Source organism: Momordica charantia, assembly GCF_013281855.1.
Source record: "Momordica charantia cultivar OHB3-1 chromosome 2 unlocalized genomic scaffold, Mcharantia_2.0 BLBB01000002.1, whole genome shotgun sequence".
NCBI lineage: Eukaryota > Viridiplantae > Streptophyta > Magnoliopsida > Cucurbitales > Cucurbitaceae > Momordica > Momordica charantia.
Genome location: NW_028275160.1, coordinates 11,295,381 through 11,356,328, shown reverse-complemented (window position 1 = coordinate 11,356,328; position 60,948 = coordinate 11,295,381). Strand labels below are relative to the sequence as shown.

The following is a 60,948-nucleotide window of genomic DNA, read 5'->3' as shown; positions in this document are numbered from 1 at the left end:
TTTTTGAGATTCGGGTTCTTTTTTTTTTTGTGAATTTAAGATTTAATTTTCTTCAATTGCAGAGCATTACTTCAAAATTCAAGCCGGTTTTGATTTCATCAACGTTGCCACTAACCTGGCCTCGGTAAATTCCACTGTGAAACTCACATTTTGGAACATCGATCATTCTTCAGCGTCGATTTCATGTACTATAAAATCTCAGTCTCATCAGGAAGCCCACAGATTTCTCTCAATTGCCCTTTTCTTATACTCCGGCCGAGAAAGCCAACCGAGGGATCCTCTGCTTCAGTTCGACCATGGCGAGGAGAGATGATGTGCAAGATCTCAATCTCGGTGGTGATTTGGTTGGGGGATTTTGAGGGTCTCGACGATTTGAGAGCTTGAGAACTCGAACAACACTAATGGCGGACACGCCCGCCTTCAAATGGGTAACAAGAATACAATAATGCAGGGAAGAAGATGACGATCATTTTTTTTAAGCCCTAACCCGGATTAAGATTGAACCGATTTGAAAGTGAACCGAATCGTACAGTTGATATTTAATTTATACACATAGATTAGCCACGTCGTACCTCCGTTAAATTTAACATAGTGTTTAACAGGAGGGACTAAATTGTAACCAAATTTAAAGTACAGAGACTAAATAGTTACTTCTAAAAGTACATTGACCAAATCATTACTTTACTAAGAGTAAATCATTACTCTACTGAAAGTACATGGATTAAATGTGATTTTTAACCTCTATATTTCACCAAGTGAATCACGTAAGGTTTCCTTCTAATTAAAATTTTTTACTAAATCATTATGAATAGTAAATTGAGTCTGTTTCCTCCAAAAAATAAAAGTTTATTTATTAGATTTTACTTTATAGGTTAACAAATTTAAAACAACATTTTTCATTACAACAAATATGGACAAAATAAGAAAATTGAGATTATGTCGGACAATAAATTTTAGAACTTGTTTGATAATGTTCCGGTTTCTTATTTGTTGTTTCTAGTTTTATTATGTAATCTAAGCATTTGACAATTATTTATATTTCTTGTTTCACATTTTTAAACATTTTCAAAATTACGTAGAAATTTTGAAAACAACAAAAACAAGTTTGTTTTTTGTTCTCATCTCCAACATAAATAAAAATATTGTTTTATCACTTTTTCTTAATCTAGGGTTGGATGCCATACAATTATATTTTTATTTATTACAAAGAAACCACCAAATATGGTTTTGTAGCATGAAGCTCAACATGTCCAAGGCTTACGACAGGATGAAATGGCTTTTATCTAAGACAAGTGATGGAGAAAATAGGCTATTATAAAAGATGAGCCTCTTTGGTTATGTATTGCGTGGAGTCGGTAAATTTCTCCATTCTTATCCACGGCGAGCCTAGACCTAGTTTCAAGCCTCGTCGAGGACTTCGATAGGGAGATCCCTTATTCCCCTTATCTTTTACGAGGGTTTATCTACACTTTTAAATTGGGAAGAAAAATGCTCAATTTTTCTAGTCTAAGTCTCATCTTTTTTAAAGCAACAGAGAAAGATTGCCAAGCCTTGAGGAGAATTTTCAATTCATATGAACGCGCTTCTGGACAAATTATCAACTATAATAAATCCCAGTATATGGTCAACAAAAACACTAGGTCCAGGAAGATCGATCTTATTAATAGAGAGCTGAAATACAACAGTATCAAGAGAAAATGAAGCAACACTCAAAGAAACCGGTGCCTCAAAAACCCATCTCAAAACCAGAGAAATTATAGCTGCTCTTCTTCTTCAATAACCTCACCACCCAGCTTCCTTCTTGAACAAGAAGCTAACAAACCTAGAGACGAAGACAACCCCTCGCTCTATTACAGAAAAACGCTTACTCAAATCACTCTCTTTTTTTTCGGCAGCACACACAATAGAAGAAATAGGGTAGAAGGTGTAACTAATTTTCTGACCCGAGAAAAAAGACCCGTTTCAAAACACCTGCGGTAAAAAATTAGGAGCTGATCTGGAAACATTTTCTAAACTGAGTGGGCTCCACCAAGACAATGAGGTGCAGTCAACTGGTCAAACTCATGCACAAAAGTTAGCTGTCAATAAACAAAAGTATTGGCACTTGTTGTTGTTTGGCATTGGTATTCGCATTGGCATTGGCATTCATTGTTGTTTGGCATTGGTTGTTGGTTGGTATTGGTATTAGCATTGGTTGTTGGTTGGAATTGGCAAAGTTGTTCGTTGACATGTTGCAGTTTCTACGACATTCCGCACCTTCAGCATTGTTTTTGTTTTTTACCTTCGTTTGGTTTAGTTTTAGATTTAAGTTTTTAACATTAGGTTTGTTTTTCTATTTTGATTGAGACATTAGTTTTGGTTTATTTAGCAAGCTCACACTTTAGTATAGTATTGTGAGTTTGAGGGGGTGTTAGATAATATTATTTGAATTAGATTTAGTTTACATTATATTATTTGAATTATATTTCCTATTCCTAATTAGGAATTACAATATTATAATAGGTCATTACATTGTATCAAGCAATTTAATTCATATTCTTATTCTCCTATTTTCTCTCCTCCCCTGAAAGTTAACAGTTAGAATGAGGTGTTTGGAATGAAAGGAATATGTTCTGATCTTTTTTGTGTTTTGTGTAGAAAATGAGAGGAAACTACTAAACATCTCATGTGGGAATGTAGGGTAACTAAAAATGTTTGGAATTTTTGTCTGAAAAATAATGTTTTTTGAGCTAGCTTTGGCGAATAACAATTGTTTCAAAGTCCAACTATGTTTAGGGGTTGAAAATCGTACTGCCACATAGAGGACAGAAAAAGGTCCAAGTTTGGAGGTCTTCCCTTTGGTGGCCGACCTGAAGTGGCCGACTTGAAGATCTTCCTTTTAGTGGCCGACCTGAAGAGCTCCACGAGGGCCGACGTGAAGGTCTTGCCTGAAAAGCTCCCTGATGGCCGACCTGAAGGCCTTCCCTGAAGGCCGATCTGAAGGTTTCCCTGAAGATCATTGAAGGGAGGAATGACCTTCCATACTTAGTCAAATTCCAGATGACAAGAGTATGAACTGGAATAGCTACTCCCGACAGGCCGATCTTGGTCCCGACATGCTCAACCGCTGGTCGGATTCCTTGTCGGGTACCTCAACCTATAAATAGGGCACTTCACTCTTCAGTCAGGTATCGTATTCTAGCTCGGTCTCCATACTAAGGTCAGACTCAAAATTGACTTGAGCGTCGGAGTGTTTGTTCCAATCAGCCGACCTTGACCCTTCAAGCTGGTCATCCCTTTCCAAGGATACTCAAGCTCTTCCCGCGGTCATACTTGGAGCAGGTCGAGCTCTTCCGCATGGCCGACTTTGACCAGGTCATACCCCGTCACATTTTTTGCATAAACAAACTATTTTGAAAATATTGAAATTCTGTAATTAACATGTACTCCACATCTAAAAAATAATAATGAACTTGTTTAGTACAATATGTGGGGTAAGGAATCGAACTCACAATCTCTTGGTTGGAGACATATGTCAATTACCATTGGTCTATGCTTGCTTTGACATAATAATGAAATTAATTAGTATAGAAACACGCTTATAAATTTTAATCTTATAAATTTTAATCACATAAACTTATATTATTTTAAAAGATGAATCACTATTTAAAAGTTTATAGATATAGAAGTTTAGTATGGGTTTGAAATGTTTGACGACAGAGGAGAGAATAAACACAATACGCCTTGTCGGTTGGAATTGAGAAAATTCTGCCCCCGTTGTTACAAACATACGATTCATGGAGAAATAAAGAAATAGATCGAACCGATCGTCTGTGTATCACCCTTTTCCAATCCAAGGAAGAAGATTAGGAAGATGAAAAATTACATATATTAGACATATTTTAAATTTAAATATAAACAAACCAAATCCTATTTCTTAATTCTAAATCATTTTAGATCGGGATAAGGAATAAACAAACTAGGGAAAGAAAAGAAAATTCATGAAGTAATTAAAAAAAACAAATTAGAATGTCGAATAAAAAAATAAAAGAATGAAAATAGAACCAATAGATTTTTGGTTTTGAAATGGTATGTTTCTATCGAATTCTAATCACTCTAAGAAGACGTGATCTAAGAATATATGCGAACTTGTTGAGCTAATCGTATAATCTACACAACAACAAAGAAAAAAAGTTTGATAATGCTCAAAGTCAATAATAGTTCAAAGTTTCGCTCTCAAGACGAGCAATCAGAATTGCGTACTTGCATATAGAGTCTTTATATTTATAGACGTGACTAGCTAGTATGTCTCACATACCTATCGCTTTCTGCAGTTTCATTATACCCACATCAATTAGTGGTTTGTTACATGTAGCTTTTATATGCCTAGACTCGGTCTAGTTGCCAATTCGATCATGAGGTTTCATATATCTCGGCTTGGCCTTTGTCAAGGTCCGAGCTAGAGTCAAGTGGAAGCATTTCTTCAGCTTGCTCTGGCCTTTATGCTTCCCCACTGAAAGGTCGCTTCAGTGCCTCTAGCTAACATTGGCCCCCACTTTGGTAAATTGGGTAGCCAACTTGTCAAAAGATAGCCCAGCACTCTAGTTGTGACGTACTCACGTATGTGATCTATGACGATAAACCGTAACATCACATTATTAATACTCTAGGAACCGTAAACAGTTCTTTTGTTGATCATGTTCATGTAATTTCAAAGTTATTTAACACTTTTGGAAAGAGATGATATAATCAAAGAAACGAAGGGGAGAAGAAATAGGCAGAAAGGTAATTTCAGCTGCAAGGTTTAATGAAAAGATTTGGCATAAAAAAAACCGACAATTTCCCCTTAATATTCCTACAGTTACCAGTTATGAGCCCATTTCTAACAATAGTCGGAATCAAAAAATTAGTTAAACAATGGTTAAATTACGGATTTCATAACATTGAAGCTCGTGTATTAAATTTCCATCGACATTTTCATGTGTTCATGAGTTTGATATAGACGTGAGGGTAAATCGACATTTCCGTAATATTGTAAAAGAAATAGATAAAATATAAAAAATATTACCAAATATCACTAATACGTACACATAATATTAATATTAATCATTTTAAACTTATTCGAAAACTATATTTGTTTGTTAATTTAAATATTTCTTACAAATTTTTTTATTTTTATAACCTTTATAGAAATATCTATAGACATCAAGATTTTATCAATGTTTCAACGGACATTCTCATTGAGAGCTCGACATTTTCATCAATATCGTTAATTAAAAACTTGATTGAAACTAAATAAGTTTCTAAATTTAAAGATCGATATAACTTTTTTTTAGTACAACAAGTAGAGGCGAGAGGGTTCGAACTCATACCTCTGGTTCAGAGATAAGTTCCAATTACCGTTGAGCTACACTCGAATCTCTAGAAAAAAAAGATTGGTCATAAATCATTCCTTTATTTTTTTACACTCAGCTCTTCCTTCTTTGAATTAGGGTGAATATGGTTTATGGGTTGTAAAAGTGATTTTGAAAGTTCTGTTTTAAGGATGAAATTTGACTGCTGAGAGAACTAAGAGAGCTAGATTTGTCGAGTGCTAGAATCAGTAAAAAAAAAGAAAAAGAAAAGAGCTCTAATACTCAAGTCAGTAGAATCTGGAATGTTCACGAACAATCAAATTTTGGTATCTAAGTACGAAATCTATTCTTGTATTTATAGAGTTGAAACATGAGCTCTCATTGGTCACTGAGCATGATTCATGGGAATATCTAAGACATGCGTTTTGTATAATGAGCAAGCGGTTGAAAATAGTTTTCTCCTTGACACTTGTCTCCACCTTGGTCAAGGTCGAGGTTGAGGTTTGGGTGAAGTTTCAAACCCATAGCGCAAACATTCATTACTTCTCGCACGGTCAACAAACTCATGTGGTAAGAACCAAGTTGAGCGCACTACTTGGTGTGACTCAAGCTTTTCATGTTCGAATCAGGCCTACATGTCCAATCGAGATTGGTTCACGTGCTGCTCTCGATTTTTCCTCATATAACAAATTTTTTCAAAAATATGATTTTAGAGGATCTTCAAATAAGGCCTAGGGAGAGAAAAATGAGATAGTTTGCACCATGAAATGAGTTTACACTAGTTGAAATGGAATGAATTTTTTTCTTTCTTTTGACTGGATTTTAGACCTAATATGAAGGAGCAAAATAAGGAAAAGATCATGGAATTAAAGAATAGTAATCATATATTAAAAAAAAATTCACAATGAAATTTAAAATAAATGAGAAAATTAATTATTTTGTGGTGTGATTTTAAGAATTAAATATAGATTCGCTAAAGATATTATATCATCAAAATAAAAATAAAAAATAGCGGGTATGCATATATAAATAAGACGATAAAGGGTCATCAAGAGTCATCTTAGTACCAAAAAGTGCAAAACTAAAAGGATGTCAGGTGCTTCTCGGTCTCGTTATCCTCCTTGTCCTAGTGGTACTTGCACAAACTCTGATTTTTGCACTTTGTGTCAAGGTGAGTGCTCTCTCTCGAGTTAAAAAGTTTTCATTTACCTTTATAAAGACTAAAAGCTAGTTCATGCAGGACATAAACATAGATGGCCAGAACTAAGGGGAAAGAGCGGACTAGTGGCTAAAACGATAATTGAAAGTGAAGCCCCTTTGTGAAAGTTATTTTTATTGGAAAGAACATGGTTGAATTCCCTAACTTTTGTTGTAATCGTGTTTACGTTGTTGTTGATCAACGTGGTCATGTGTTAAACATCCCAACAGTTGGTTGACGATGTGGGAAAAAAAAAGTTATATTATCTTTATAAGATTATCCTTTCAAATAATATTATGTTTAGACAATTTATTTGTGAAACTCAAATGTATAATGAAACAATTTTAGCCTAAAATCTATATCAGGATTAGAGGTGAATTTTGAAAAGGAAAATACTTGCTCTCGGTATTAAATATTTTGTCTTTACCATCATTAAATATTTCACAACTCATCATTTTCTAAAAGCTTTTTATATTTTTGCATTTCTCTATCTTAGTTTGTCGAGTATTTAATAGAATAATTTCAAAGTTTTAAAATTAGTTGATAATATATAACACTTGAAAACTCTTTCCCGATTTAGAACCTCAACCTCAAATTTGGAGGGATTTCAAAGTCTTAACGAATTTTGAAATCTTTTCTTGGATAAATAAAAAAAATTGAAATCCTAACTAATTCGGAATTCTGTTTTTGGTCCAAATATTTTTCGCTACAAATAGGAGTTTAAACATAACAAATTCTTATTTTGTCATATTATAGTGCAAAAAAAAGGGTAAATTGCAAAAATCAGAAGTATGGTGGTTGTTACAATTACACCCTTAAACTTTTAATTGTAAAAATTAAATGAAAAAATTAAACCCTCAAACTTTCAATAGTAAAAATTAACCCCCTAAACTTTCACATGTGATAAAATTGCACCTCTAATTCAAAAATTGTAAAATCTAAACCCTAAAATTTTGAAAAATTGTATCTATTTGACAATTTTAAAATTAAACATTTTTTCTGTTCGTGGATATTCGATTTTGCAGAGAAGCAGTAGTTCACAAATGAGAATATGCTCCATCATTCATTAACTTGTGAGGGATTTAACAAAACAGTAGACATTATTTTCCATTTCAATTTTCAACATTAGATCTTGAAAAGTATCAGATTTATTAATTATCTATGCGTACAAATCTATGCCCCAAAACTTGGTGGGGCGTTTGGTATTTCCTGTCAATTCCGCCGATAGAATTATTCATGTCTTCTTTTGTAAGCTTAAACTTAAAAACTTTGAGCAATCTCTCGGATTTCGACGTCCCTAAGAGCAATTTGAGCAACACTCTTCTCATATTTCTCGGCAAGTCTCGAGGAAAAAGACTTTATAAAAATTGTCTGCAAAATCGGATATTGAAGAGCAAAACAAACTTCATTGAATTAAAAATTTCGAATAATCATAAACTAACTCTCCGTGCACATCTCTCCACCTTTCTTTCAACATCATTCAAATAAATTAAGGTTGATTTTATTTTATTCAGTATTTAATTTTACTTAAATATTGTTTATATTTTAATACATTTTTTTGGAAATTTTTTCTTTCTTTTCTCCCTCTGTAAAATAAATATGATAAAAAAAATACCTTACTACAAATAAATTGAAATAGTTTGATTTTAAGTTTAATTAAATTATTTATATTTTCCAGGATTGAAATTACTAGTTTATATTAAAATATTATATTAGTAATAATATATACTACAAAATAATAAGCTCATAATAATAAGATGTTATACCTTCATTTCATTTCTCATGAATGTTCAAAGAAGAAATTTGTTGATTCTAAAGGTAATTAATAATTCAAAATCATTTCTATCATTTAAAATCTTAGAATTTGAAATCATTTCTTACCAATTCCAAATGTTAAATGGAATGAGTTAGACAAAAATTTAGAAGAATTTTGTTACGAAGAGAAAAAATAAAATAAAATTCAACCAATTTTTTAACATTTTTGGAGAAATTAGAAGTTTGCAAATCTTTAGTGATACAATTCATTCTTCAAATTTTTATTAGCTAATTAAATATCATATTATATAAGTTTATTATCAACTATTTTAACATTTACCTATAGTAGCCAAAGCGAACATAGCTTAGCAGCAACTGATACGTATCTATAACTAAGAAATTGTGAATTCGAATCCAAAATATTCACCGATAGTATAATGTAATTCAAAAATGTTAAACATAAGGAACTAAATTGAAAAAATTAAGGGACCAAAATGACCACTTTTAAAAAGTATAAGAACTAAAACAAATGTTTTTTAAAGTACTTGAATCAAAGTTGAAAGTACAACGTTCAAAATGAACATTTAAAAGTATAAGAACTAAATGAACAAAAATTTAGAATATAAGGACCAAAATAATATTTTAATCTATTTTTAACTAAAAATAAATATCTTACCATTTTAAAATAAGTTAAAAAATATTAATATTAATATTATGTCTAAACTAGTGGTATTTTGTTGATGTTTTTTTTATATATTGTCAATTTTCTTGCAACGTTATGAAATTTTAATTCATTCTTGTATGTGGTTAGGAATCTATATACATCTGGGAAATGTTGACATATCTAGGAAATGTTGACATATCATAGAAATTTAATATCTTGATAGGGAGATATAAATTTTTCTTTTTTTCTTTTTTTAATAATAAACAACAAAAATAACATACAAAACAAACAAACATATTACCTAAATTACACTCAGCTTTATCTCGAAGCACACTCATAGAGAATATTCTTTAGCTTAGACTTTGAGACACTCATCGACACCTCCTCTATTCAGATTCCTTAGCCCTTTTCATTTGTACCACCATTTTTACTAGCTTTTGGGCTACACGATCTCCTCCTCGTTTGCAAAGCAAGAACAAAACGTAGGAAAACGGTGAGACAATTGAAGAGTTTTCCAAATTATGAGTTGTTGAACTAACATTTCTGTGAATTCTAATCGAGTTAATTTTCACCTCTACTCGATTAAAATCAGTTTCACCTCCTACGATCAAACTTTCACGGACGACAACTTTAACCATGGACATTGTGACATTCAGAATCAACTATGCTAGAAACTTTTTTTTTTTAGCAGATGACTATGTTAGTTGAAATAGACATACAAATAGGTGCAAATTCTTTGGGGAAAAAAAAGGAACTGCCCAACCGGTTCAAACCGACCGATTGGTGTGGTTCGGTATATCGATCCCCTCTCTCGCCATTACCACCAGATTCAGATCTTCCCCTCTCGCCGTCGTCCACTCGCCGTCGCGATCAGATCTCCCTCTCGCCGCCGTGTTCAGATCCCTCACTCGCCGTCGTCCGTTCGCCGATCGTGTGAAGTAATCAAAGGGAGAGACCCAATCGCGGGAATCTCCGCAATTGCTTCTCAGCAATGGCGACCACTGCTTGTTTCATCATCGTCAGTAGGAACGATATCCCCATTTATGAAGCTGAAGTTGGATCCGCTGCTAAAGTACTCCTTTTCTTTTAACCATTGCGTTTCCTTTCTATTTTGTATTTCTCTAGATTTCGAGGTTTATATCTTCGTTTTCATGATCCACGTTTCTTTCGAATTTGTATTTCACAAGTAACATTTCAAAACATGACGATTTGTTCGGAACTGTAGTTATGCCGTTAGAAATGAGCAGAAATTCACTTTTTCCATGTTTAGATTAGATTGCATAACCATGATTTTCCTTTTGGTTCTTTAATTGCTTTAGTTTTGACTGTCATTAGTTGCTCATCTTTTTGGCTTGACATGAAAGAGAGAGGATTCTGCTCAGCTTCATCAGTTTATATTGCATGCGTCCCTTGACATTGTTCAAGACCTGGCATGGACTACTAGCGCTATGTGAGTTCTTATTCCTTTTGTTTTTTGTTCATGTTCATTTATGTAGATCAGCGAGATACCTTTGAATTTCCCACTAGATTATTTCTATTGGTGCTTCTTCTTATGCAGGTTCTTGAAAGCAGTCGATAGGTTCAATGATTTGGTGGTGTCTGTATATGTAACCGCTGGTCATATCCTTTTATGTCGAGGGGGTTTGTTGGGAACAATGTGTTGGCAATTGAGTTGAATTTCTTCAATTTACTTGCCTATAAAAAATAACTCTAGGTTGATAAAAATTTTACATTTGAATCTATACCCCCACCACCACCCGGTTGCCTTACCGAGGCCAAGGTATTTTAACTGATGATATGGTCGTAATCTTTTTATAAGATCATTGTACGGGCATATGTATTTCAGAGATTCAATTCAGTATATAGTTCTTATTTCCTTTTGTGCCAATGTTCTTGTTGGTTTTTCTTTGACTATTCACTACATACACGATTAATGTTACTTCATGACTCTCGCAATGATGATGGAATCAAGAGCTTTTTTCAAGAGGTTCATGAGCTCTATATAAAGGTAAGTGGAAACTTTACATGACTCTTAGGTATTATTATTGTTATTCCCATTATTTGAAGATGTGGTGCTTGATTTACTATGTTATATTGTTGAGGTTGATTGAAATATACTTTAGTTGATTAGTTCTTACTAGATAGCGGACATTCTTTTTTCTCAAATATACTGAATTGGACCTTCAAACAGTACAGTTGTTAAGTTAATTTATTGTATCACATGAGTTTGTTTGTATATATCCAAGAATGAGTGGTTGATTTGTTATGAGATCAGGTGATCGTGTTCAGATTGCATGAATCTTGAGGGAGGGGTTAGGGGAGGTGGGTTCATTTTCTGTGACCCCTTGTTGTTTGGTCTTGTCAGAATGCTTAGATTTAAGGCTCCTGTAGATCCCTTCTTTGTGTGATGATTGTTTTTGTGGCACAGGATTGTGACCCTCTTCGTCTAGGAAAATTAATTCCTTTTTGGAACTAAAATTTATAGAATGACTTGAAATCACGTGGTAGATTTGCACGTTAATAATTTATCTAGTGGGTTAAAGATTTTATTTCATCATCATAATTTAATAATTTAATTGCTGAAACAACTATTTGTAGAAAAATATGTTAGGGACATGCCGAGATTTAATTTACTTTAAAGTTTCCTTCAGCATAAGTAAATTCACGTTAACTTGTTTGTCATCTTCTCCTGATTTTGATGAAAATTTGGTCTATTGTAGATCTAAGTTTTTTTCAGTAGCCAATCAGAGCTTGAATGCTTAAAGCTTGCTTGAAGAGCAGAAAAGTGGGTTCAAGAGGGAAATTTAATTGTTGTTTTGAATTTATTCGTATCTGCTCATAATAGTATGTGCTTCCCAGTCCTAGCACTGCTTACTTTTCCGTTAGCAAAATTTCCTAATGAGTGTTTGCTATGCCTTTAAAGCTATTATGCAATTGAAATTTGAAACTTCCTCGATGATTCTAGATGGAGTTTCCTGTATAGCTACTCTCCTTCATTGATTATTATAATCTCTATCGGCTTTTAGTGCACCTTCTTAGATCAAAGTTAGCATAGCTATAAAATTTGTATAGCATAAGTTAGGTTTTCAAGATCTTAAATTTTCCTGTTTAGTATAACATAAGATAAAAGGTTTTGCTCTTTTGTTTGATGACCTACAGCCCACTCTTTCCATGATGTAGCATTGTTGGTGCAAAGATTTGACGAGTGTTGGAACCACTTTTATATAATTGCATATTCTTATCCATTTTATGTTGATAAGCAAGGATCCTAAGCTCTTAACTCTTAGCAATTGCCACCGTATCTAAGTTTTCATAGCAGAGATTTTTTATTTATCTCGAGAAAGATTCCTAGAAAATCCTTGGAAATCTTTTTATAACCTTGCCTCACCTTCGCTATGTTATGTGCATGTGTAGGTACGCCATATCAAATATTTGGAAACTGTATCATAGTCAACCTATTTGAGAGAAATTGCACGACTGAAGTTTATAAACATTGGATAATTATTCAAGTTATGATGACGATGTATATAGACTTTCTTTATTTCCTTGGATGTGATTTTTCAGCTTTATATCAAATTTACTTCATCTATCGGAAAAATTCTAAGTTAAATAATTCAAGACCGGTTGTTGTAAGAGTTTGTCGGGTGACCATTTGTTCCCCATGTTTTCGTTGAATGGCTGTGGCATAAACCTTCTTGATTTCCCTGTTTTTTTCCTTTTTTCTCCGCTGATGCCAAGGGTTTTCATTTGGTATCAATTGTTGACTTGATTATGCTCATGCTGAAAATTGGCTTTGTGAATTTGCAGACTATACTAAATCCCCTCTACTTGCCTGGATCCCGCATCACATCTTCACATTTCGACACAAAAGTCCGTGCGCTCGCAAGGAAGTATCTCTAGTGCTCACCGTGATTGCAGACCAGACGGGCTTGTGACGATGGGCTTCAAAGTTTCTAGCAGCCTCAAGTTTCCTTCAATTCCCTATCATTTTGATCTTTGATATATAGTCCCGACATTATTCGACTCGGCTCAGTAGTTAAAGTATTATTGCTCATTGTGTATTATTGTCTTCAATATAACTTGATTACGAGTATGAAATTGCACTTTACAGCATTGATGTAATAATGTCCTCCCCTCTCCCTTCCACTCATCTCTTTATAGTTGAGAGTATTGTGTTTCATATTCCACAAGGCATGGATATTAAAATCATGCCACAAATATGCTCAGGAGACAGCCCTTTTCTTTTAATTTCTGTTACTTGCAAAGAATGTTTTGTATGGCGCAAGGAATATAAAGTTCTCTTCAGCAAAACTGCCATATTTCATCCAAGGCAGAGGAGGAAAAGAATAAGAAAACCCCTCATGTGAAGTCTCCTCCTAACTGGAGGAAAAGAATAACAAACCCACCAAAACTTAGCTAGAGAAATATGTGATTCCTAGTTAGGAAGGCTATAGAAGAACCAAAATTGTGGTAAAAGGCTCTGTAGTAAACCCTTGGAAAAGAAAATTCATAGTTCCCAAGCAAAACAGGCCCTCTTAAACACCAACTCCAATAGAGCAACCGGTTCCATTATTCAATTACAGCCATTTTGGCCGTACACTTTGATCTTTTGTTTTTTAGTTCCATTCCCGAGATACCCAGAAGACAGAAACGGTGAAAGAAACTGATTCTTTATAAGGTTCAGTTGTCCAATCATGGGGACAGGGCTGTTGAAGATATTGGTGCTGATGGTGGCCTCCATGAACTGTTTGGCTCCATCTTCAGCTTCTTCGTTCTTTAAGGATAAGCCATGGGAGAGAAGGAAGCCAATTCTGTCGGTTTCGGCCACATCCTCTTCATTTGCTTCCTCTTCCATTGTGTTGCCTCTTCAAGGAAACGTCTATCCAAATGGGTAAGCTATATTTCTGCTCAGTTTCAGGTTTTATTATTTCCCATTTTGATTTCTTTTACTGTAGTGCTACAGAATATGGAAATGGCTGAAGAGAAAGTTCAATCTGAATGCTGTGGCTTAAAATATGCTACAGATTACAAGATCACGTTATCCTCTGTTTTCCCATTTTCTTTCTGACCTACGTTTCTTCTTATCCTGTTCCAGTAAAATTGCTTTGGAGTGTATTTGTGAGTGCTTTTCAGAGTAGGGTTTTCTCTGTTCTTGTTTGAGGGTCACTTTCTTTACTGTCAGATCCTATAATTGTTTTCATCAATATATTTTTGAGGTCGTATAATCTGTCTTTTTCAGGTTCTATAATGTTACTCTCTATGTAGGGCAGCCTCCAAAGCCTTACTTTCTAGATCCAGACACCGGTAGTGATCTCACTTGGCTTCAATGTGATGCTCCATGTCAGCAGTGCACTGAGGTAATTTTTTGTTTGATTCAGCAGTTAATGGTTCATAGGAAGGAGATTCTTGAAAAATATGATGACCAAAATGAAAGAAGAAAGTTACTTTAACTACACCTTTGGCTTTACTTGAGTTATTTTCACAATAAGGAATCCAAATTTTCCATGTTTGATTGTTGTCTAAGTTTCCTCTATATTCCTTCTTGATGTGCTTATTGCTTCAGTTTTCGCTCTCTTAAAAATCCTTTTCATTTCTTTGGAGTTGAAGAGTTAAGAATGCATCAATTTGTTGGCATCGTTTACCCTTTCAGACACCTCATCCACTGTACCGACCGAGTGACGATCTTGTGCCGTGTAAAGACCCGCTGTGTATGTCCTTGCACTCATCTGTTGATCATAGATGTGAGAACCCAGATCAATGCGACTATGAGGTTGAGTATGCAGATGGCGGTTCGTCTCTCGGAGTCCTTGTCAGGGATATATTTCCTCTCAACTTAACCAATGGAGATCCAATTAGGCCCCGTTTGGCCCTCGGGTAAAAACCACTCGACTGGCTTCCATAATTCATCTTAATCTCCTAGCAATTTAAATCGAACTTACTAATTCCAATTACAACAATATACTTTAGAGCTTTTGCTAAAACAAACATCATGTCGTGCTGTCATATCTTACTTTTTTGCTCTCTCCAGATATTACACAAGATAATTTTAGCATCAAGAAGCCACGTAATTAAGAAAAGATATAGCAGCAGAATCTAGATTTTGTAATTAACATAATGATTCTGATTTGTATTTTTCAAAGTCATCAATAAAAAAGTATACTAATGACTATATTGTTCAAGAGATTGTTATTCACTTTGCTAACAAATTTCATCCATATGGTTAAATAAAATCATAAGGAGCAAGTAATGTAGGTCAGCTGTTTGAATCTGTGGTGCTGAGTTTTGTTTCATTTGATTACTCAGATGTGGTTATGATCAAATTCCTGGATCATCTTATTATCACCCCATGGATGGAATACTCGGCCTTGGAAAGGGAGCAGTAAGCATCGTCTCGCAGCTGCATAATCAGGGTATCATCCGGAATGTCATCGGTCACTGTTTCAGTAGCAGAGGAGGAGGATACCTTTTCTTTGGGGATGACATTTACGATTCTCATCGTGTAGTTTGGACGCCAATGTCACGCGATTACCCGTAAATAACCCGCCTTGATCCTATATACATCTTAGTTATGATTCATGTTTGGCTCCTGTTTTTACAAAATTTTCTTCATGTGGTTGTATCAGGAAGCACTACTCCCCTGGGCTTGGAGAACTAATCTTCAATGGAAGAAGCACTGGACTGAGAAATTTGTTTGCAGTCTTTGACAGTGGCAGCTCTTACACCTACTTCAACGCTCAGGCTTATCAAGTTTTAACATCATTGGTAAGACTCATCTGTAAAGTAAAAGCCACTGATTCTTCCATGAATCTTTATTAATTGTTGCCATTGGCACTCTTCTTGTAGTTGAATAGAGAACTGGCAGGAAAACCGCTAAGAGAAGCCATGGACGACGACACGCTTCCACTTTGCTGGAGAGGTCGGAAGCCATTCAAAAGCTTACGCGATGTGAGAAAGTATTTCAAGCCATTGGCATTGAGCTTCTCCAGTGGCGGAAGAAGCAAAGCAGTGTTTGAAATACCAATGGAAGGCTATCTGATATTATCGGTAAGACTCCCTCCAAGCCTCCAACTAAGATTCATTACCATTTTCAACTGTGGAGCATTTGGTTCGATTTAAATTTCATTTAAGATTATTCTATTTTGGCCATTGAATTTTCATATTTGTTCTATTTTGACCCTGACCTTTCAAAAGATTTATTTTAGTTCTTAAACTTTAAAAAGGTAACTATTTTGGTCCAAACCTTTATTTTGTTTTACAAATTAACAACACAACTTAATGCATTTAAATCCACGTCGGTTGGAAGTGTGTATTGGGTAAGCAAGTATAACAAGGACCAAAATATCCTTCTTTTTTTTTTTTGTAAATCCAAAGATTAAAATTGACCTTTCGAAAGTTTATGTTCCAAAATGAAACAAACTTGAAAGTTGAAGATAAAAATAGGATCTAAAAGATTATATAAAAAAAGTTACTTCTGAAGTTTTCCCTACAAAATTCTGCCTCTCCTGTAAAAAATTTCTAGCTGGAATATTTGTTTTTGAGATTTTTAAGTTGAATCAAATTGCAGTCCATGGGAAATGTTTGCTTGGGAATTCTAAACGGCACTGAAGTTGGGCTCCAAAACTCCAATATCATTGGTGGTACGTACTTTATATTTGCATGTTTTTTTTTCTTGAACAATAACGCTATATTTGGATTTTGGATGTTATTTGAAATACGAATTTCTTTTTTCTGAATACAACAAAGGAGTAGATATTCGAACTCACGACTTCTTAATTGGAGATCGGTGCTTAAACTTGGAGATATGTGCTTAAACTAGTCGAGCCGTTCATTCTCACGAAATATGAATTATTCCTTGCCTCATTTTATGCCATCTTTTTTTTGACAGATATATCAATGCATGATAAGATTGTAATATATAACAACGAGAAGCAAGCCATTGGATGGGCTACCGCTAACTGCGATCGAGTTCCCAAGTCCAGAGCTGCTGCCACCATGTGAGAATATATGACAGAAACTCGTAACAACGACGTCGAAAAACCGATTTATCTCCCACTAATGTATGTATAAACATAGTAACCAAACAAGTTGGGAAATAGGATTAGAATTTTTACATTGTTTATTGAACTCTGCATTGAAATAACGAAGATCATCAGTTTCATTTGGAGAGTCCAAAGTTCATGAACAGAGAGTAAGTACTCCGGGAGTATAAATTTCCCGGAAAAGGAGTGTCGTGTCGTGGCCGAGTAGGATGAAGAAGACCACCAAGTTTAGAAACAGAGGTCAATTCTTCTAACTACATTCTTCCATTCCAAGAAAATAAACAAATAAAAGGAAAGATAACAATGTTTTTGGCATATTGGTCTGTTTTCCAAAGAATTTGCTACCCTTAATCCTTATATGTAAAAATATGAATACAGCCTTCTTCTATTATGGTAGAGGAAGCCTTGGATACGCCATGGCCAATGCCCTTATACCTTCGCCTTTACAATGCTGTTGTTGATGGTGCTCGACTAAAGCTTCGTTCGGAATGACTTTTAGAAGAGTGAAAAATGCTTTTCGACGGGTCAATAAACACTTCCTCAAATCCTTATCCTTCGATTTAGATAATCAAAGGATGCTTTGAAATTTCTATTGACATAGCACTTGGTCTGTGCTTGAAAAGCATTTTGTTGTTCAAAAGTCATCCCAAACTCACTCTAAATTGGAGTCTGCAAATAAGCGAACATGTCGGGCAATGGTGAGAGTGGATCCATTTGGAACTGAACCTGATTCCCAAATGGGTCATCATCTGTCATGGAGAATGAATCCATATAATTGAACTGAAAAAAGTCCAAATCTGGCACTCCTTCTCCAAATCCCCATTTGGGTTGGCTCTGGACCTCCTTCTCCCAGGTGACCTCCGTCGAGGTGGCCAGCTCCGACCCTGATCCCGACCCGCTCGAGTCGGTGTGCATTCTCGGGACCGAATCCGACGTGTCCATCTGCAAATGGTTGTGGATGGGGAACTGTACCATGTTCTTGTTATTAGGCATCAAAATATTGGGCTTCTCCTCCTCAAAATCAGGGAATTCTGCATCCTTCTCGTCGTTGGCTTCGAAATGCTTCTCTATACATCCCTTCTTGTTGTAAATTCGACACAAAACCCAATCATCCAGCTGCAGAAAGCCCCAAATCGAGATCAGCAACCGATTTCCAAATCATAATTTAGGGTTAGGGATTTGAATTTCAATTACTTACTCTCAAATTGTTGTTCTTCTTGGCGGCGGATCTATCCACATTCGCGAGGCGATACTCGTGCATAATCCAATTGGTCTTGACACCACGAGGAGCCTTCCCGGCGTAGAACACGAGCGCCTTCTTGATTCCCAGAGCCTTAGGGCGGCCGATCGGCTTGTCGGCGCCGGTGGCTTTCCAGTAGCCGGTTCCGGCAGCCCGGTTCGGACGGGATCCGTTAGGGTACTTCCGATCCCTAGGAGAGAAGAAATACCACTCTTTCTCACCACAAACAGCCAATTCTGCGAATCGAATCGAATTGAATCACCGTCAGATTCAGATACACAAAAACGAAAAGAACAACACAAAACTCAGATTTCAAGAAAACCGAACCCGTACCAGGGAGCTGCCAGGGGTTGTACTTGTAGAGATCGATTTCCTTGATGATCGGAACGGCGATGGGCTGAGAAGAGCACTTCCGGCAGAGGTAGTGAAGAACTAGCTCCTCATCGGTGGGGTGAAATCTGAAGCCTGGAGGGAGCTCAAGTCCAGCTACGGTCATTTGCTAGCGGTTTCTGCTGAGTGCGGCGGTTGCTGTGAGTTGCTGCGGCGGCAGATACGGCGGCGGTTGGTCGGAGAGGGAATCGGTGAGCAGAGATGAAGAAGCGGAGCATATATATAAGAAGGAGAACACGTGGGGCTTATGGGGGAGGTGGTATTCACGCTTCTTCATGTTCTAGAAGACTATTAAACTAATAAATAATAAATAATAAAAATAAAAATCGAACGCCGTGGGACCCACGCGCAGCCCGACAAATTCCAAATATTCCATGATAATTAGAATTTAGTAGTGGTAGTTTTGTAAGTAAAAATAGGTGAAAATGAAAATATGTGTTGATTTTATTTTTAGTTTTATGTTTTTAGGAGTTTTGATTAGCTTCCATATAGGTGTTTTGGTATATTTTTTTAATTGTTTAATAAAAATTATTTGAATTCTTAGTTAAATTTTAGAACATACACAAAAAATTTTAATATGTCTTTTTGTAAAAAAAATATAAATCAATGAAGAAAAAACATAAAGGTGAAAAAAATAGTGTTTATAAAACAAATAAAAATAGTTATCTAATAGACCTTAACAATCTAGTTTCTAAGTAATTTTTAATTATTCAGTCTGTGATCTGAAACTTGTAATTATTTTAAATTTTTTATGATTTAATCTCTACCATAAAATTTTAAAAAATATATATCTAATGTAAGTTTTTTCTTTCCTATACAAAATTAAGAAATTGTTTAATAATTTAATGAATTTTGTAACTACAAAAAACAAGGTTATTATACATTTTAAATTACACAAACTAAATCATTACAGACTAAAATTGTTAAAAGAAAAAAATTATGTATAGGTCAATATAAAGGAAATAATTTGTCTTTTTGTTTTTTTTTTCCTAATATTACAAGTAGAAATAAAAAAAAATGTGCGTGTTTGTAATTTTAACCTAGAAGTAAAAAGAAGATGTGGATGAGATGGTGGCGAATGGAAGGGCGACACGTGGAGTTGTGTTGTGTCATGGCTTACGTCAGCATAGGAATTGAATGTCGGCTAAGGAAGGGAGCGGGGCGGTCACCGGTCAGACAAAGCGGTCAGCGGGTGGGCCCCACAGGTCCGATCCTATCCAAAAAATCCATGTCCTGTCTCCTTCCCTTTCCCAGAACAGAATCAATAGAGTAGTCTTGGTTTGAATTTTTCTTTTCTTCTTTTTTTTTTTTTGTATTTTTTTGCAATTCGGTCTCTGATTCTGACCCCTGACCCTGACCGTTTGAATTTCTGCACGTGAGGTTAGAGATACTAAGTGAGCAGTTAAGTCAGATCGGATTTGAACCGCTCGATCCAACTCGACTGAATCGATCCACACGAGCCAATTGAAGCCTGAACGCGTGAGGTATGTATATCTCACAATTCTAATTTTGTTATTCTCAATGGAACTATTTGTCTGTCTTAATGTGTGTTTGAGAGTGATGATAGAATGAGTGATTTTGAGAAAAGAGATTTATTACGTAGGATTGATTAAAATTACCGCCCAAATGATGTCTTAAAAATCAATTTAAGGTGATTTTAAACTTTTCTAAAATCAGTTTTTTTTATTTATCAAACATAATCGATAGAAATAATAGTAAATTTTGGCATCTCAAACACAACCTTAGACATCATAGTATGTCGGGTTTAGTATCACATCAATGTATGTCAGAGTATTCTAGTTTGATCTATATACATCTAGATTTTACATTTAAATGTCTATTCTTGTTCTTGTACTTTGAAAAGCCATCATTTTAGGATTTAACCAAATGGAAATACTAACCCTTTTAATAAAACTATGACAATATTTTTATTTTGTAACAAAGAGAAATGAGATTAATAATAATAATAATAAGTAATTGTTATGAAAATAGGGAGACAAAAACAAAATTTAAATATTTTTTAATATGTTTTTAAACAAATAAAAATACCTATTTGACTCATTGCTATTCTTCCCCTTTTGTATAATTGAGACATGGAACCATTTGTCATTTGTAATATAATTTAATTGACATTATTGCCCACTTAATTCAATATTATATCTACCTACCAACTCTCACATTGACACATTATTTTTAATCCTCCAATGCAATCTTCTTTTTTTTTTTTTTTTTTGCATCTATAAAGAAATGGAATTTTGTGTGAGATTAATTATTGATCATGTCACCGATGACATGGCATTGAATAGAATGGAATAAAATAAAATTATAAATAAATAGAGTAGAATAAAATTATAAATAATAATTATAAAAATGAAAAAAGTGCTTGGATCCCAAGTAAAGTAAAGGGATCCACTCAGTCACAAGGATGCTTCCACGCACTTTCATTTCTTAGTAACTTTCTGTTGTGGGGCCCACACTTTTTCTTTTTCTTTTTCCTTTTCTTTTTTCCTAACAAAAAAAATATTTATATATATATTACATTTCTTCAATCTTCAACTTTTCTCTCTTCCATACATTCAATGCCTTTGAAAATGACGCAAACATGAGACCACTTTTTCTTAGATTTGATCCTTTTTTTCTCTTTAAGATTTTATAAAAAGGTCTTTTTTTTCCGTCGATAAATTACTTCGAGAAAATTTTGATACCATGGGAGTACCATAGTTCTTTCTATTTACTGCTTATCATGTTAATATTATATTAAAAATGATGTAGGATTCATTTATATCGTTTATTGCATAAACAAAAGGAATATGGTACTCTCGTAGTATTTGACTTTTTTTTTAATTTAGTCGTTTGATAATCATTTTATTTGTTGTTCTTTTTTAAAGTTAAGTTTGTAAGTACATTGTATTTTTTTTTTATTTTGCTATCCATTTTATAAAAAAAAAATTCAAAATTTAAGCCAAATTTTAAAAACTAGAAAAATAGTTTTCAAAAACTTGTTTGTGTTCTTTAAATTTGGTTAAGAACTCTGTTTTTAAGAAAGATGACAATATACCTAAGAAAAGCATCCTTTGTAAAAATAAAATAGAAAACTAAAAACGAAATGATTATCAAACCGTGCTTGAACTTTTAGAGTTGAGCTATGTTTATAAGTTTCAGGACTTTAAAGAGTGGCTAACAGGGTTATAAACTTACCGAGTCTTACTCGTGGGAGGGACTAATATGTCTTTCTCAATTCTAGAAAAAGTCTAGTATGTTTATCAACTAAGTTGTGAGAATTTGAAGTTTCAAAGTTAGAAATATGTCTAACAATTATTTTATTTTTTATTTTCTATTTTAAAAAATTAAGTTCATAAACCCTACTTTTACCATTCATGTACTTCTTTTTGTTTGCTCTTTACTTTTCAAGAACGTTTTCAAAATCGTAACCAATTATTAAAAATTAGAAAATGGAGTTTTTAAAAAACTTATTTTTGCCTTTTAAATTGAGTTAAAGAATACAACGATGAAAACATACCCACAAAAAAAGAAATGTGAGTAAATAAATATAATTGACAATGTAATATCTCTTTTACCTTATAAAAACATTTACATATATCTTTTGCTTTAAAGATCCATTAAATATGGAAGAAATTAAAGGAATCTTTTGATAATTAAATTCGATCAATTTAATGAAGACTTAATCAAATCATTCAGAAAAATCATATGCAGCCACAGCCACCTAAGATGGAAATATCTAATTAAGGGGACAATTTTGCCGACCACTCTATTTGGGAAAAGAATAGTTAATTAAATTAATAAAAAGTCAAAGGGCAAAGATTTTTTGCCACGTGGAGAGGGGTAGATTTGGGAGATTTTGGTGATTAGGATGTAAAAAGTTGAATGAAAATGAAAAAGTGGTTTCTATCCATGTGGGTTGGCTCTGTTTTGGATAACCCAAAAAATAAAATTAAAAATTAAAAATTATATTACACTTACACCCTCCAAATTCTCTCTCTAATTTATTGCCATCTCATCTTCTTAAACATTTTAATTCAAAATTTGGCTTAAATGTTTCAATTGGGAGATATTTGGATACATGGGTAAGTCACATTAGAAGAATGAAATGGATTTTATTGGAAAGTCCAATTTTTCTCGTCAATTTAAACATAGTTTTGTAGATAAGACACCTATTACTAAGTTGATGGTATGATTTTCTATCCGGGCAATTGTTGAACTAAAAAAAGAGTAAAACATTTATCGGGGGCACACAATAGGTTTCATGTGAGTGATATATCCATGTGTTCAATATATATATTTTTAGTAAACAAATATAAGGGTATAAAAATTTAAACCGCTTATCTCAAAGGAAAAAATAGATGTTTTAACCACTGAGTTAGGCTCATGTTGTAACGTGGACTACATTAATAAAATAACAATTTAACGATATACTAACTATTCCTGAAGGTTTAACCCATGCTGCCATTGTTGAACTTAGAAAAAGAAAATATTGATGCCGATTTATTGGCAAAGTGTAGCGTTAGTGTAACGAATACCTTCGTCTCCAAAGTCTATATTCCATGCACATAGAAATCTAACACTGGTGTGGTGCACTGTCGAATACACTCTGATTCTTAACTTAGAACTAAAGTTGGGAGCAAACATGTATGAAGTAAATAGAGTACGTAGGAGAATAGTATTCTCGAGGTTGATAATCTACAACTTGAGGTTGGATTTGAATGTGAAGGACGAAGGTAGGGAGGCACCATGTCGCACCCACGGCCGACGAGACCATCAACAGCCTCTTCCCACTCTGTTTCGAGGATGAGGGGTGTGGCAACACTCTAGGGGATCCTTTGAGGTCCACTGTGATTGCGATTTTGGCATCCTGTTCGCTATACAATCTATCCAAAGTGTACTAGAGATGTGATCTGACGTACCCAATTTTTAGTAGTTATTTTCTAACCCAGCTCGCATAATTCCTCGATTTTGCCCTCTAATAAAAAGAAACATAAATTTACCTTTTGTGAACGACGGAGGGGAAAACTCTCCATCATACTAAATATAAAAGAGAAAAAAATGAAGAAATTGAGAAGATAAAGAAGAAAGAAAAGGAGGAAGAGTGGAAAAATGATTTATTGGGGGCGTTTGAGATCAATTAGGTCAGGAAGGTGACGCAATTATTCGTGGCTTCAATACGCCGCCGTTTGGAGAAAATGGAAAGTGGTTCATGTTCATGCATGTAATAGGTAAGGAGTCACTTTCAAAGTCCAAGTAAAATGAACATGAAGTTTTGCTGCCTTCCTCGAACCTTCTTGCTTCAGCCCTCAATCTTGACTCATTCAATATTACCTGATACTTGTGTTGTGGGTCAATTCATATTCTAGCTGGTTCCAATTTCCAAACCATCTCACCTATTTCCACTCTTAAAGCTAGCCCAAAACCCACCCCGAGCATAGTTAAGTGTCGATAAGATGCTATTAATGGACGTTGAGATCGACCAATAATAAACTTACATGACATGATAGATGATCAACTGTCGATTGGCATCGATTTAACATATTTACATTTTTATTTTATTTAGAGAGGGTAGAAAGAATCGAGAGAGGGAGTGAAACTTTTTCATTCTTAGAATATAATAAAATGATGAGACTCGTCTCAAATTTGGTAATCTCATCCCCTAAAAAGAGATAATCTAATTTCTCTCCTACACCCTCATCAATCTCATTCCTTATCACACATTTGACTCGTACCTTTTTTATTTAATTGTTTTATACTTTCATTATTTCTTTTTTTATTTATATCATTCATAATTTTTCTTCTAATAAAAATTTATACCACCTTTATTAGTTTATGTGATTTTATATTTAAATTTTTTAATTTTACTTTGTTATTATAAATTAATATCAATAAATTTTTTTAAATATAATTCATTATTATTAAATATTATAATAATAAAATTTAATAATATTTTATATTAAATGATGGTTGTTTTAATAGAAAAAAAAGTATTTTAGTTAATGAAATTTTATTAAATTTATTCGTTATTTATTAATATTAAATAAATTTTATAATAAAAAAATATTTACCATCAATAATACAATAATAAAATAAATTAAAATTTATTACTATTTTAATTAAAAAAATTAGCACGGTAATTGTAATTATATTTGTAATTAGCTAGAAAATAATATACTAGTAATTGTCATATATCTTATTCTGATTTCGTTTTCAATTCCGTTTTCAGATAGCTTTTAGTAAAACATCATAAGAATTCTAATTCTGATTCTAGAAAAGTTCTAATAAGCTATATCAAAAAATTAATATTCTTATTCCGATTGATTTTCATTTCAATTCATTCGCATTCTGATTCCTACGAAGTAAACAGAGCCTAAGTTATTATCACGAATAACGGGAAGAGGCATAATGAAAAGTATTACAAGGGCCTAAAACTTTTTAAAGAATCCAACATTAGGCACTAAAACTAGGAAAAATTAGCCAAATTCAAATATCCTTTTTCCTAAATCCACCTCGCATCATCAATAACAATAACTAGATTCCCACCACTGCCCCTTATAGATGATAGATTAAAGTGAATACCTGAGTCTGAGTGGGTGCCAAATCCGCCAGAGCCTCCTTTTTTAGAATCCTTTTTTGTTTCTTTGTCTTGCATCAGCAACCACAAGAATATGCCTACTCCCATTACCTAATATGCCACTCAAAGATTCCCAACAAAGAACAAAAATTCAGTAAGGTTTGGTGCCTGCTGTTTCTTGTACCTTCTGTTTTCTTCATATCCCTGTCCCTGCAGAATCAAAATTTCCTACCATGGCGCCACATGTTTCATTTGTCTACCTTTTCATGGAAACTAGTTAATAATCCCACAACTCAGATCATAAGGGAGAAACTCAGCTCACAGAGACAACGATAAACAGTAATAGAACAGTAAGAAACGAAGTATTTTCAGCAGGGATTTCTGTAACGTCTCTGCTTTCTCAAATGTCATTAGATTTTAAGTCTTTAGAATAACAATTTCAATCCTTTTCTCACCAAATATGTGTTTTTCCTTTTCTACCATAAAGAAAACTATGAATCCTTACAAAATTTTTACCGTCCAATCATCTGTAATCGACAAGTTGGGTTTCCGAATTGTAAGAACCGATATGCGTCGTCCTGTTTGGAAGTGGAGTGGACCAAGTTCGATATCGACCTTTCTGTTGTCTGGCTCAACCAGAGCAGATTTTGGTCCGGAGTATCCTAGCAGTATAATCCTCTCGATAACACAGTTGGAAGAAAACTTGGCGCTACTAGAACCAATAGGAGCCATGTTCAGTGATGTAAGCTTGCCCCCTGAGAACACAAATCGGCGATGGATGTACGCCCCTTGCTTGAATTCAAAGCTTTTACCGTCATCAACGTAAAGCTCACCTTCAGCTGCTTGTGAATTATTAAGAGCAACCACCTATAACATACACAAAAATTATATAAGCCACCCAACTTGATATCTAGTCCACATTCAAACAGTGAAAAGGGAAAACGGATGTATATATGCAATATATACTTCTTCCACTCAAACCACTGACTAGTTCAACATATTTGCATACAACACAATGGAAATCTGAATTTTAGGGAAATTTCAAGTAGCTGACGTGTGGAGGAGTGCCTCTATATAGTTATCAAGTACATACCAGAGTGTAAGGGTCGTTAACCATCTGTGTAGAGCTCCTCCGAAAGCGATCTTTCCTGGGCAATATGGTTCCAGCTTTTTGGAAAGCAGGGATGCTTTCTTCAGAAACCTCTAACTGGTGGGTGACACCACCCCTATATGGAGTTCCAGTTCTCAAATCGTACCAAGATTGTTCCCCAGGCAAATAGACTGACACTTCTTTAGCTTCCTACAAGTACAATCAACTACATCATTACATTGAGTACCAGAATAAGGGACCAACAATCAACGAAAATAACAAGTAAATAAAGAAAAAACTAGATGAAGCTAAATAAAAACGGTGTATTATAGTTATAAAATGCTTAAGAAAAACTAAAAGCTGACTCTGATAACAATTTTCCTTTTAGTTCTCTGTTTTTGAAAATTTAGTCTCTAAACACTATTTCCACCTATATCTTTCTAAATACCTACACATTAATAACACAACCAAGGAAATGTGAGAAAACAAGCATAATTTTTAAAAACAAAATAACCAAACGGGCCTAAATAAATTAATTTCACAAAGTGACATCTTAACTTTTAAAGTTTAAGAAATGATTTAGATTAATCCCTAGAATCAATGTTCTACTAGCGCCCTGATAAGTTACAATTTCTTTCAGATTGACCCAGGCAATATGCATCTTTGATTTTGTCGTCATGGCTCTTCCAGTCTTCCTCCTTCAAAATTTTTCCAGGTTTCTTCAAGATTTTCTATTGGCTTTCAAGTAAATTTCTAATATTCCATCAAGTTGTTTGGATGATTACAATTACATCACCTCTCTCAAGAGGAAGTTGGAAATGCTTCTATTGAAACGTTTCAAATTAATCTCTCTTGCCAAGAAATGGCTTCTATTGTTCAAGGACTACATAAGGAGCTTGAGGATGTTCTCAAGGATTTTGTTTCATCAGATTCCTCTCCGTCTAATTAGCAAGTGAAGTTTTCTTGGTTTACCACAGTTTTCTTGATGTGCCATATTTTGGTGCAGCAGCTATTGGGTCTTTTGTTGGTTTCTGGATTTCTTAATGTTCGTTCTTATTTGGTCAGAATGTATTGCTCTGTATTGCTCCTAATCCCTATCACCTAAATTATTTCAGAGTAATTATATCTCATATTTTGAGTGCTACTGCTATCCTCTCTCTACTCTCTCCGTCCTGAAATTTCAAGGCTCCAGCATCTCCATGGTCCTTCCAGCAATTGCACGGCTCCAAAATCTGTCACACACACATCTGTTTGTATAGAGACCATCCACTTGCTTCTAAGATGGGATTTTGATTCAAAGCATTACCAAAAAGTAAGTAATGTGGCAGAAAGAATCGAGTCTGGTGGGTTTTCAATGTTTCTTTTCCTCTCTAAGTTTTCAAAGCTGTCCCTTGTTTGCGAATATCAGCCATAACCAAAGTAAGCAAAGGGAAAGAAACATGCAATACAGAGTGAGTAAGGGATTTCTTTTTCCGATAACAAGAACAGAAATGATGTTGATTGAGATATAGAAAGGGATTTCTTAGCCAAGGGCTTTTGTAATTTCATACATCAATCAAATTGTTTCTTCCAAAAAAAATAAAAAATAAATAAATAGCAATATATATATAAAATAAAAATTGCACACCACGTAAAATAAACCACATTATCTCTACTCTACCACTTGAGAACTTAACTAGCTCAGTTACTAAGTCATCCATACAGCATTATAGGGACCAATTTAAACCATTTTCTAACTTTAGCGGTTAAAATGTCGCTGAAGTATTTGTTTCTTATCAAAAAAAAAAAATGTCACTGAAGTATAACTCATCTCAATTTTAAAAATCGAAAAGTGTGACTTTTTCCGCCATTAAAATGTTGTTAAAAAATTACCTTGGTATATATTCCTTGCACCAAAAGAGCGCTCCCTACCATAAAAGCTTCATCATTTTTAAATGTAGCTTCATCAGATGGAAATTCCATCCACAATGGACGCACAACAGGAATCCCACTTGTATTTGCTTCTCGGAATAGAGTATAGAAATAGGGTAGCAACATGTACCGAATGCGTATAGCATCTCTCATCAATTCCGTATTCCGTTCCCTGTAATAAAGCAAGACAAATAACAAAAGAAGTCAATGATAGAACTATCATCTGCATCAATACTTCGTTTTCCCTTCTTTATATATAGTATATGCATATACATATATATACACACACACACACACACACACACACACACACATATATATATATATATTTTTCCTTCTCATTTATAAGAAACGAAATTGTGTATTACTGAAAAAGGGATGTACAAAAGGACATGAGATATCCCAAATGCCAAAAGAATTTTCAATGGGCATGAATTTGTGAAAAGTCATCACTACAAAATTCAATATGACAGGAGCACCACTTTGAGGCATGAAAAGAAACAAGGTCTTATAGATCATCACTAGCCATTTCTTTTTATACATCTTATAAATAAGAGAGGGGCAGCCCAGTTGACAGAGGCTTGGGGTCTCTGGTCATACTAGCTTAGAAGTCTAAGTTTGAATCTTCTGGTGAGTTTAATACCAACAACCCTTGACGTCTCCAGCATCCGAGCTTTGGGGTGGGCGTGAATGCCCTGTGTATAGGGGAGTAAAGCTCCAACTCCCAGTTATCAAAAAAGAAAAAAAAAGAAAAAGAAAAGAAAGGGCCAATTACAGAATTACGAAACTGATGATAGAGTAGAGCATATTTAGTCGTTTCCATAATTGAAATCTCATAAGTTCAATGAAATGAGCCAGCAGTCAATTTTACATCATAAACTTCTTGCTCTTCACACAAGTCCATCCAACACTGAGTTTAGTATTGATAATGTCTCAACAATATATTGATATGCTCAAGTAAAAACAAAAAAGGGTGCTTAGAGTGCAGGTTCGGCATCTTAAGCCTGAGATTTTTGTAGAGGGTTTAAAAAGTTTGAATTTAGGAAAACTGGAGGGGGTTTGGAAAGTGGACTATTGTTTAAGCCCGCTGATTTCTCCAATTAAACCCAAATTTGACAACTCTTCCCAAACGTGAGTTAGGCTTGGGAAGTCAAACCTACCTTAAGCCCAACCCATGCCCCAGACACCCCCTTAAGGAATCATCTGTACTAGTTAAATCATAACAGTGATCATGAAACAAAAAAGTGGCGCTCCAACAAAAGTTGCAAAATCAAGTAGGCTAGTTCAAATTTGAAAAGCAATCAGCTTAATGTTTTTTGCTACAAACTGGTATCTCCCCCCGTCTCCTTTTTCTTTTTTTTTTTTTATCCAAAAAAAAATGTTCAAGATTTTGAAAACTTGCATTTAAACATGCTTTGTGATTGGTTGATGACGTCAGTTAAGAATCTAATCAATGGTCCCTTAATTATGTGGTCAATAAGATCAGACTCGAAAAATAGAAGTAGATGATATCCTTACCCGAATAGCCAAGGTTCTCTTCTTTTTGTGTCATGGTGAGCATGGCCTCTAAAGAAGGGATAAAAGGCACCTAGCTGATACCATCGCACTAACAGCTCAATTTCAGGATTTCCAAAAAAACCACCAACATCAGCACCTGTCAAAACAACTTAGCCATGACTATGACTACCAAACAATCTGACTGATAGTTCCAACATCAACATAGAGAATCATTAATACCTGAGAATGACAATCCAGTAAGACCAAGAGTCACAATCATTGGAACAGAAACCCTGAGCTGATCCCAATCAGCTGTGTTATCTCCGGTCCATACTGCACCATATCTTTGGGTTCCTGCAAAAAGCGCTCGTGAGAGAACAAAAGGCCTATCCTTTCCATCACCCCGCTTAACTAGTCCCTCCGCAGTGGCCATGTGAAAGTAGTATCCGTAGACATTGTGTAACTCCCGATGTTCAACACCTCCTTGATGTAGAGCATCTCGAGGCATTGTAACCTAGATAGAGACATCAATTAACAAATTTAATAATATTACAGCAAAGATCACAACACAACTTGTTCCAATTTTTTTTAATACAAAAAATTATATTGATTAAAAAACCTTAAATATATAAGAAGATAAATTATCTTAAAATCTAAGGAACAAATTACAAGAAAAATGTCCTTCAAAGTTCCTGAAGCTTCTATCTACGGTTCATTGCTATTGGGAGGCTCTATTAGAAAGTAGTTGTTTTGGTCTTTATGTCATTTTTCTTCGCTGGCTCTTTTGTGTTGTATCACTTTGTTTACAATATTGTATTCTCTTGTCTTTTTTCTTGTTCTTTCGCTCTTTGGAAGTTTGTATCCTTTGAACATTTTGTTCCTTTTCATTAATCATTTAGAAGCTTGTATCTTGTTAAAAAAAAATAATAAAAATAAAAAAACTAAGAAACAAATCTGGTGGGACATTCTGAACATCTTCTTCATGGGATCAGAGCTGACTTTGAATGTGTCTAAAACTCCCCTTATTGGCATCAATCACAGTGATGAGGTTTCTTCATGGGTGTTTTTGTGTCATTGTAAATCAGAAGTCCTACCAGTGAATTACTTGGGCTCCCCCCTCGGGGGTAATAAAAAGGCTGCATATCTTTGGGATCCAGTTGTAGACAAAGTCAGAAACAAGTTTGATACTTCGAAAGGCCTTCTTATTTCCAAAAAGGGAAAACTTACCAAGCACGAGCAGTCTTAAATAGCATTCCCTACTTATTTCTTTTCCCTTTTAAGAGCCCCATTAAGGTGATTCAGCAGCTTGAAAAGTTTATTAGAGATTTCATTTGGAGTGGTTGAAATCCTCCTCGAGGCAGTCATTTGGTTAAACGGAGTCGGTTGTCCTCCCCACTTTCCATGAAGGGTCAAGAGTGGGGTCCCTGAAGAAAAGGAACACGTCCCTGATATTGAAATGGCTTTGGAGGTTTTTCCTTGAGAAGGGCTTTTGGAGGAAGGTTATTGTTGCCATTTTTTTTATAAAGAGACATTCATTGAAAGAAAAAGAAGCCAAATACAGCCTAAGGGACAGGGGACGAGAAGACCCCCTCCAAAAAAGAAACTAAAATAGCAAGGCTCTCCAATCTTGCAAGATCATAGAGAGGTTGTAGTTACAAAAGAATTTCGTATTTCTATGGCACCACCAAGAGACTGTGATATGTATTACAAAAAGAATCGAAAGACTTAGACTTGTCATCAAAAGAACGAAGATTCCTTTCCAACCAAATGTTCCATAGCAACGCTCTGAAAGCACACTTCCACAAAAAATAGACCTTTCCTTTGAGCTGCCATCCATAAAAACATTCAAGCAGGCAGTCTTCAATGTTCCTAGGCAAACAAACCGAGATCCCAAAAATATCAAACAAGACCAGCCAACCTTTCTTAGTAAAAGGACAGTGAAGAAACAAATTGTCTAACGATTCTGCTTCTCAAACACAAACAGCAAACAGAAGGGGAGATCAACCAGCCTGGGCATTTCTTTTGTAGCCTCTCATAAGTGTTCAATGCTCGGTAAGCTAGCGTCCATAAGAATACCTTCACTTTCTTCGGGATGGTATCTTTCCAAATAAAATTAACTAATGGGTCCTGAAGCAAAGTGACATTGGTATCCACGAGGTTCAAGAGAGCTGATTTCGTAGAGAAAAGCCCATCCCCCTCAAGGTTCCAAACTATCTTTATCAGCCTCCCCTCCAAGGACAACAGAATCCAGCCTCTGCACCAGCCTCAACCATTGGTCTAATTCTCTATCAAAAAGATCCCTCCTCATGCCTAAATCCCACGTCTGGTTTCCCTCGTTCCAGCACTCAAAAACAGTCACGTTTTGTTTTAAAGATAGAGCGAACATATCTGGAAATTCGTGCACTAGGGGCAAGTTTCCAGCCCATTTGTCCAGCCAGAAGCTTAGTCTATTTCCTTGGTTCGCTTTAAAGACCACCGCCTCTTTAAAAGAACCCACATTTTTGGCAATATCAAACCATGGAGGTTATTGTTGCCATTTGTGGTAAGTATTGATATCTACGGTAATTCACCAAACAAATTAAAGTAGAAGTAAAAGGATGACCCTGGGTGGATATTTACAAAAACAGAGATAGTTCTCAGGTTTTATGAGATTCAATGCGGATAACAGCCAGAGAGTTAGATTTTGGGAGGATGCTTGGTCTATGGAGGAACCCTTTTCTGTTGTTTTTCCTGAATTTGATGCCTAATCTGCCAAGAAAGATGTGGTTGTTGCTGATTGCTGATTCCCGGAACTCTTCCTCTCAGACTTGGTACTTGAAAATTAGAAGAAGACTTTTTGATACAGAGATTCCTAGACAAGCTGAATTCACAGAGAGATTAAAGGCTTGTCAGATAGGAAATGGCAATGACAGAAAGCTATGGAGGATTAATTCGTCAGGCATCTTTTCCACAAAGTCACCTTTCTATAGCCTTATTTCTCGGCTTGCCAAACTAAAGGCCCCATGGTGGACTATATTTGGAAGTTTAAAGCTCCAAAGAAAGTTAAGATTTTTTTGTGGACTCTCTCGTCCAGAGGGTTGAATACAGATGGCAAGCTTCAAAGGAAGTTCACTAAGTGGTATCTTTCTTCCTCCATATGCTGCATTTTTGCTATAAAGAAGCTAAGAATTTAGACCATTTGTTTATCTTCTGCCCTTTTGCTCAGTTTGCGTGGTCCTCCCTCTCTGAGATAATTGATCTGGCTAGTTGTCTTTTGGAGAAGGTGAATATGTGACTTTTGGAGTGCCTTGGGGTTTCTTTTCTTAGAGAAAAAGCCAAGATCTTATGCGGTTGTGCTGTGAGGGCTGTCTTGTGGCTTATTTGAAAAGAAAGAAATCAAAGGCTCTTTGAAGATAGCATGTCTATAGTAGATTCTTTTTGGAGTAGTGTACGACATACTACCTCTTAATAGTGTACTAATCACAATAAATTATTTTGTAATTAAAGCTTCCTCATGACCACCAATGATTGGAAGATGTTAATTGTTCAACTCTTTTTTGGGTGGGGGTTATCTGTTCCAATGGCCCATAGGCTGTCTGCTTTTCGCCTTTGCTATTGCATTATGATGTTTCTTATAAAAAATTTACAAAAATTTTTAAAAAAAGGAAGAAGAAAATAAGAAAAAGAAAAAAGGAAGGGGAAAAAAAGGTAAGCCTGAAGACTTATCATCATTTTCCTCTTTTTAGTAATCCCACTACTAGCCTGCAGCTTCTGTTTATACTCGGCACCTGTTTATGTCATCTTCCCCTATTCATTTCATTTCTCTCTTCCTCCATCTAGCCAACATTAACCATATTATTCACCTTGTTAGTGGTTTCTATTTACCCCCAGTACCTAAATATGCGTTCTCTCCCTCCCGCCCAGTGTTTTAAAAAGCTTGAGGCGCACTAAAGCCCAATAAACCTCTGGAGCTTAAGTGCGAGGCGCAAAAAAAAGCGCGGGCTTTTTTTCGCCAAGCGCATTATATATAAAAATAAATAAATATATATATACACACATATAAAACATATAAAAGCCAAATAAGATTAGAAAACATCATAGGTCTACTCTTAGCATAAAGAATCATGGTCTACAAAAACATGAAAATGGTCCTAAACTAGTATAAGACTATAAGTATGATAGTTCAAAATAAAAATCTAAAGATCAAACTCATCATCACTAAATAGTCCTTCAATTTCATCATTTTCATCCTCTCCATCATTAGACTTGTAGCCATCTGCATCTTCCTCCTCGGTGTAATCTTCATCATCAATCAATTGTATGGGTGTGGGCCGTGTGGATTGAGAACTTGAAGCTCCAGCCATAGTCCTACTTCTTGACCTTGACGTGCTTGCTCTAGAATGATAGGCAGGTTCTTCTGCTCCAGCAGTTCTCGAAACATCACCCCATGTTAAGAAATCATCACAAAATACAAGATCATTATCCTCTTCAGAATCACTATCCATTCTCCCTATCAGCCACTCATTACTATCATCGATATCCTTCAAAGAGATAGGGTCGATTGTGTTCCGCATGTTATGTCGTCATTTCAATGTTCTATTATACTTTATGAAGACCAAATCATTCAGACGACCAGTGTTTTAAAAGGTGCACCTGGGCGTTATGCCCACCTATTGCGCCTCGCCTTGAAAAGGCGAGGCGATCTGAATGAGGCGCGCGCCTCGTTAGAAAATTCAAAGCCCATGAAGCACAGGCTTCATGGGCTTTGTTTTTTTAAAAAAAAATAAAACGTACAGACCCTAAACACAGAAACCCTTGCGTTTAGGGTCTGTTTAATTAAATGGAATGAGTAAATGAAAACCGCCGCACGCCTTTTCCGATTTCCAATCTTAATTTGATTTTTTTTTTAAATGGAAAGAATCTCAACCGTATCGTCTTCTTCATTTTCTTCCCATGCACGTAAAAAACTCAATAGTCACTGCATCTCTCTCTCTCTATTTCGATTTCGACTTTCATTGCATCTCTCTCTCTCTATTTCGATTCGATTTCGACACTCTCCATGACTCTGTCTCTCTTTGTATCTCCTGTGGCCGGCCGCCAGTGGTCGTGTCGTGTGTGAGCGGTGCCGGTGACTCTGTGACTGTGAGCAACTCTCCCACTCCATTTGTAAGCTCTCTCTAATTTTTTAATTCTCCAATCCAACAGAAAGTGCTTATCTTTCCCTCTGTTTCTATTCTAATACAAAACAGCAAGCTCCGACAACAAAGTTATAGTATTCAATTTCTATTTCTCCACTCCAACAAAGTTACAGACAGTAAGCTATTTCTCTATCCCTTCTTCACTTTCTATTTCTCCAATCCAACACTATTTTCTTCAATTTCTCCAATCCAAATCAGTAAGCTCCGTCCCTCTAATATTCTGTTTTTTTTTTCCTATTGATTACAATTTTACATAGATGTCTAATGAAGGCCAAAGAAAAGATCCGGCATGAAAGTATGCTACTTTGGCAAATCCTCAAGATTTGACTACTTTTATATGTAGTTTTTGTTCAAAAGTCACAAAAGGAGGAGTTTATAGGTTGAAACAACAACTTGTTGGTGGTTATAGAAATACAACCACATGCAAGAAATGTCCGGATCATGTGAAGGAAGAAATTAGGGAGCACATGTCCAAGAAGAAGGAGATCAAAGAATAAAGAAATCTTATACCTGATATTGATGATCAAGATCTCGGTATGGATGATGAAGATGAGAATGATTTGATCATAACTAGTTCGAGTAAGAGACCTTCTAGTCAAAGGCCAAGTTTAGACCCTAAGAAGCCAAGACAGAAAGGTCCAATTGATGCATTTTTTACTCCTAATCCAGAGTTAGTAGTTCTGAATCGAAAGAATGAGAAAGGCAAACAAACGACACTCAATGAAGCTTACAAAAAGGAAATGAGGGAGCGCACAGTTCAAAGAATTGCGCGATGGTTTTATGATTCTGGAATTCCTTTGAATGCTATCAATTCTGAAAGCTTTGCTCCTATAGTTGAAGCAATAGGACAATTCGGTCCTGGACTAAAAATACCATCTTATTATGAGCTTAGAGTTCCTTTGTTGAAAAAGGAGTTAGAAGCAACACATTAATTGATGAAGAGTCACAAGGAAGAGTGGGCCAAGGTTGGATGTACTATCATGGCCGATGGATGGACCGATAGGAGAGAGAGGACATTAATTAACTTTTTAGTTAATAGTCCGAAAGGCACAATGTTTATTGAGTCCATTGATGCTTCATCTTATGTAAAGAACGGGAAGAAAATGTTTGAGTTACTTGATGATTTTGTCGAGCGCATTGGAGAAGCCAATGTCGCACACGTCGTTACTGATAGTGCTTCAGCAAATGTGTTGGCGGGTAAGAAATCAAATTCCTTGATTCTTTACAAATTAGTCTTATGTTAGTTAAACATTTCGAGTAGGCTAATATGTTATCTTTTTATTTTATTTTGTTACTAGGGAGATTATTAGAAGCAAAACGACCAAATTTATTTTGGTCGCCATGTGCTGCTCATTGCTTCGACTTGATGTTGGAGGACATATTTAAGATTGGAAATATCCACAACACACTGAAACGAGCCATGGAGATCAGTAATTTTATTTATGTTCGCCCAGGACTGTTAAATATGATGAGGCAATTTACGAATCATAAGGAGTTAGTTAGGCCAGCTAAGACTCGCTTTGCCACAGCTTGCATAACATTATCAAGCATACATCGTCAGAAGAATAACTTGAGGAAGATGTTTACTTCTGATGAATGGAAAAATAGCAAATGGAGCAAGGAACAACAAGGCAAGCGAGTTGTTCAGACAATATTGATGGCATCATTTTGGAATACAATTGTATTTGCTCTTAAAGTATCGGGCCCTTTAGTTCGAGTGCTTAGATTGGTGGATGGTGAGAAGAAGCCTCCTATGGGATACATTTATGAGGCCATGGATAGAGCTAAGGGGGCCATTGCTAAATCTTTTAATGGTAAGGAAGACAAATACAAGGATGTTTTTCAAATCATCGATCAGAGATGGGATCTTCAGTTGCACCGTCCTTTGCATGCAGCAGGATATTATCTAAATCCAGAATTCTTCTATTCAAATCCTAACATTACTGAAGATGATGAAATTGTTAATGGGATGTATGCATGTGTCACAAGAATGGTCCCTTCCCCAGAAATACAAGACAAGATAATTCAAGAGATGACCAAGTACAAGAACGCCGAAGGAATATTCGGACAACCCATGGCGATTAGACAAAGAAATAAAAGATCTCCAGGTAATCTTTAATAGTATTGATTTATTATGTTTGATTGATTACTTGGTTGAAAATTATTAACATAGTTTAGTTCAATTTAACAGTAGAATGGTGGGATGATTTTGGAGTATCAACTCCAAACTTGAGGAAGTTTGCTATGAGAGTTCTAGGTCTTACTTGTAGTGCATCGGGATGTGAACGGAATTGGAGTGTTTTTGAACAGGTTAGTTCTTTGACACTTGATAAATATGTTTTTAACTTCTTGGTTAGAATTATTGTTATAGGACTTTTTTCTTTTATAATTTGCAGCTTCATAGCAAAAAAAGAAATAGACTTGCACAACGTCGTCTGAATGATTTGGTCTTCATAAAGTATAATAGAACATTGAAACGACGACATAACATGCGGAACACAGTCACAGAGTTGCTCACAAATGGAGGGGGAGAGTTGCTCACAGTCACAGAGTCACTGGCACCGCTCACGCACGACACGACCACCGGCGGCCGGCCACAGGAGATACAGAGAGAGATGGAGTCATGGAGAGTGTTGAAATCGAATCGAAATAGAGAGAGAGAGATGCAATGAAATCGAAATAGAGAAAGAGAGATGCAATGAAATCGAAATAGAGAGAGAGAGATGCAGTGACTGTTGAGTTTTTTACGTGCATGGGAAGGAAATGAAGAAGACGATACGGTTGAGATTCTTTCCATTTAAAAAAAAAAATCAAATTAAGATTGGAAATCGGAAAAGGCGTGCGGCGGTTTTCATTTACTCATTCCATTTAATTAAACAGACCCTAAACGCAAGGGTTTCTGCATTTAGGGTCTGTACGTTTTTTTTTTTTTTTAAACAAAGCCCATGAAGCCCGCGCTTCATGGGCTTCGAATTTTCTAACGAGGCGCGCGCTTTATGCGCGCCTCATTCAGATCGCCTCGCCTTGAAAAGGCGAGGCGCAATAGGTGGGCATAACGCCCAGGCACGCCTTTTAAAACACTGCTCCCGCCCTTATAACGTTGTCTATACACAGGTGACTAGAAGCATGAACACAGACACGAGAAACAAATAAGACATGACACAAACATAGCGACATATTATTTTCTAAAAATACAGGACATGGACATGACAATGACACGTTTATTAAATTATACAATTTTGTTTATGTGCATATATTTTTATACAACAAGTAAATTTAAAGTCAATAAGCTTATGCATTTTTAAAAAATGAATTTGATGTATTTTACTCTCAAAATTTATTATTTATCTTATATTATTATTTATGTCTATTTCTTATACTTAACAAGTGTTTGATACGTGCTTAACAATTGTCGAATCTATTTTCACTTTATACAACTACTTTGTGACACTCATCTATTAAGCTACCAAGTGGCTGATACATGTCTAACATATGTTGGAGTTTCATAGTATCCAACACGTGTTGGACATAGACATGTTATCCAAAATGAAGTGTCTGTGCTTCTTAGCTGGTGACTAATATTCCTCCCCTTTTTAGTAGCTCTCACAGAGTTATCAGTAATTACTATTTATTCCCTAACCCCAGGTACTCTCCCTCTCATCTATCTAATATAACCTACTAACCTACCTAATTCATCTAATAATGCCTCTCACCCCAGGTTACTCCTCTCAAAATAAAATATTTTGGTCCAAATACATCCCTTTATCCACTTTATCCATCTCCTTCCAACCACTTTCTTCTCCAAAACCCATTAGTAAGAATTCCTAATAGACCATGCTATAGGCTTTTTCGAGATCATTTCAGCACCTATCTTCAATTATTTCCTCTTACTATACTCATCCACTGTCTCATTTGCAGCAAGAGTAGGATCATAATTGGTATCCCTTCAATAAAAGCATTTTAACTTGTTTATATCGTAAAAGCTAATATCCTTTTCAATCTCTCTGCCAAGCCTTTAACAATAATTTTTGAGATACCAATGCCTCTAAAGTCTTCCACCTTTTTGCTTTCGGTTTTTAGTATATTTATCTATTATTGAATAAATAAATATATAACTAAGAGCCACCATGTGGTTACGGAAAGGCATCCATGCATACGTTTAAGTAATCAGACATGCAAGACATAATGAAAAACAAAAAATAAAATTGCGGCCGACAACACGTTAAACCAATGAATAAATGTACGCAATTTTTTATCAGTAAAATACCTCTGGACCATTGAAAACAGAAGGCTCATTCATGTCATTCCATATATATAAGGAAGGAGTGGAACCAACATAGTTTTCTAAAGAAAACTTCTCTCCCCACCAAGACCGAATCTCTGGACTTAACATGTCCAGGTACGATGATGAACCAGGCCAGCACCACCCATCAAAATCATTTCCAGCGGCATCCTTGACATAATATCCCTTCTTGCTTGCTTCTTTATGCAAGGGAAAAGAATCATCCCGCTTAATATGAGGGTCCACTATGGTAACCATGCGCCTTCCTTTGGCAGCCAACTTCCTCTGCATCTCTACCGGATTTGGAAACAGCGCCTTGTCCCATGTAAAATACCTCTTCCCATCCGTGTGCTCGATATCAAGCCACAAGACATCGTAGGGAATATCATATTCATCAAATTTGGAATCAACTTGCTCCACATCCTCTTCATCCCTATAATTCCACCTACATTGATGATATGCTGTTGCAAAGAGCTGGGGCATTGCCGGAGCCCCAGTCACACTAGTGTACTGGCGAACGACATCCTTAGGCCCTGGACCTACGAAAAAGAACGAATCCACAATGCCCGCCTCACTCATCCAAAAAGTATCGATCCTATTTTGAGAGGAAGGCAGAGAAATCCCAGATTCAGCATCCCAGCCAGATCCAAGAACATCAATCTGCATTTCAGCAGCATTCAACCAAAAGAACCCAGAAGTTCCCCGCAGTTTCCCATGAGAAATCATGAGCGGGATCGACCCATATAGCCCAAATGGAGACTCGTGAATATACTCGAAAACATCCAAATTGAAGAGCCTGTAAGGCTCCGAGTCCTCAACTCCAGGTCCTCTCGTGGGCTTCAGAGCGAGACTAGTGGCACGCTCCGGTATTCCATAAACAAAATCAGCATCATAAAACGAAACGTCGAAACTAATGGATTGGGGACCGTACGGCCTCTTATCAGTATGTCCTCTGAACTTCTCCTCCCAGTCCTCCCCTTCTTCCTTAACCCTCAGTTGCTCAAAATCGAATAATCCATGAGAGTTCAAAGACAAGACGCGCTTACCCGACTTCTCCCGCACGAAAACCTCAAACGGATCGTGCCGAAGCACTGCCTCATAACCATCGGACAAGTACACAATCGAAGACGGGCTCAAATCGCTGCCAATTTGCTCGGTTGCAATGCTCTGCAACCAGAGTTTCTTGGTCAAAAATTCGTCCACAATCACATCGGGTACCTCGAATCGCTTCTTGGGTGGACCCAAAGAAGGATCCTCGTCAATCCTTAGGCGGACAATGCCATCTTGATACACAGAAAGAGCGAGTAACAAGGGCTTCAATTGATGTTCTGGGTCGTCCTGATTCCTGGGGAGGAGCTTGGCGGTGAGGTCCCCATCGTTAATGGAAACATCATGGGCAACAAGGGAACAGGATCCGGGCTTAAGGGCGCGGGCTCGCTGGCAGAAGGGGGTCTGGTTGCAGTTCCGGAACTCGTCCTTCTTCCATGGGAAGACGAAGGTGGAGTGCAGAGAGAAGAGGAGTAGAAGGAGAAGGTGGGAAATTCTCATGGTAGCTCCGATCAGGCAATGATCATAGTAGATTTATGCAGAGAATTGGAAATGGAAATGGGGTAGAAGAGAAGAATGAATGGAAATTGGATTTTGGACCCTTTGCGATGAACAAAAGAGAGTGGAAAAGGGAAAATGTTCTTGTTGTGGGTTTATTTGGGTCGCAATTTTGCTCTCTTGGGTCTCTTATTGAACCTTGTATGGATCCATTAAGAAGCTTGTATTTTTCTAGATTCTAATTTACAATTCATGTTTCAATTATCACTTAACTAATTATTAGTTAGGCTCGTTTTGACACCAAAGTCTCAATTTAATAGAAATGTCGAAGAAAATATAATAAAAGGTTGATGTCATGGATATCTCTTTGGGAAAGAGATATAAAATAAACAATTCTAAAAAAATATTTAAATTAACAAATAATCATTTTATCATTTTTAAATAATTTAAAATTATTAATATTATGCTTGTATTAGTGAAATTTTGTTTATATTTTCATATTTTGTCAATTTTTCCTTAATATTGTGGAAATTTCGATTTGCTCCTCATGTTTAATCAACATAATACCAATGATCTCAAAAATGTAATTATAAAATGATAAATTTAGTTAACTTACATGTTTGATAACTTTTTGGTACTGTGTTCAATATGTTAATAAACTTTAAAAAGTGTATAGGTCCGCTAAAGCGTAAACTTTCAATTTTGTGTCTAATGGATTCGTAAATTTTATAAAATATCAAATTGAGCATGGACCTATTAAACAAAAATTGAAATTTTAGGGTTTAATTATACATTTTTTAAAATTAAAATCTATTAGCCATTTTTTAAAGTTTATGACCTATTATACACTTTTTGAAGTTCAAAAACCTACTAAAAGTTCAATGACTAAACTTGTAATTTATCCTATTAATTTGAATTATGTAGAGAAAAGTGTAAAAAAAGAAATTTAAAGCTACAATATGTATTATTATAAAACATTTCTATTAAAAATATATCTTAATTTAAGATAGGACACTTGACGCATAACAGTTTGGCCTAAAATAATAACAAATCTAGTATAAGGTAAAAAATTTGTAAATATAACACAATTTTTTAAAAGATTCGGCCAACATATTTCAACCATGCACATTATCAATTATAAATATTTGTTACTTGTTACGGATAGATTTGATAGACATCTATCACTAATAAACTTGATAGATGTTGACCCATGAAATTACAATATTTAAGATCTTTTTAGGTTAAATTATATAAAATGCTCTTACACTTTATGATATAAATGTCCAACAATGCAAATTCAAACCAATCATTATGCTACAAGTTTCAATCATAAGAGCTCAAGAGTTAAAAAACATCAAGAAGCATTGAATGATAACTTCCAAGTTAAGATGTGTACACACTTAGTGAAGGAGTTGCATCCATTCAAGTTTGATAAGACATTTTTTTTTTCTTTTTTGATATCCATGAGTATTCAAGTCAGCTTGCGTGCACCTCGGCTAATCTCACAGAACTGACTCTACTACATTTAATTGCCAATAAAACACATAGGAAATTAATTCTTAAATAGGTGGTCATCATGATTAGGCACCTATTCCTCCAAGAAGCTTCACGAATCTTAAAATCCAAATTCACTCTGATCTTTAATGCATTATGTACCATTTATATCAATGTATTTTCACTAAATAAGGTTCATGTATGCTTTGAAGGTAATGTTGGCCGAATTTAGACTAATTTGGCCTTCATGTCTTTTAGCTCGGAGCTCCTAGCTCTTATGATTGGACCTCATGACATAATTATTGGTTTGAATTCACAGTGTTCAAGATATATATCAATTTATATATTTTTTTAAGTTCAACCTATAAAATTGTTTCTAAACAACCTTTTTGTCAACTTTTTAGTCGAAATAAAGATAAAAACGTGATGTAGCTATGGGTTGTGACCCTTTTCAATTTTAGTATACCCTAGTGTTAAAATTTCTTATTTAAACCTTTAACCTTTAAAATTATTTCAATACAACCATTATTTTACTTATGTATTAAAATGAAGATAGAAATGAGACGTGGTGCTGAGCTATAACACAATCTTGGTGTTTTAACCCCATTAAAAATGTCACCATTTGGGAGATGAGAAGATTTGGGGGTTATGATCCAACATTGTTCTCCTTAGGGGACAATCAAACCATGAGGCCCGCTCGAAATTTAGGGCCTCCCTCGTTACTGATTGAAAAATGGGAAGTTACTCATTCAAACCACAAGGACTTCTATTAATCAACAAGTTTTTACGTTTAAGGATGAAGATCGTCATACGGCTCCTTGAGGGCCATAAATAAATCTAAGGAGTGTGTCGTGATAATTTATCTTGATATGTCATTTTCGTAGAATAGTACAGGATAAAAACCTATTTGTGTCCCGTCTTTTATCATTCAATCATTTTATTTGTCATTGTCTTGAAAACGTTACCCAAATCTTCCATGATTTTCCTTTCACAAACTTCAGACTTCCTCTCGACCCGCTCTACTTCAACTTCAAACCACAGGAGGTTGCTAATTTTTACTGTTGTGCAACTCCCCCTCACCCCACGACTAAAACCCTTCCACTTCTTTTTACAACTTATTATCAAATGTGGTCACGTGGGAACCTCTATTTTTACAATTTATCGTCACGTCATACTTTCATTGTCATTTTAGTGAGGAAGCTAATAGAATAATTACGTTGAAGCAAGTTTTTAAAGCTTAATGAATTAAATAAAACTTTTGAAACAATAAAGCCATGATCGAAACAGGTCCAAAAGTTTATGGACATATATAATTGAAATCATGCACTTTGCATTCCCATCTATCTTTGTTTTTACCGCTCATTAACAGAAAATTTACAAATGGTTGTTTTGAAATAATTTTTAAGGTTAGAAGTAAATAAGTTTAAAATGTTATAAATATCAAAATAAGATGTCTATAACCCTCATACTTTTCTCTTTCCTCTTGAAAAGGGAAATCGGACCAACTCTGAAACTTTTTGACTGTCTTTTCATCTCTCTGGTGTTCTTATTGTTCTTAGTTTTATAACATAAAAATCATTTTTAAGGGTGTTTTATATAATTTACCATGATTAATTCAGTACTTTAAACTTGATTTTGTGGTTAAATAACATATTAAAAAGATAGATATTGGTTCTCATTATTTCACCAATTTTTTAAGCTACCCACATAAATATAGTTAAATAGCTAAATGGTAATTAAAGTATTTACTTCTTTATACTTCTTTCTTTGAGGGTTAAAACAACTTTCTTTGAGGTCCAATGTTCAAATCCTCATCTTCACGCTTTTTGTACTTAAAAAAAAAAAAATATATATATATATATATATATATATATATATATATATATATAAAAGTGAAGAATCAAACTTATGAATGATTGAGTAGAAATAGAGATGCCATGGTAAGTCTCAAAGTTGCCGTATACATCAGCAGTATTGGTACCTACGTCCAACCATTACGTTGTGAATTCGAATTCTCCCACCCTACTTGTTGTACTAAAAAATAATAATAATAAATGAATATAACTCATCAAATTTTATTTAATTATTTTTGTAATTGATTATGATCGTGGATTATTGATCTGTGTTGTGTTATAACTTTTATTTTAATGAATATTCTTTTAAGAAAAGTAATAAATAATATGAAATTTTATAATATCAATCCGTGTATAACTCAATTGGTTAAGTCATGTATCTTCAATTAAAAGATTGTGAGTTCGAATCCTCACCCCACGTGTTGTATTAAAAATATACCTATGAAATTTTATAATTACCTCATTTGATATTTATTTAATTAATCAGTTTAATAAATAGTGATTTGAGAGTGCTTTTAGAAAAAATTCTATGTATATAATAACACTTTAATAAAGAGAATGCTTCATATAAAGTTATATTGATTTTTAGTTCTATTACTTTTTGGAGTACTTCCAAATCAAATACTTGGCCAAAAACATAGTATAAAAGTCTTTCTTCACAAAATTGTTGCTTCACCCTTTTTGAAAAATCACTTTAATATATAGTTTTTGTTAGTACAAGTAAAAAGTAGAGATTCAAATTCACGACTTTTTTATCTGAAATAGGTATTTTAACCAATTGAACTAGGTTTACTTTACACTTTAATATTATTTTAAATATGATAATCTTCAGTGAAAAATGATAATAAAACTTTGATCACTTTTCAACTTTTTTGAATGATTTTTTGAATATAAAATGCCTATATTAGGCCTAAGCTTTAAAAATATGACAATTTCTATCTTTAATATTATTTTTGTTGTCAAAATCTATCCCCAAAAACTACCTGAGCCAGGCCAAACCGAGCCAGGCCAAATCGAGCCTAGCTCAAGTGATTAAGGCACTTATCTTTGACCAAAAGGTCATGAGTTCGAATTCCCACCCCCACATATTCGTACTAAAAAAAACCTACTTGAGCCAACCTATGTGGTCATGTTAATATATATTTGAAACCACATCCACCGTCTATGAGATTACGTCATCATGACGACAAAGACCAAAATAGTTACTTTTCAAATTTTCAAAGACTAAGGTCTTGTTTGATAGCTATTTTGCTTTTCATTTTATATTTTTTCAAAATTAAAACTGTAAACACGACTTCACTTATGTAGGTATTTCTATGCTTTGTTATCTACATTTTGAATCAATTTCAAAATCTAAGCAAAATTTGAAAAGGTGAAAAAAGAAAAGAAAAAAAAGTATAGTTTAAATACTATTTTGGTCTCCGTACTTTCAAAATGTCATAAAAAAGTGACCATTTAGGTATTATTTGTAAAATTTTAACACAAATTTTATATACTACGAAAACCATTTAATACAAAGTTATGACTACATTTCAAGAAATTTATTGGACGTAGTGTCGTGCTAATGTGATACAAAAAAGAGATAAAACAAAAAATAAATGGACCAAAACCATCACTTTTAAAAATACACCGACTAAAATGGATGTTTTGAAAGTATAGAAACCAGAAAGACAAAAGTTGAAAGTACAACAACCAAATTAGTATTTAAACCAAAAAGTAGCTATTAAAAATTTGTTTCCGATGAAAAACAAATCGAGAAAATTTTAAGAGAGAAAGAAAACAAAAAATAAAAAACAAAATGATTATCAAATGGGCCTAAAACAGACATTTTGAAAATTCAATACCAAAATGCTAAAGGCCGAAAGTTCACAGACCAAAATGAGATTTAAGCGCTATAATTTCTATCAGCTCTTAAATATTGAAAAGATGAAAGTAAAAGGTCACTCCTAGAACTAGAAGTAATTCAAGCTTTGATTAGATAGAGCCTCAGCCCTCAACTGCTGAACCCCACAGCAAGAAACTCAAATGGGGCAAACAAAAGCACTTCTGAACCTATTTTAATATACTACAAATGTTACCTACTGACTACAACTTGCTCCAGTTCAGCCTGTGATGTGCTATTCCTTCCCTAACACTGATTCAAGAAGAGCAGCCTCCTCCTCCTGCAGACAAACAAAAGAAGCCATTATACCATAAACATCATCTGAATTACCAAAACTAGATCACGTTCACATACCACCAATGCATTAAATTCCGTCTCTTTGTCGATGGCGCTGATAATTGCCGGGTCCTCTAACAGCTCCTGTTTCCAGAACATGTAGCTAATTGGTCAGTTACTCTCCCCGTGCTCCCACTTTTACCTCGATCGTCATGCATTTGTTCAGTACATATGATCTCCAAAGTCGAATTCTATTAGACTAATCTAAGCCTATTCATTCCTTAAAAATATGGACAGAGGCTTGAGAGCAAAATGCATGATAAGAATCGAAGTCGGAGTTGAGCTGAACTTTTTTCTGTGATTTTATGGCTTCTTTGTGAGCTTTTAAGGCCAAATTTTTGTGTGAATTATCATTCAAACCCTTAAATACAGCACTTGCATACATTTAGGAGGGTGATTGATCAAATTGAAAGTTTGAGAGTGTTAATTGTAACAACCAAACTGTAGAATTCAGCAGAGATGAAAGTAATCATAAGATGCATGAAATTGGCTTACATCATCAGCAATTGTTAGTTGTCCAAGCTTGTCCTGCAAAAAACAAATGGGTAACACTGGATCAACCATCACTCAATAGAAGCAACAAGCCGACTAACAACATTTGATTTGGAAAAATAACACCTAGAACTGTACATTTAGCATCATTATGTTTAAAGAAGATTCCAATCTAAACACAACAGAGCCCAAATTGGAGTGTAACATGGGATAGTTATAACTAATTCATAGTGTTAAACTACCACTAATCCAAAAGCTTAAGCTTATACACCACAATAAAGTTAATAATTTACCTAAGACTCACTCCCCTCACTTGTGGGCTTGAAAATTTGCACAAAACCCAACAACAGTCATCACTTTAATTGGAGAGGAAATGATATTACAAGAGTTTGAACATAGAGCCTCTCGCCCAAAAGTTTAAGCTTATGGGTTATAGCAAATCTAACCATTTATCACAACTTTAACACATAGGTACCTTGGTAGCGACAAAAAGAAGCGGATCAGATGGCGTATAAATCATGTAATGTGCTCCATCCTGCACCCCACAAAAAGTGTAGCATGTACAATGCATTAAAATCATATATTTTAAATAAATCTGAAACAGAGAAGACCTGTGAAAATCTTCAGCTATCTAGAGGAATATGTTCACATCAGAACATAAACGTTTGTCACTATCCACTGAATGATTTATTCATGAATTTTGTTTATAAAAATGAAAACAGTAGTGGAAAAAATGATTTGCAAGATAACTGCATTTTGTAAAATAAAAGAACCAATACTAGAAAGTGAATTAATATAGTTGATGGCTGAAATCCAAATCTTGAGGATAAACCCCAACCAAGCATCAAAGACTTGTATCAACGATCAAAAATTTTTTTTTTATTACAGATCAATCATTGTTGTGAAGGTTAAAAATTACTTCCTGAGTACCACTTCGGTTTTTATTCATTTATTTTTTGGAGGGTCAGATGGTGCTGCTATTTAGACAACTATAGCACACGATGTATAAACCAGCAAATTAAAAAGACTGTTATAAGCACAGATTCAAATACAAATACAAAATGAAACACCGGATACTATAAATAACAAGAACTCGTGAAAGAAAGAAAGAAGATAACTCTAATTATTACAAATTTACACTATCTTTTTCTGAAATGTCATTATTTTGATGATGTATACATCAAAAAAAGTCCAAACTCACTATCACATCCATAAATTTAACATTACCATATGGAAGCAAGTGATTTCTACACCCTCGTTAGGCAAGCCATCTACATCTTGGCCATCATCTGCAAGAGAATGAACAAACTGCGTAAAATTTAATCCTGCATCTATTGTTTGTACACAAAAAACAGTCGGAAGTAGTGAAATCAATTACCTAAGTTTCAATATATGTAAATCTGTGCACATGAGAAGTTACATCTATTATGTAAGTTTGCACGTCTACAAGAATTTAGGTGAACAGCAGATATTCGTCCTTTATTTCTTGGAGACAGATTCATTCGGTCAAAAGTTATTTTTTTCCCCTCAGCAGGGAATACTAATTTCATCAAATTATCAAAAGTACAAAAGTGATAAGAAATTAGCCCAATTAGTGAAAAGGTCTTGTTCAAAATTGATCAGAAAAGAATGGTAGTTTAAAATTGAAATAAAGAACTTTAAATGGAAGCTCTATATTGAAGTCCCCCAAATATCTTCTTTACAAGAACAAATCAGCCCAAGCTCTTCTCCAATCCTTCTCATTGATAACCCAACAACACTAAAGAAACTTTGGAATATGCCTCTCCAAGAAGGTTAGGAGGAAACAATTTCTACAGATATAATGGAAGATCTGGAGAATAAGCAAGGCCTAGTTGTTTCTAAGCCAAGAAATTCTGGGAAATGAAGAACCTAATCTAACATAAACTCTATAGGATATATTGAAATGAGATATGTCCAAGATAAGGGTACAAGCGTCAATAATTCATTAACTGGTTAAATTCCAGCAGTACCAATGGTACACCAATGGAGTATTTATGCCTACAATTGAAGCATCAAATTGTACGGTCAGAAGTTTGATGTGGCACTTAGCGTGGAACACAATGAAAGGCTTTTTGAAGATATATCTCCTTTTGAATTTTTTTGAAGATAAGAAATTCTTTTGTAATTATGGCCTCCTTATGATTATCAAGGACTGGCAGCCTCTTACTAAGTAGTTCCTCGAGATGGCGTGCCCTCTACCTAGTTAGGCTATTCCATGCCTTCCTTTTTTTGGAATACATCAGTCTATTTCTTACCCAAAAAAAAAACATCAAAAGAAACATGCATTAGATACGTTAATGTAAAACCATAAGTGGCTGCAAATTCAAAGTTATGTCATGAGATTTCTTTTTACATACATGAGATACATGTGACTTTTTTGTTATTATTATTATTACTTTTGCTAATGAGAAACCACTAATTTTAGTAAACTGATGGCCCAAAACAACCTAAAGGTATCCCCATGCCACAAGGGAGGAATTAAACAAACAGCCTCCAATCTTGGTTGATGACTAAAGAAGCATAGTCACAATAAAATTGGTGTATTAAACTAAAATCATAAATTTCCTTCTAGACTGCCACAAACGTGCTCTAGTTGCGTGAGACCAAAGGATTCTAGCTTTATTGATATCTTTTACAAGTTAAAGTTAAACAAATACAAATGATCGTAGAATCATTTAAAATTTTAGAAAAATAATGTTGATACCTGTGCGGAAATCAAATATGTCATCTTCTGAATAGCAAAACCCTCCCCTTGCTGTATAGCAAAATCTAACAGGAGATTAAGATATCAGATGGTGTAACGAAATATAAACCAAAACTTTTTTCATAAAATTTTAATGAAGGTATAAAAACTATCATACCCACTGTGTACCAAATGCATGTGTATTTTGGCCAGAGCATAAGCAGCAGCAGGAAGAATAGCTTCAACTTCATCATCACTAACCTGAGACATAGAAGATGGAGACTATTTTTTTAAAAGGGAACAAAACTTTCATTGAATTTATAAGAAGTTGCAAACAGATTACATAGCCACAATGATTACAACTCCAACTAGGAGCATAACAATTCCCAGAGGAAAAAAAAAAGAAAAAAAAGGAGACACTCATTTACAGAATAATGAAAGAGTGCCCTAAACCACTTCCATTAAAAAAATAACCCCTAAGAAGAAAGAAAAATACACCAAGAAGCAAAATAATAGATGCAAAGTGTCTCCTCAAAGTGCTCATAATCCACTCCCAATGTTCTGTCGAAAAACCTAAAACAAAACTATCAAATGACCAATAGACCATATGCTCTCCTCAAGAAACCACAAGAATATCCACTCTTCCATTATGAAACAGCAAGTCCACAAAAAATTACTCTGAGATCAGCCAAGCAGAAGGAAGGAAGAAATTGGAGAAAATCATTATAAAAATTAAGGAGAAAATACTTTGGTTAAATCAATTAAAACCCTAAATTTTATCAAAAGAAAAGAAAAAAGAAAAAAGAAAAAAATTTAAACTGTAAACTAATAATTGTATCAATTTAAAACATAAATTTTCATGAGTGAAATTTTCATTCATCAATTAAATCTCTGTTTTTTAGCAAACAAAAAAAAAAAAAAAAAACCTTTCATAAGTGAATTAATTTACACCCACCATTCGAGTTCTGTTTGAAAATCATTAATGCATAATATTTCATTTAATCTTACCTTTAAAGACGTCTATGCACGTATGAGAATTATACATTAACGGTCTTCAAAGAAAACCCTGGTTCCTAACTGAGGGTCTAAGATTTACCTAGGAAAGTTTAGGTTTTAATTGATTCAACCTGCAAAATTTAGGGGTATAAATTGATTTTTTCCCTAAACAAATTTTTTGGAGCAAATAAAAAGCACGAATTGTAAAAGAATGGAATTTTCCTTACATAACATAGAAATATACCAGCTTCACGACTTGAATTAATATCATAAACCCATGTGTATTCGGAAGTTCATGAACACTCTAAAACTAGCGAGGAAATTTAACCAGAGGAAAAGAAATCATACAGCTGACCATCCATCAATATTCTTGCTCTTTAATATTTGAACAGGCCTGCAGCAATTTTGAGGTAAATTAGATAAGACATCAAACTTTCAACGTGCGAAGGCTATATCATAGTTACATGGTACCGACACCACTTACGTGTCCATAGGGCAAAGCAGCATGCACTCATCCCCTTTTGAACTTCTAAATACTCTTCTTATAACGCATTCCAAAGGCAAGTTATTTAAAGGATCAACCTGTCCATTTAGAATTTTTAAAGATGCAAAACCCAAAAAAAAAAAAAGAATAGAAGTGAAGATTTTATTAGACCACAAATACAACAAAAGAAATAACAGAATAAAAGAGAACTTAGTAGTTAGGATGTAGCTTTTCGGAATTCTGTGGTTTCGTCCAAATCCAAGTACACCAAAGGAAGCCTTTGATAAGAGCCAAATAACTTCTGTCTTTTTGCTTAATGGGTGATTAAGGAGGAGAAGGTAGATGTAGACACCTTGGAGTCTTGGAAAAAAGACTAGCTGAAGGAGGAAAAAGCATATTCCAGAATTTAGTTTACTTGATCACCATGGAAAAGATGTGGTCTTAAGATTCCTCAGGCCATTTGCAAATGATGCACATATGGCCATGGATGGATTTCTTCGTATTTTTTATCACGAGAGTTTGATACTCTCAAGGAGAATTTCCTTTCACCTTTTTAGGGGAGCTGTCCTTCCAAATGATAGAGCACAATTGACAGCCTTGAACAGTTTTGAAGGAGGATTTACAGCTGAAAAGGCTTGGGGCCAAGGGGCTAAACCATAAGTCATTTGAAGCAAAAAGGAGATTAATGTATGATGATGCCCATTCAAGAAAGGCAATCTTGAAATTCGCTTGAGATGTTGATTTGACGATCTCAAGCGATCTGTTTATATGCCTCAGGTTTGGAAACTCAAAGGCTGATCAGTCATTCTACTCCTTTAAAATTACTACTTCAACTACTCTCTACGTTTTGACATTTGGTTCATGTGAATGACATTTAGTCGCATGGAGTAACTAACTGCTATTGATTCACCAATTCATGACTTCGATAAAGCATTCTCTCTTAAAGACTTGGTACGTCTAAAATATTCTTCTAGCATTATGGTTGTGGGTGCCTCAAGGATGGTGGCCTTATTCTGTCACAGTCCAAATATACCTTTGATTTGCTAAAGGTCAAAATGGATGGGGCCAACTCCAATTCTACACCAATAGTGAGTCCCTTTACAGCTTAAAAAGTCAGAACACGTTTATTGATCCATTACAATATCAAAGCACAATGAGCACCCCTCAATATCTCACAATTACTAAACCAAATATCGTTCTAATAACGAATTCCAATTTCTTTAAAAAAATATTACACCACAACGATAGAGGTGAGGATTCAAATCTATAACCTCTTAAATAAAGTAAAAATCCCTTAACTATTGATTGGGTTATACTCATATTATTAATTCCAATTTAAGAATCATCTACATGACATGAAATATATACCAAGGTACTTAAACTTAAAAGAAACTGCTCCATTTGGTCTTCATCTACAAAAACCTTTGTCCTTAAATCTTATTGGCTTTTTTCTTTGATCTTTAGCTTACCGAGCTCTAAACACTTCCGAGAGACTTCAGAAGAAATGCCCAAATTGGTCTATTTCCTCGTCGGTGTGTTGCCTTTGTCTAAGGGAAGCAGAATCTTTAGATCACTTGTTTCTACATTGTACGTTTGCTTCTAAATGTTGGCAGATTATGTTTGAGATTTTCGGGTTTGTTGGTTGTATGCCGAGAAAGGTTGAGGATTGGATGATGGAAAGCTTTGCTGGTGGGCATCTCAAAGGAAAGGCATATTTTTTGTGGAAGTGTGTTTTTCGAGCGCTTCTTTGGAACCTATGGATGGAAAGGAATATTCGCTCTTTTGATGATAAGTCCAAGTCTTTTGATTCTTTTTGTAATAGTGTACATATTACAGCCTATTGGTGGTGTCATATGAATACGAAATTCTTTTGTAACTACAACCTCTCCATGATCCTTCAAGATTGGAGAGCGTTGATTCGTTAGTTCCTTTTTGGAGGGGTCTTCTCGTCCCCTGTCCCATAGGCTGTTTTTGTGTTTCTCTCGTTAATGAATTGTCTCTTTATCCAAAAAAAAAAAAAAAAAAATCTTATTGGCTAGTTGATCGGTCCAGATTGGGTGTCGTAAGCAACAAGTGGTAGGTGCATATTCTTCGGTGGAAATCTTGTTGCTTGTAATCTGCTATAGTTGACTAGTTTCATATTGTTGAAAGCAATTAGTTACAGCACAATTGTATTCACTTTAGCCAGTTTAGTTGTTTAGTTTCTGCAACTGAGCGCCTAGAAATAACAGATGCATTCATCAAACGTAAACTGAAAATTTCACCATATAACTAAACAGGGGAGCACCGAGTTGATACCAAGAGGGAACCAAGAAAGAAGCCTTACCATGGTAGCAATTCGCTTAGTTGAAGCCATGAGAACCTTCCCATGGTCGTCCAGCACAAACCCAGCCGGCGGTTTGGGCAACGTGGTCGGATGGTACGACAAATAACTGGAATCGGAACTGGAGCTCGAGGGTCCAGCCTCATCGACGCTAAAATCCTCCACAGCTTCGAGGTCGCTGGGATTAAAAACCTTGGTATCGCCCTTGCCCTTTTTCTTCCGTTTCTTGGGAGCCGCGGAGGAAGATTGTTTGGGCAAGGGTCCAGGCTGAGAATTGGCAGCTCGGCAAAGACATGGTCGCAGTGTGGGAGAGCTCGGATTAAGAAAATGGATGGAATTTGAAGGCGAAGGCCGCCATTTGAGGCTAGAAAACGTGTGGAATAGCGAAGGAGCAGCAGTGGAATCAGAGAGGGAAGGAATTGAAATGGATAACAATGCCATGATTGAGCTCTTCTTTGGGAAGGTGAAACCTAAAACGCAAACATTTTTGGCGGCAGAGTTGAGTTAGTTTCTGGGAACAGATTTTTTATTTTGCAGCTTCATTTCCAACCATTTGGGTAAGTAGTGTTATGGCCAAGATTTTAGGGGCTTTTTTTCCCCTTTTTTTCTAAATAATGATTTCTTAAAAAAAAAAATAACAGAAATAATGTTGGTTAAAAAGTATTTTAAAAAAAATGGAGTAATGAAATTCGCTGCGATTTTATGTAAAACACATCGGATGGCTGCGACATTTGATGCGAGATCCTTGTGACGTGCTCAAACTTTTCAAGTATGGAACCACATGTTTGGTGATGGAAATCACAGTAGATGCATGCGATTTTCTTTCAATCAAATCGCGATCAATTGTATATGATTGATCTTGAAAATGACCAACTTCAAGAAGCTTGGATTAAGGTGGCTAACGTACGAAGGAACCTGCAATTGTATAGAGAAAGTAAAAAGCTCTGACGCTCAAGTCAGTCTTCGTTTGATCTATTGCTCCAGAGAGAATCGTTTCACGTACCTAAAAATTGAGGGGATGGCTTTATTTATAGGTGTTGAGCTTCCGATAGTGGTTGAAGAGCGGTTACAATCGTCCTGTAAATCACAGCGTGTTGTTGGAAAGATGGTTGAGTATTTTTGTGATATAGCTCATCCTTGTTGGCCGAGCTTATCCTTTTGACCGAGGTACTCCATGGCTAAGCTTTGAATCATGAATGAGGTGTTTTATGGTCGATGTGAGCTTTATGGCCAAGCTAACTCTTATTGGTCCATGTGTCACGTTGCTTTTTATCACCTAACAATATATATGTCGTGCTGGCACCTAAATCACATCCATTATAAGTGATTTTTTACTCTAACCAACAGTAGATGCATGCAAATCTTGTAGTAAGAATCTTGGCGAACTCCATTATTTATTAAGAATCCAAGTCTCTCGGGATCCCTCAGGAAGCCCTTCATCCCAAACCCAAAATGTCCACGACATTCTTGCCAAACTCACAACTTTAGTCACCTAAAACCTACTTCATCCCCATGGTCACTGGACGTACTCTATCCTTACATGATAGCTCCCTTCTGACTGACATCACACAGTATCGTAGCACTCTCAGGTCTCTACAATATCTTCTTCACACTCATCCATGTTGGAATTTATGCTCTAAAGTCCCGCAGTTAAAAAATGTTTTATTATTTATTTGAAAAATAATTATTTAATTATTTTAATAATTGTATGCAATATTTATTATCTATTTTTATAAAAATCTAAGGTTATAAATGTAATCTTGAACAGTATATAGTTGACATACAAGAGGATCGTATTCAAGTTATAATCTAAACAGTATATAGTATATAGATAAAGTTTGGTACCTTATTATGGTAACGCTATTGATACGATTCATTTTGTAAATGTTACATATGATTTGATCCAAATCATTCATGTAGAAACATGTGAGTGAGCGTATCATATACAATGAATTTGTATGAGACTAGATTGCAAAATACTTAATCTAGCTTTCTTTATAAATTCATTAAAAGATAAAGTAAATATTTCTTAGGATGATTATGTGTGACTAAATCTTAACCTTGAGTGATTTATGAACTTCTACCTATGGGGCATGTCTTTTGATTTACATGGGTGAAAATGACTTTTGTAGGCAATCCAATAAGCTTACTATTTTAGAGATTTGACCAAATAGGGAGTTTGAAACATAATATCACAAGATGGGATTCACACGTTCCCATTATAGAGTTAGTAGATAAGTAGTTTCCGTAAGTGCTGATTTCAGGATTTGAACAATGGGGTCTCACCCTCTCACTGGCCCAATAGGAACTTAGTTTAATTTATAGTTTGATTATAAACAAATTGTTCTTAGAGGATCAATGGTACGTAAGGTATAAGATGTAATTATATGGGTATAATAGACTTTTGACCCAACTGTAATTTTTGAACAACTCGTGAAGAGTCGACTTGCAAACAGTGATCGTATCCATGGACATAACATGTTCTCCCGTGCATAAGAGTGCAATAGTAGAGTAACCTCAAGTTAATGAATGAAATTAATTAATTAATTAGTTTAATTTATTAATTTTATATCATTTGAGCTTATAAACTGTAAATCCATAAAGTTTCCTTGCTATCAATTATGCGAAAGAAAATTGAATTTGAAATGTTGAAATTAATATTTAATTATTTAGTATAATTGGATACATTAAATAATAAAGAGAATATGAATTAATGTATTTGATAAATTAATCAGAAAATTATATTTTATTAATATATAATATATACTAATAATATATTTATTTGAATAAGATTCAAATAATAATAATTTTTTTTATCTAAGTTATTAAAAGATTTTATTTGACTAAAGATCATATCCTCAGTGAGACATTTGATATATTCGGAGGAAAATTATATTTTATTAATATATAAAATTTATTATAAAATATTTATTTGAATAAGATTCAAATAATATAAAATTTTAAAATATGAGATATTAAAATATATAATTTTATTAAGGATTCTATTTCAAGTATATTTTATACATTAAAAGAAAAATAAATATTTTCTTAATATATGAAATATAATAATAAGATATATATTTGAATAGAGGATCAAATAATATTAAATTTTAATATATGAGATATTAAAAGATATTATTGTATTTAAAGGTTCTATCTCAATTAATGTGTGTATATATATATAGTATTAATATATGAAATATAGTAATACGATATTTATTTGAATAGAGAATAAAAAATAAAAAATATACGAGATATTAAAAGTCCTATAAATAGGAGCTTGGGTAAGAAAAAAGAACATACGCATTATTTGAGAGAATTCTATCTAATTTTTTTCTTATGCTCAGTCGAATAAGGTTCCCCAAGGTTGTTTCAATTTCTAATTTTATTCTTAATTTAGTTCTAAATGTAAATTCAATATCGATCCAAGATTTCTAAATTTTTTGGAATTAAAATTCCATTGTAGAATTGTTTGGGTATTTTTGATATAAAATAAATGAAAGAGCGCAAGTGTACACCCGTCACAACTTATAAAACGGAAAGAGTATTTCGAGTATCGATCCTTAGGGACAAATGAAGTTTTTTTATAAAAAAATGTTAATGATTGGTGACTTTGCAATTGATTTAGGGCTAACAAATATCAAGGATAATGTTGGTTTTGATGTTTTAAGACTTGCTGCAATAAACTTATACTAAAAATACGACAGATTTTTCCATCTAGGCGTCAGGCGCCTCTCAATATTTTTCATCGGTTTTGTCTCATCATCTTCTTATGTCTAAGTGATTTTGAAGGTATAAGTTCATCCCTAAAATGTCTATTAGAAAATTGAACTTAATTTAATAAAAATCAACCGTAACCTTAGGTCGAGGTCCTATGACTTGGCTACCCGAGCGAAATCTTTATGTCTAAAGTATTTCTCTCCAAAGTTAAATCATTAAAGTTGTGGAAATGTATCAACTCTTTCAGTATTGATGCTTGGTTAAAACATTAATTGATCAAATCAAATTTTAACTTTGTAAAACAACCTTAAGTGATAAAAGATCATCGGGGCTTCGGTTGCCGGCTCCCCTGTTATCAGGTCACCAACTTCCTTCACCTTCCGGCACTGGGCAGGCGTCAGCCCCCATACATGGTCTTACGACTTTGTGGAGACCTGTGTTTTTGGTAAATAGTCGTCCGGGCCTGGTCACTGCGACCCCCTTTGTGAGGAGGCACCCCTTCTCCCGAAGTTACGGGGCTATTTTGCCGAGCTCCTTAGAGAGAGTTGTCTCGCGCCCCTAGGTATTCTCTACCTACCCACCTGTGTCGAAAAACACATTTTACCTTTTTAGATTTTAAAAACTTTAGCTAATCGTCCATAACCGGGCTTGGGAAAAATAAATTTAGCTCATAAATTTAGAGAAAAATAATAGAATTGCATGTTGATGTAAATAAGAGACATAATTAAAAGATGAATATAATTAAAACAAGTTGAAAATGGGTAAATTGTAACCCGAATGACCCTAACCCGTCCTCTTTCAAGATTGAGGAGCAATACTCGGTCAATTCTACAAGTTTGTGTGATTACAATTTTGTAGAGAGAGAAAGATGAATATCAAGGAACTTGCTGTAATTTTAATTGAATAAGATCAAACTTACAATTGAAGAAAAATACGCTGGAAATAAGCAAAGTTTAAAACAACAACAATTAAAAAACTTAAAAGGGAAAACATAAGTAAGCTGAGAGTATAGTGTCTAAAGCTGAAAATGATCACTTGAGGATGCTGAATGAAGTGATGGAGTTGCTGTATTTATAAGGACTTCAAGGCGGTTAGGAGGTTGAGACTTTCATGGAAACCATCCCTTTACAACATCTTTTGGTTGGTTTATTGTTGAATTGGTCATGCATGGAAACCATCCCTTTACAACATGCATGGAAGACACGTGGAGGGGCTTGGGGAAGCTTCAAAACACATAAAAACTTGCATTTTACCTTAAGGGCAATCTCGAAATTGGACAAGGCACCTAGCTCAGTTTTTTCTGCACAAAATTGTAATTTTCGTTAGAAATCAACTCTAAATGATGTAAAAACGTCTTTTATGCATGTATAACCTAAGATAACTCAAAATGAAAGGTTTAGGACACTAAACTAAGCTTCAAACACGGTTTTTGAGTGTAAAACGATAAAAAACAACACGTAACTAGTTCCTTTTTACCCATGTAAACAAGAGAAATCAAAAATGAATTCTTCGTTCCAACAATCCTGACATCACCTTTGTTGTCAACAAGCTTAGCTAACTCAACGAAGCTCCAACTACAGCACGCTAGCAAGCTCTCAAATGTGTGCTCATATATCTTAGTGGAGCTGCCAAACTTGGTCTAGCCATCCAACCAACAATTCACTTTACACTCATGGGGTATTGTGGTGTAGATCGGGTTGCATATCCAGATGATTGATGGTCTATTGGTAGCTACTTGTTAGTTAACTCAAGCTACAATTACAAGTTTGAAGGTTAGTTTTGAGTTGGTCTAGTCTAAGTCCTAGTTTCTAGGGAGTTGTTAATTGTGTTTTTAGTTGTAGTCAAAGTATTTTAAGTTCCTATTCTTATGAAGTTAAGTAGAGTAAATTGCTAATTTTGTAGAGATAGTTGCATCTATTTTTATCATTAGAGTGTGTATTTATATGGAACATTATTGAATAAAATTTACACTTCCCCACTTTCTCATTTATCTCTTAACAATAAGAACTACAATGGTATTAGAGCCTTATAAGTGAAATATCTCCAAGAAAAACTGAGTGATACACATGTAAGAGTTGTGTTAAATGGAGTTATGACCAAACAATCTTTCTTCACTGACTCCACCTGTGTTTGATGGTGAAAACTACCACGCATGGACTATTAGAATACAAGCCTACATGGAGCATTGTGATTATTGAGAAGCAATAGAGCAGATTATGAGATTGCTCCACTCTCTAATAACCCAACAATTTATCACATCAAGACTAACAAGGAAAAGGGTCACCAGGAAGGTAAAGGTTTGAGCTTGCCTATATGCAGTTGTGTCTCCCACTATATTCAACAAAATTATGGCCTTGAAGTAAGGAGATCTGGGAGTTCCTCAAAAGTGAGTATGAAGGTGATGAAAGGATTAACGACATGAAAGTATTGAACTTGGTGAGGAAATTGGATATAATACAAATGAAGGATTTTGAGTCCATTAAAGAGTACTCAGACAAGTTAATTGGGATTACTAACAAGGTAAGAGCATTAGGACTGATCTATCTAACAATAAATTGGTTTGGAAGATTCTGGTTTCAGTACCTAAGAGATATGAAGCAACCATTTGCTTCCCTAGAAAATTCTAAAGTGTTAGGATTTATGCTCTAAAGCATCGTAATTAATATATTTTTTATTTTTTATTTAAAAAATAATTATTTAATTATTTTGATTGTATGCAATATTTAATATCAATTTTTATTAAAATCCAAGGTTATAAATGTAATCTTAAACAGTATGTAGTTGACATACAAGACGATCATGTTCATGTTGTTGGGTTTAGTGCCCTGAACTCGTGAGTTTGTAATTTGTAAACATTTTATTCATTATTAATAAAAGTTATTTTATTATTTCTTTGCATTACTCGTCCTCCAATAAACTAAGATCCAAGGTTATTTAATGTAACTGGAACGATATATATTTGATATACACTATATATTTCATATACAATGTATATATTTGATATACAATATATATTGATATATAAGTGGATAATGTTCCAGTAATAACATCCACTCGCTTGTACTCACATTTCTCATACTTCTCAATTTTCTCTTGATGTTCCATGAACTCTTCAACGCTCATGCTTTCAGTATCAATTTTCTTTAGGTTCTTGTCAGTGAAGACATAGGCCACCTTGAGAAGATTAAGGTATAACAACAAATTCCCTTCCATCTCTTGAAGTGTGCTCCCTTGAATCTAAAGAACTTGTTTAGATCTCCAACATTCTCATTAGGTTTCTTAATGGTAGAGTACTCCTTATCAATTCTTTTTAAATTGATGTTGAATCTCCTTAAAATTGTTGGGGGAATTACAAATAATAGAGGTAATTGGAGTAAATATTGAGAAACAAAACACGAGGTGTGAGTATCTTGCTCTATTTTTTCACTTAATTAATAGTATGAGAATGCATTCATTTCCTCTACATTGACCCGATTTATTATTCTATCAGAGTGAAACAAGGGATTTAAAGAAAAACACTCTATTAGTAACAAGTAAATCATTTGGATGTAAAAAAGTATCAATGTTTTTGGGATTAAAGCCCAGTCGCAAAGGTTTGAGACAACCCAAAAAGCACTTGCACATGATCAACTTTATAAGCCTTAAGGAGATTCAAGTTTTATGTAGTGTGTATTTCTTTATCAACCACCGGTACAACATGTATTCTCTAGCTTGTCCCCTTTAGGATACAACAACCTAATTGAACGTTATGTAGCTCAAATCACTCTGCAACTAGAGGTTGAACTCAATGTTCCATAACAAAAAACACCCTTTTTTTTTTCAGTTGCTCTTAAAATAGCAAAATAGAGAAAGTAGAGAATATAGAAGATATGTTGAATGAGTTGTCTATCTTAGAATACATTTTGTTCCTTAGAAATGTTGAAGTTTAACTCTCATTTAAAAGTTAAAACTCCTACAAATGGTAAA

General features: G+C 34.6%; 6 protein-coding genes and 1 pseudogene across 11 annotated transcripts; 4 read left to right on the top strand and 3 right to left on the bottom strand.

The window, feature by feature from the left end:
* The first annotated feature begins 9,673 nt into the window (after positions 1–9,673).
* Positions 9,674–13,067, top strand: LOC111024377 (SNARE-like superfamily protein). Of its 2 annotated transcripts, none has more exons than XM_088120565.1 (5): positions 9,674–10,022; positions 10,315–10,400; positions 10,509–10,573; positions 10,876–10,958; positions 12,365–12,749. In XM_088120565.1, exons 1-5 carry the CDS (start codon positions 9,942–9,944, stop codon positions 12,398–12,400), a joined length of 351 nt encoding a protein of 116 aa, XP_087976691.1. In that variant the 5' UTR covers positions 9,674–9,941; the 3' UTR covers positions 12,401–12,749. The 2 variants fall into 2 exon arrangements, with proteins under 2 accessions (XP_087976691.1, XP_087976690.1); XM_088120564.1 differs by lacking the exon at positions 12,365–12,749 and adding an exon at positions 12,758–13,067 and having other exon boundaries at positions 9,680–10,022.
* A 337-nt stretch (positions 13,068–13,404) lies between these two features.
* Positions 13,405–17,108, top strand: LOC111024375 (Eukaryotic aspartyl protease family protein). 3 transcript variants are annotated; one of them, XM_022302031.2, is made up of 9 exons: positions 13,405–13,841; positions 14,046–14,084; positions 14,190–14,307; positions 14,601–14,824; positions 15,254–15,481; positions 15,574–15,712; positions 15,794–15,994; positions 16,515–16,587; positions 16,694–16,829. In XM_022302031.2, exons 1-9 carry the CDS (start codon positions 13,645–13,647, stop codon positions 16,759–16,761), a joined length of 1,287 nt encoding a protein of 428 aa, XP_022157723.1. In that variant the 5' UTR covers positions 13,405–13,644; the 3' UTR covers positions 16,762–16,829. The 3 variants fall into 3 exon arrangements, with proteins under 3 accessions (XP_022157723.1, XP_022157720.1, XP_022157721.1); XM_022302028.2 differs by lacking the exon at positions 16,694–16,829 and adding an exon at positions 16,836–17,108 and having other exon boundaries at positions 13,413–13,841; XM_022302029.2 differs by lacking the exons at positions 14,046–14,084; positions 16,694–16,829 and adding an exon at positions 16,836–17,108 and having other exon boundaries at positions 13,417–13,841.
* LOC111024376 (NAC transcription factor 32) lies at positions 17,082–18,849 on the bottom strand. Its single transcript, XM_022302032.2, has 3 exons — positions 18,563–18,849; positions 18,188–18,465; positions 17,082–18,105 (listed from the first exon to the last, which is right to left on the bottom strand). The coding sequence occupies exons 1-3, from the start codon at positions 18,723–18,725 to the stop codon at positions 17,647–17,649; spliced, it is 900 nt and encodes a 299-aa protein (XP_022157724.1). The 5' UTR covers positions 18,726–18,849; the 3' UTR covers positions 17,082–17,646.
* Positions 18,850–25,559: 6,710 nt separating this feature from the next.
* On the bottom strand, positions 25,560–40,862 carry RSW3 (Glycosyl hydrolases family 31 protein). Its single transcript, XM_022302059.2, has 6 exons — positions 39,139–40,862; positions 29,935–30,208; positions 29,716–29,851; positions 28,159–28,369; positions 26,290–26,496; positions 25,560–26,063 (listed from the first exon to the last, which is right to left on the bottom strand). The coding sequence occupies exons 1-6, from the start codon at positions 40,699–40,701 to the stop codon at positions 25,698–25,700; spliced, it is 2,757 nt and encodes a 918-aa protein (XP_022157751.1). The 5' UTR covers positions 40,702–40,862; the 3' UTR covers positions 25,560–25,697.
* On the top strand, positions 35,129–36,305 carry LOC148212814 (uncharacterized; annotated as a pseudogene).
* LOC148212813 (uncharacterized) lies at positions 36,322–38,478 on the top strand. The gene is made up of 3 exons (XM_088120629.1): positions 36,322–36,979; positions 37,063–37,181; positions 37,268–38,478. The coding sequence occupies exons 1-3, from the start codon at positions 36,337–36,339 to the stop codon at positions 37,541–37,543; spliced, it is 1,038 nt and encodes a 345-aa protein (XP_087976755.1). The 5' UTR covers positions 36,322–36,336; the 3' UTR covers positions 37,544–38,478.
* Positions 40,863–45,924: 5,062 nt separating the features above from the next.
* Positions 45,925–53,827, bottom strand: LOC111024390 (BTB/POZ domain protein TNFAIP protein). 3 transcript variants are annotated; one of them, XM_022302067.2, is made up of 10 exons: positions 53,266–53,825; positions 50,940–51,037; positions 50,804–50,849; positions 49,638–49,720; positions 49,481–49,545; positions 47,983–48,044; positions 47,231–47,290; positions 46,759–46,791; positions 46,282–46,347; positions 45,925–46,207 (listed from the first exon to the last, which is right to left on the bottom strand). In XM_022302067.2, the coding sequence occupies exons 1-10, from the start codon at positions 53,701–53,703 to the stop codon at positions 46,163–46,165; spliced, it is 996 nt and encodes a 331-aa protein (XP_022157759.1). In that variant the 5' UTR covers positions 53,704–53,825; the 3' UTR covers positions 45,925–46,162. The 3 variants fall into 3 exon arrangements, with proteins under 3 accessions (XP_022157759.1, XP_022157761.1, XP_022157760.1); XM_022302068.2 differs by lacking the exon at positions 45,925–46,207 and having other exon boundaries at positions 46,276–46,398; positions 53,266–53,827; XM_022302069.2 differs by lacking the exons at positions 50,804–50,849; positions 50,940–51,037 and having other exon boundaries at positions 53,266–53,826.
* Between the last annotated feature and the right edge of the window lie 7,121 nt (positions 53,828–60,948).

Bases quoted from the DNA above. Each gene is read 5' to 3' on its own strand.
- LOC111024377 (XM_088120564.1), top strand. From the start codon at position 9,942: ATGGCGACCACTGCTTGTTTCATCATCGTCAGTAGGAACGATATCCCC. The intron at 10,023-10,314 runs GTACTCCTTTTC...TTGACATGAAAG, and splicing joins AAGTTGGATCCGCTGCTAAA to AGAGAGGATTCTGCTCAGCT. The intron at 10,959-12,757 runs GTAAGTGGAAAC...GTGAATTTGCAG, and splicing joins TTCATGAGCTCTATATAAAG to ACTATACTAAATCCCCTCTA.
- LOC111024375 (XM_022302028.2), top strand. From the start codon at position 13,645: ATGGGGACAGGGCTGTTGAAGATATTGGTGCTGATGGTGGCCTCCATG. The intron at 15,482-15,573 runs GTAAATAACCCG...TGGTTGTATCAG, and splicing joins CCAATGTCACGCGATTACCC to GAAGCACTACTCCCCTGGGC. The intron at 15,713-15,793 runs GTAAGACTCATC...CTCTTCTTGTAG, and splicing joins ATCAAGTTTTAACATCATTG to TTGAATAGAGAACTGGCAGG.
- LOC111024376 (XM_022302032.2), bottom strand. From the start codon at position 18,725: ATGACCGTAGCTGGACTTGAGCTCCCTCCAGGCTTCAGATTTCACCCC. The intron at 18,466-18,562 runs GTACGGGTTCGG...TTCGATTCGCAG, and splicing joins CAACCCCTGGCAGCTCCCTG to AATTGGCTGTTTGTGGTGAG. The intron at 18,106-18,187 runs GTAAGTAATTGA...GGCTTTCTGCAG, and splicing joins AGAAGAACAACAATTTGAGA to CTGGATGATTGGGTTTTGTG.
- LOC148212813 (XM_088120629.1), top strand. From the start codon at position 36,337: ATGATGAGGCAATTTACGAATCATAAGGAGTTAGTTAGGCCAGCTAAG. The intron at 36,980-37,062 runs GTAATCTTTAAT...TCAATTTAACAG, and splicing joins AAGAAATAAAAGATCTCCAG to TAGAATGGTGGGATGATTTT. The intron at 37,182-37,267 runs GTTAGTTCTTTG...TATAATTTGCAG, and splicing joins ATTGGAGTGTTTTTGAACAG to CTTCATAGCAAAAAAAGAAA.
- RSW3 (XM_022302059.2), bottom strand. From the start codon at position 40,701: ATGAGAATTTCCCACCTTCTCCTTCTACTCCTCTTCTCTCTGCACTCC. The intron at 30,209-39,138 runs GTATTTTACTGA...GTCTCTATCTAG, and splicing joins CTGTTTTCAATGGTCCAGAG to GTTACAATGCCTCGAGATGC. The intron at 26,064-26,289 runs GTATGTACTTGA...TGTATGTTATAG, and splicing joins TTAACGACCCTTACACTCTG to GTGGTTGCTCTTAATAATTC.
- LOC111024390 (XM_022302067.2), bottom strand. From the start codon at position 53,703: ATGGCATTGTTATCCATTTCAATTCCTTCCCTCTCTGATTCCACTGCT. The intron at 48,045-49,480 runs GTATCAACATTA...ATTCTCTTGCAG, and splicing joins CATATTTGATTTCCGCACAG to ATGATGGCCAAGATGTAGAT. The intron at 46,792-47,230 runs GTACCTATGTGT...TGTTTTTTGCAG, and splicing joins TTCTTTTTGTCGCTACCAAG to GACAAGCTTGGACAACTAAC.